Source organism: Fistularia commersonii, chromosome 1 (assembly GCF_037954325.1).
Source record: "Fistularia commersonii isolate RoL2024-O1a breed Wild chromosome 1, RoL_Fcom_v1.0, whole genome shotgun sequence".
Lineage (NCBI taxonomy): Eukaryota > Metazoa > Chordata > Actinopteri > Syngnathiformes > Fistulariidae > Fistularia > Fistularia commersonii.
In genome coordinates, this window is record NC_141284.1 from 12449745 (window position 1) to 12500757 (window position 51013).

The 51013-nt window shown below is 42.2% G+C and overlaps 4 protein-coding genes across 8 annotated transcripts in view; 3 read left to right on the forward strand and 1 right to left on the reverse strand.

The window, feature by feature from the left end:
* Window positions 1-4252: 4252 nt before the first annotated feature.
* ccdc28b (coiled-coil domain containing 28B) lies at window positions 4253-11398 on the forward strand. Of its 2 annotated transcripts, none has more exons than XM_086148242.1 (6): window positions 4253-4534; window positions 5432-5714; window positions 5952-6121; window positions 7017-7171; window positions 8092-8114; window positions 8540-11398. In XM_086148242.1, exons 2-6 carry the CDS (start codon window positions 5479-5481, stop codon window positions 8592-8594), a joined length of 639 nt encoding a protein of 212 aa, XP_086004368.1. In that variant the 5' UTR covers window positions 4253-4534; window positions 5432-5478; the 3' UTR covers window positions 8595-11398. The 2 variants fall into 2 exon arrangements, with proteins under 2 accessions (XP_086004368.1, XP_086004377.1); XM_086148251.1 differs by having other exon boundaries at window positions 4253-4518.
* togaram1 (TOG array regulator of axonemal microtubules 1) lies at window positions 11363-24269 on the reverse strand. 4 transcript variants are annotated; one of them, XM_086148231.1, is made up of 23 exons: window positions 23969-24269; window positions 22278-23453; window positions 20547-20607; window positions 18899-19027; window positions 18508-18771; window positions 18120-18400; window positions 17786-18015; window positions 17347-17447; window positions 16944-17111; window positions 16768-16824; window positions 16465-16523; window positions 16242-16386; window positions 15790-16026; window positions 15479-15602; window positions 15133-15238; window positions 14730-14965; window positions 14439-14597; window positions 13616-13742; window positions 13416-13531; window positions 13131-13314; window positions 12816-13035; window positions 12622-12708; window positions 11363-12521 (listed from the first exon to the last, which is right to left on the reverse strand). In XM_086148231.1, the coding sequence occupies exons 2-23, from the start codon at window positions 23307-23309 to the stop codon at window positions 12211-12213; spliced, it is 4434 nt and encodes a 1477-aa protein (XP_086004357.1). In that variant the 5' UTR covers window positions 23310-23453; window positions 23969-24269; the 3' UTR covers window positions 11363-12210. The 4 variants fall into 4 exon arrangements, with proteins under 4 accessions (XP_086004357.1, XP_086004348.1, XP_086004339.1 ...); XM_086148222.1 differs by having other exon boundaries at window positions 16465-16526; XM_086148213.1 differs by having other exon boundaries at window positions 17347-17450.
* A 1107-nt stretch (window positions 24270-25376) lies between these two features.
* On the forward strand, window positions 25377-34664 carry klhl28 (kelch like family member 28). The gene is made up of 6 exons (XM_086148264.1): window positions 25377-25493; window positions 26240-26500; window positions 26588-27225; window positions 27339-27782; window positions 29773-29981; window positions 30642-34664. The coding sequence occupies exons 2-6, from the start codon at window positions 26240-26242 to the stop codon at window positions 30803-30805; spliced, it is 1716 nt and encodes a 571-aa protein (XP_086004390.1). The 5' UTR covers window positions 25377-25493; the 3' UTR covers window positions 30806-34664.
* Window positions 34665-44246: 9582 nt separating this feature from the next.
* Window positions 44247-51013, forward strand: part of mthfd1b (methylenetetrahydrofolate dehydrogenase (NADP+ dependent) 1b) — a 14530-nt gene continuing 7763 nt past the window's right edge. Inside the window, exons 1-12 of the mRNA XM_086148438.1 lie at window positions 44247-44358; window positions 46124-46208; window positions 46468-46527; window positions 46648-46701; window positions 46887-47023; window positions 47236-47336; window positions 47450-47586; window positions 48033-48144; window positions 48232-48359; window positions 48442-48539; window positions 48725-48898; window positions 50954-51013. The exon at window positions 50954-51013 is cut by the window's right edge and continues 77 nt beyond it. Coding sequence (XP_086004564.1) covers window positions 44321-44358; window positions 46124-46208; window positions 46468-46527; window positions 46648-46701; window positions 46887-47023; window positions 47236-47336; window positions 47450-47586; window positions 48033-48144; window positions 48232-48359; window positions 48442-48539; window positions 48725-48898; window positions 50954-51013 — 1184 coding nt within the window. The 5' untranslated portion in view covers window positions 44247-44320. The remainder of the gene's footprint in view (window positions 44359-46123; window positions 46209-46467; window positions 46528-46647; window positions 46702-46886; window positions 47024-47235; window positions 47337-47449; window positions 47587-48032; window positions 48145-48231; window positions 48360-48441; window positions 48540-48724; window positions 48899-50953) is intronic.

Sequence of the window (51013 nt, forward strand, 5' to 3'; positions counted from 1 at the left end):
ACCTCCTGCCTGGAAGATCCAATTCCAGCATCTGTCTATCAATATATTCACTATCCCTCCTTTGTACATGATCAAACCATCTCAGTCTAGCTTCTCTGACCTTCTCTCCAAAACATTCAACATGCTGTTCCTCTGATAGACTCATTCCCGATCCTATCCATCCGGGTCACTCCCAAAGAAAACCTCATTCCTGATCCTTAACATCTTCATTTCTGCAACCTCTAGCTCTGCCTTCTGTCTTTTCGTCATTGTAAATGTTTCTAGTCCATACAGCATCGCTGGTCTCACCACTGTCTTGTACACCTTTCCTTTCATTCTGGCCGATAGTTTTCTATCACATAGTACCCCTGGTACTTTTCTCCTCCCATTCCGACCTGCTTGAATCCGTCTCTTCACCTCTATTCCAAACTCTCTGTTGCTCTGGAATGTTGATCCCAAGCACCTGAAATCCTCCAACTTCTTGATCTAGCTAGGTAGCTAACAATTTCAGCAATTACTCTTTAACAATCACTACAATGTATTCAAAGTATATTTACAACTAGTAATTTGATAATTGATTTCTTCATGACAGATTTCCAGCTGTGTTGATATCTGATACATTTTTATATTGACAAATTTCTGAGGACTCAGCAGGAATGTCTATTTTTGTCATCAGAGGTATCATCTGTTTCTTGCATTTTTGACCTCCATGGTCATGAACTGATCTTCTTCTGGGAAAAAATACTGTATATACTGTGGCCAAATGACACTGGAGAAAGAGTGAAAAGTCCATGTTTCACCTTCAAAGATGAAAACCAAAAGTTCAGTACCTCAAAATGTTATCAAATAAATTGTGCAAACATAAAGACAAAGTGTTAATCATGAAGACACCCCCTGATGATGAATAAGACGAACGGGCATGGTTTTCCCTTGCCCGGACGCGGGTCACTGGGGCTCTTTCTGTGAGCCAGGCCCAGGGGCGGGGCTTGATGGCGAGCGCCTGGTTGCCGAGCCTGCACAAATGGGGCCAGGCCGGGCTCAGCCTGAAAGGGCAACACCTTCCCCGGTGCTCACCACCTGTAGGAGGGGCGATGGGGGTCAGGTGCGATGTAAACTGGGTGGTGGCTGGAGTGGGGGACCTTGGGGGTCTGATCAGCAGCTGCAGAAGCTGAATCTTGGCACATGGGACGTTACCTCTCTGGTGGGGAAAGAGCCTGAGCTAGTGCACAAAGGCTGAGAGCTTCAAGCTGGATATAGTCGGAGTCAGCTTGATGCACAGCTCAGATTCTGGAACCAGGCCATGAGAGGTTTTGGACTCTTTTCTACTTTGGAGTCGCCCAGTTGAGAGGTGCCAGGCAGGTGTGGGGATGTTGACTGCCCCTTGTCTCGGCGCCCGCATGTTGGGGTTCAACCCTGTGGACAAGAGGGAAGCCTCCCTCCGCCTTTGAGTTGGGGAACAGGTTCTGACTCTTATGCGTGCCTATGGACCCAACAGCAGTTCAGAATAGCCACCCCTTTTGGGGTCCCTAAAAGGGCTGCTGGAGAGCACTCATGTCGGGGACTCCCCTCGCCTTACTGGGCGACTTCAACGCTCATGTTGGCAGTGACATCTGGACCTGGAAAGCATGATTGGGAGGAACAGTCCCCCCGATCTGAATCCGAGCGGTGTTCTGTTACTGGACTTCTGTGCTCGTCATGGACTGTCCATAAAGAACACAGTGTTCAGACATAAAGGTGTGCACATATGCACTTGGCACCAGCACACCCTCAGCCACAGTTCAATGATCGACCTTGTAGTCGTATTATCAGAGTTGAGGCTGCGAGTTCCGGACACTCAAGTGAAGAGAGGGATGGAGCTGTCAACTGATCACCGTCTAATGGTGAGCTGACTCTGATGTTGGGGGAGGACCTGGGGGACTCAAATGTATGGTGAGGGTCTGCTGGGAACGTCTGGCCGAGTCCCCTGTTAGAAAGAGATTTAACTCACATTTCTGGCAGAGCTATGTTGAAGCTCTGGGGCGAGGCTGGGCACAAAAAGTCTGAGTGGGCCAAGTTCTGTGTCTCCATTGTCAAAGTGGTAGACAAAAAGAGCTTTGGTCGTTAGGTGGTGGGTGTCTTTCAAGGCGGTAACCCCCAAACCCATTGGTGGACAACAGCGGTGAGGGATGCCGTCAAGCTGAAGAAGGAGTCCTACCGAGCCTTTCTTGCCTATGGGCTTCCGGAGGCAGCCAGCATGTGCAGGCACGCCAAGTAGCATGCAGCTGTGGTGATTTCTGAGGAAAACTGGCAGAAGTTAGGTGAAGCTATGGAGAATGACTGTCAGAAGGTGCCAAGGAGAGTCACGTCCGCCATCCGGCGGCTCAGGAGGGGGAAGCTGTACGTCATGTCAACTGTGTACAATGGAGTTGGTGAGCTGCCGACCATGACCCGGGACATCGTGGATCAGTGAAAGGAATACTCCCAAGGTCTCCTTAATCCCGATGATATGCCTTCTAACGGGAAAGCAGAGTCAGAGGACTCTGGCGTTGACTGTCCTATTTCCGGGGCTTAAGTTGCAAAAGTAATCAGAAATCTCCTCCTTGGCAGGGGTGGAGGAGATCTGCCCTGGTTTCCCAAAGGCTCTGGATGTTATGGGGGAGATGGACAGGCAGACAGCATCAGCAAGTGATGCGGACTATGTCTGTCCTGATGAAAAAGGAGCTGAGCCAAAAGACGAAGCTCTCAATTTACCAGCTGATCTACATTCCTACCTTGCTGTGGGTCGTGACCGAAAAAACAGGGCCACAGATTCAAGTGACTGGAGGTTTTTTCTGTAGGGCTCTCCCTTAGAGATAGGGTGCGGAGCTTGGCTATCCGGGAGGGGCTCAGAGTAGAGTCACTGCTCCTCCACGACAACTGGTCAGGATACCCCCTGCCCGCCACCCTGATAAGGCATTCTGGGCATATCCAATTGGGAAGAGGCCCCAGAGAAGACCCAGGACACACTGGAGGGACTATGTCTCTAGGCTGGCCTGGGAATGCTTCAGAATCCCCCTGTAAGAGTTGGTCCAATTGGCCGGGGAGAGGGAGGTGTGGGCCTCTCTGCTTCAGCTGCTGCCCCTGCAACCTGATCCAAGATGAGAGGTAGACAATTGATGGATGGATGGATGCTAACATACAAATACACTGAATAACAAAAAAAAAACACAACACAATAATCCAGGGACACACTAAAAAGGTTATGGTTTAAATAAAGGGGGAAATGGAAAGGTTGTTTGAATCCAGCTAACATGCTCAAATAGTCAGAGGACAAGATAATGCATGCATTGATAATGTGTATTAAAGTATCTTGAATATAAATATGGTGGATCTCACCTTTAATTTTACCTTTTTTGCCACTAATCCAAATATAATAACAGCTACCTGATCATTCTTAATGCTCATCTTCAAGCATAAATGCAGTTTTAGGAGCTGGGGTTTGGCAAAGTAGCAATTGGAGTCAAGGACAAATTGTTCTCAGGATTATGATCTTTGAGAGATAGTGTTAAGTCTTCAGTCAATGAACTGGGGAAACCCCGGGTGTCTTTCTCAGCGCTCACAGTTAGACTGAGGATGCGCCCCCTGTTACGACAACTAACAGTGCAGGTTAGCGTCACACATCAAACACGGCACTGTACAGCTGTACAATGGAGTTCTCTAACACAGAACCACAAGAAGCTTCCAACAGTCATCATCACTCACAAAGGATTCTGTGATTCTGCCGGCCAGCCTCCCCACAACACGCTACAATATATCAAAATGTGTAAAGACAAAAAATGTTGAGGACAAAGAAGGTCTGACACTCAAAAGTTATTCAAAGTAGCTTGGAGCAGATACAGTATAATGGAAATGGACACATTATTCAAGCATACACAACCAGTGACAAAATGTAAAGTCAAATTCATTTTCATTTATAGTCACTCATCTGAGCTCTGTGTGTGTGTGTGTGTGTGTGTGTGTGTGTGTTTGTGTGGGATGCTCAGTTGCTCAGTGTGAGCCTGTGTGTGACCAAACAGACAGGAAATGCACAGATGCACCTCAATTTCGTTGTAGTCCTAATATACAATGACAAAAGAGTTTATTTTCAAATGCTATGTCTTTGTCACATGCTTCCAAGCCATTAAATATCAAATTCGGTTATTAACCTTGAATTAAGACGATACAAATAACATGGCAGAAATACCTTCCAGAGGTCAATGGCGTCATCTTGTGGTGATTCGGTGGTACCGACCGTTTCACCCGTTAAGAGGAAGGACGTTCACGCAGCGTCTGTGAGCTGCGGTGCCTGCGGGACACAAATCAGGGCGGACTGGCGACTTAAACAGGGATAAGCAGAAGCGCTTGGCGCATCGCTATCGCGTTTTCGCGGCGCCGGATCCACGATACGGCTTCACGCACAGCTTCGTCGGGGTTTATTAAACTCATTTTGCGTTTCAAGGTTAAAATCTCCGCGATGCACATCGCTCCTCTGAATCCCACGATGAGAAAGGTGGCGCTGCGTCTTGGCTGATTTGTTCTACGGTGCGTAATTGAGACGGTAAGCTTCGCCTGCTCTTCCCGGGAAGGGCTTTCAACGCTTCATTTTGGAGTTTAATTATAATTTTCTAAGTGTGATTCCACGCCGACATGGACAAGACTTCTATACGGACGATGCACGTCAATTCGCGCAGGACCCCCCCCGTGATAAACCCCCTTGGAGACCGATTTCACAGCTTAAAGTTGGCATTGTGGCCATCTTTGGAGGACCCCTATTTTGAAACCAGCTCCGTCGTTTTGTGTTCTAACAATGGCACGTATGAACGATTACAAACCCAGCGTTTCTTTATCGACCCGAAATGCAGCATCCCTGCAAACCAGCTCTCCTCGTCGGATTCCCCGAATCTGTATCGTCACGAATGAAGCGTCTGAAATCGGACGCATCCTGTCGTCGGATGTTGTTTGTTTGTGTTTTGTAATCCCCTTTCACGCTATAACGCGCGTTCTCGTGTGCCATGTGAACAGAAAAGGCCCACCTCCTTTATATTAGCTCAGATTGTTTTGATTTTTGAAAGTAATAGACGTGTCTAAACCGAGTAGTCAGATACAACATATTGTTGGTATCCAATCCACGCTAGCTCACAAGACCTATATTTTAATCTCGATTCTGAATATGCTAACTTTGTTTTGAATGCACAGAGACAGATTTTCCACATTTTTGAAGGTAATACAAATTCCCTTTTGCAGTTTGTGGTCGATTGAAAATAATCAATCCGATCCGAATGGAATCAAAATTGCTTTTTGCATAGAACTGTGCGTAACATGGTTATATGCTTTTCATTGCTTATTTGTTCTGCAGAAATGGGACTCCAAGGGACTCCTGTGCTGCTGCACAAATGTTGGTATACTTGCGACCCCTGTGCCGTTGGGTTTCAACTTCCCACCTTTGTTGTTTCAGGGCGTCCATAAGGTCCCTCCCTCCCAGAGGGAGTCGTTCAGGCCGCCATGGAAGACAAACGCAAGAAGCGGAGTCCAAAAGTGTCTCTCCCTCAGCCCCCGCCTCCACCCATCAACCCGCGTAAACTCTCCGTCCTGCCGGCCAGTAAAAGTGCCACTTTCTCCCTGGGGTTGCCGCAGCCCCCCTCCCCGAAAAATAGGGGCAAGTACAAAAGGTCCATTGGAGCACCGGGACAAGCGAAAGAGGTTTTCACAGCCGTCGTAGCTGCACCAAAGACCACCAGGTGTCTGTCAGGTTCAGATTTTCTGTTTAACAGGACAAATTCTACCACATATTTAAGTATCATTGGATTCAAAGGCACTATTCTACTCTCACACCCTCCTTGTACACATCAGATTTTTTCTGGACGTAGACGAGGGGGGTGGCGCTGCTTTACCATTTATGATACATATTTATTTATCGATGTGAAATAGAGGATTTCTCATGATTGTTTTCTTCCTCTGCTTTATTTCCCCTCAAGGCCCCACAAGGAAAAGCAGAGGGCCCCCCAGCCGGCAGGGCCCAGTAAGGTGGTCCAGTCTTCCCCCCTGCAGCACTCATTTCTCACGGACGTATCAGACGTGCGAGAGATGGAGGGGGGGCTTTTAAACCTCCTAAATGACTTCCACTCGGGCAAACTGCAAGCTTTTGGTGAGACAACCGTGATTACATTATATTACATTACAGTCATTTGGCAGACGCCTTTATCCAAAGCGACTCACAAAAAGTGCAATTCAGTCACCGAAGATCCAAAGTACCAGTAGTCGGTAGTCAGAAGTCACCACTCTACCAAATAGCCATCTCAAAACTATATAGATACATACATTCATTTCTTTGTTTTGTTATTTTTTGGGGGGGGGGCTAAGTGCGATTAGTGGGGTAGTGCTTGATGAAGAAGTACGTTTTCAGCTCACGGCGGAAGATGGGCAGCGACCCCGCTGTTCTGACCTTTTCCGGGAGTTCGTTCCACCACTGAGGAGCCAAGACCGAGAAGAGCCGAGACCGGTTAGATCTGCAGCCAGGGGCTCGGAGTGATGGGGTGAACAGTCGCCTTGAGGTGGCAGATCGGAGGGGAAGGGTAGGGACTTGTGGCTTGACCATATCCTGAAGATATGACTGGACTGTCTCATTCACTGCCCGGTAGGCGAGCACCAGGGTCTTGAACATGATGCGGGCGGCTACGGGGAGCCAGTGTAGGGACATAAAAAGGGGAGTTGTGTGGGAGAAATTGGGACGGTTGGACACCAGGCGGGCTGCCGTTTTCTGAATAAGCTCCAGAGGCCTGATGGTCACCGCTGGGGCACCGGCAAGGAGGGAGTTGCAGGAGTGCTGGGCTGGGCCGTCGGGGGAATACTCTCTTTCAAGCTAAAAATACAGGCGTTTTCCAAAGGAGCTCAGTTACACAGAGGGGATGAAAGAGCCAGATTTCTATTTTTGACTCATCTGCTTCCATGACATTCTGACTTTGCCATAATGTCCCATTAATATACAACCCAGACACCATATAGCTGGTTTTTGACACCCCCCGCACCCCTCGGTTTTGCAGGTAAGGTGTGTTCCTTCGAGCAGCTGGAGCACGTACGGGAGATGCAGGAGAAGTTGGCCCGGCTTCACTTCAGCCTCGACAGCCACGTGGAGGAGCTTTCAGAGGACCAGAGGAAGTGTGCATCCGACCACAACCTGGAGCACCTCCTCTGCAACGTAAGCACGCACTCCTGCTGGTTTACATGTTGAGAAATATAAGAAAAGACCCCTCCCCGGCTGTGTCAGCGGCAGTTATCGTTTTCTGATACTTTTCTGGTTTTCACTATTGCCTCACATGTTTTCGTTTAATTTTGACATAGTTTCTGATCATTTTTCGCACATTTTTTGCCGATTTGACTGGCTTCATTCTATCTTTCCAGGGTTTTCGATAAAACTACTCATTTCACGTCAGATTTTTCCTCTAATCTGAAAAAATATTGTGAAAATACAACGCCCGGTATAACAATACTTTTACCATAATGTCTCCCAGATACCCAAAATCAATATATACGTTAAGCCTTTGCTGGCGCCTATGGCTTTCATGGATGCTCTGAGGGGAAAGGAACACTTGCCTACATGACTGTCCTGGTTGTCACATGCCTGGACACATCTAGATTTCTGCCAAGACAAGCGTTGTGTCCATATTTTTTTTGTGTAAAAAACAACAGAGCACAGTCTGTTTAAATATTGAATCATTATCCAGGATGAACAGATAGTCCAAGAACACATGGGGGTGTCTCTTGTTAGTCCATTCCATGCCCGAGGCCGGTGTGAAACTCCATGGAAATTGCGGTGCAGTATGTGAGAGAGGCAAGAACAAGCCCTCAGTTGATTACAAATCCCGGTGCCAAGAACATATGCTTGTTCTAACTGTGCTAGATGATACTGCTGTGGAGCAGATGGACTATAAAGTGCCTCCTTTGTGTGGATAAAGATGGAAAATTGCCGTCAGTCAATGGCCGTTTAATTCAAATAGTGACTGGCCGGGCGGAATCCTATGTAATATGATCTGATTTTGCAACGCGTTATTGGCTGTCACTCTCTGTTTCTTGTCATTTCTGTTTTTTATACACCCCTTGTGTCATTTAATCCCACAGCTGGAAGAGCTCAGCACTTCGATGTATCCTTTTCAAATGTAATGATCTGATGTTTTTCTATGACAAAGGTTTTACCAAAGACTAGATGTTTGGGGTGTGTTTCAAATCAGCTGATGTTTGAGCTCTGTTTGAATGTAGTCTTACTGGATGTACTTCAGGAAAAAAAAAGGTACATGACATGACTCCAGTAGAATGTGAACTGTCAAAGGATGTCATGATGTTATGAAGGTGTAGAATTTTGGTCGGCAACTTATAAACGGGCCTTATATTAACACCACAATTTCCATGCAACCAATTACCAGCTACTTAATGTCGTGGTGGGGTTGATGTGACAAGAACAAACACACAAATCACCAATCCGGAGCAGTTTCATAACTCAAACCAAAAAAAAAAAACACCTTTCAGTTAAGAATTCACTTTTGCACATCCTTAACGTGAGCATTTTCAGACAGAAGCTCCACTTGGCTGAAAACCAGGACCTTCCCAAGACATCTGGGCCTTGACAAAAGCGAGGTGTCGAGGACGGTGACCGTGCACTCAGCCTCTCACACTCCTGCTGGTCCGGGTTGCCATGGCATCGATCCAGCTGCCTTAGTAACAGAATGGAAAGATCCACACGCGGTTGGGGGGGTTGGGGGGATTTTCCATTTTGTGAGTGAAGGTAAGGGAACACCCGGGAATGGGATGCCTAACAGCACAGCAATTCAAGGATTTCTAAGCCCTTATCATAAAGCCCTTATCGATAGCACAGAAAAGCTTTACTGAGCAGCTACGTTGCAGTAGAATACTTCATGTCAAATGTTGAAATGCGCAACTCCACTGCAGTCGCTAGCTTAGGGGTGGGCAAACGACGGCCTGCGGGCCACATCCGGCCCGTTGGTCTTTTTAATCGGGACGTCAAAGATTGGTTCAGAATTCATACTTGATGTGAATGATTGAATGATCGGATCAATGAATGTGGGAGCTCAGACAGGAGATTATTTCATTTTTGGAGCTACTTGAGAATTTTCCTGAGCTGAATGACACAGATTGGCTCTGTGATTTGGTGTGACTGGACATACTGACACACTTGAATGAGCTGATATTGAGTCTACAAGGGCAAAAAACAGTTTGTGCATGAAATGCAAGCAAACTTCCAAACCAAGATGGTTTTATTTTCAAAGCAAATGTCAAACAATGTTCAGACAAATTTCAGATGAGTCTGATATGTACGGTTAACATATGCGTTTTTGTTTTTATTTTTTATATATACCAAATCTTGTGGTGACCCGGCCCGTCTGTCAAATTTTAAAAGTCAATGTAGCCCCAGAGCCAAAAATTTTGCCCATCCCTGCACTAGTTACATCACTCTGTAACAGCAAAGTGAACCTTGTTTGTTAATGACATTCAATAAGAGGTAACAAGCCACATACATAAACAAACAACCATTCACTCACTCACGCATTCAGGGTAATTTTTCCCAATGAACTTGCTGCATGACTTTGGACTGTAGGAGGAAACCAGAGAACCGGGATACAGAAACCCACGCAGATATGGGGAGAACATGCAAACTCCGCACAGAAAGGTCCCCTTGTCGGAATCAAACCAGGGTCCTTTGTGCTGTGAGGCCGAAGCGCTAACCACTGTGCCACCCTATATTGTTTAATTTGATGTCAAATACTTTGCACACTTTTACAAACTTTCAAAAAATAAAGTTGCAAAAATTAATAATCTTTGACGACAAAACGGCGGTGGTTAACTTTTATACCTTTGCTAAGATTTTAACTGGAAAAATGGACTGTATTTGGAGGTAGTACTGTCAACAAATATGGAAAAAGTATATTCGATCAAATGTTACGTAAGTTGGTTAGTTCTGAAGTTATCCAATAGTGTAATTCAGGGTACATTACAAATCCACCTGAGGGCCGGAGATAAACATTGCCTCAAGCACAACTCAAACCATTTGAAGAGCATCCTGCTACTGAAAGGCTGTAAAATGTAGCCCACTTTAACCAAACAGTTGAATTTCAAAAGGGCAGCTACGTTAATTATTAAATGTCTTCTGGGTTGCGTTAACAAACTGTAATATTTCATTACAAGCTTGGCCATAACATGTTGTTGCAGTCATTTAAAGACACATTTGTTTAATGTTTACTGTTAATGTAACAGTGCACGTTACTGCTAATTTGCACTTGATTACTATTATTACATTGTTAATTTCATGACGCCGTGGGATTACGAGAAATGTCTTCTCGATTCGTCTGTATGTACATGCAGAGAAATTGACAAGACAGCTGACTTTGAACTTTTAAACTTCGAACTTTCAAATCCTGTCATTTGTCTTTGTAATATTTTCTACCGCTTGCCAATCCCACCTTTTCCCCAAGACATATTGATCATTCTAGATCAAGAGACTTTTTTTGTGTTACTGTGGATAATTTCTTACATTATTATGTTTTCTAAGTAAATTACCTGAAAGAAGCCTTCCAGGTATAGGGGTTCAGTCACAGTTGGCAAACAAATGGTGCAATGACATGTATATGTTAATGCATACAAAACTGGCAGACTCAGACTTAGTACTCAGTTACCGTGGCAACATTTCATACAACCTTTATCACAGAAAAGCAAGAAACAACAAATTTAATTAACACAGAGCTGCTATTACAGATTTAATAGATGGTTTATATTTTGAGGTTAAACGATTTATAGCGATAGGAGTTTGGGCTTTTATGCTGAGTTTGCTTTGGTAACTGGTAGAATGGAGTCTGAGAGATCTTTGAATTACTGCGTTACATACAAATCCATCCATTCATCTTCTGCTCTTATCCTGCACTCAGGGTCGCAGCCTGTACTGGTCACTAGTCAATCGCAGGGCCAAATATATAGACGAACAAGCATTTACTCACTCATTCATTCGGGGGGATTTTCCCAATATTTCCAATTAACCTGCATGTTTTTGGACTGTGGGAGGAAACCGGAGAACCCGCAGACAGGGGGAGAACATGCAAATTCCGCACAGAAAGGTCGCCTTGTCGGAATTGAACCAGGGTTCTTCTTGCTGTGAGGCTGAAGCGCTAATCACTGCACCGCCGTATGTACAAATACTCATTTAAATCACATTTTGTTGGTGTTGTACTTGGAATTAAAAGTTTGAATGTTTTCAGCCTCTAGTATGTCCTGTAAAATAATCCTCCTCTTGCTTGGAAGTACAAATATGTAACGGCTGTTGTTACCCTCAGAGCACTGTGCCCGAATCCCCTTGACACCGACATCAGACAGAGGCACATGCAACTTTGTTTTACAGAAATAAAACGCTTTATTTATATCACTTTTTTCGCTCTTGTTCACAAACAAGTTCAATATAATTTAGCAATGTATGACTTAAAAGGCTACTCGATAACTGGCACTACAATGAATAATCCATCTGTGCCTTTTCGCGCAAACAAAGGATTAAAAATGATTTGTTTTACTTTGTTTTTCCAACAATGGTTATCAGTACTTGTATACAGATATAGTATCTTCTGAAGCAAAAAGTCTGATCCTGTCATTACAGTTTGGTCATGCAAAAACAGTAGAAACCAGCCCATAATAAACAGGATATTTGTACAAACACAACAGATAATGCATACAATTACAGTTTAAGCTAATACTGTGCAAATACAAGTTTGTACAAAAGTATTTTGTACTATTTTCATTAATCTCAATTCACAAATATGAAAAACTACATGGAACATTTTCAAAATAGCACATCACATTTGGTGAAACCCCAAAATAAACATCTTTCTGATCCTGGTCTTCATTCTTTTTTTTTTTACACATTTCTATTTTACATTCTGCAAAAGTGTCTGATTTGTATACAGTACAAGTCTAGACTGTGGAAAAAAAAGAAAAGCAATGACAATCATATGATGGAAAACTCATTACTTCCATCATGATAATGAGCTACCTTTTCAAAGTGCAAATAAAGCAGGTTGAGTGTGTTTAAGACCTGATGTCATTTGTTACATGATGCATTTGTCTCCCTTTGTGTACCAGAGAACAAATCACTGAGATAAGAAAATGAAGTCCTGATCTTTGAAAATTTTGTCTTGATGGGCAGAAATGTTCAGGCACAATAGGAAATGACAAACATTCCTGTCTTCAAGTATGGTCAGTGTTGCATGTCAGTTCTTCTTTTCCAACATTTGTTTGGATTCTACTTTTTGGGAGAAAAAGTACCTCATTTAAACATTTTTGGACGTGGACAGGCTGAGAGGCAGCGCACTCCGTCAGGCTGGGCCCCATCTGGGCATAGAGGGCTTGGCACAGTTTGGTGGTAGCTCCTCGCACACTTCCACCACGGCCGTGGATGGTGCCACTATGTGTGGTTGTGCCCAGGAGGTGCCACAGTAAAGGCAACACTTTCTGTTCAATCATCTGGGGCTTGCGAGGGTAAAGCTCTGTCACGAGATCTAGGCATATTAAATGAGAGCAAGACGAGGTCAGAAGAGAAAAACGAATCATGTTGAAGCCAAAATTGCATCAGCGAGAATCTCTTTCTGAGTATCGCACCTGCTACTTTTTCAATAAGATCCACCTTTGCTTTGCCGCTTAGGAACTGAGCCTTTGTGCACAGAGGCTGGAGAAGGAGTATGTTATCTTTAGGGAAGTGAAAATGACAGAGAAATGAAATGTAAACAAATTTGACAGAAATATTACTTTAATCACAGTGTCAATCAAAACTTTTGGAATCTTAAAATTTGTACCAAGATTCAAGATAAGTGCGTTGATTGCTCCAACAGCAGCAGAGTAAACAGCGTTGTTCTTAGAGTTGAGGTGATTGTCAACAATCGCTGGGACAAGTATGTTGACCACTTGAGACAAGTTGTCCTTCATCAACTGGATAATTTTCTGGAGAGACTCAAGGGCATGCAGGTTGACCTTGCTATTGGATTCCTGCAGTCTAGCTTTGAAAGCATCAAACACCTGATGAATGAAACAGACTTGTGTGATGAAATTCAAACCCATTATGATAAACATAGAAAAATATATTGAAGAGATTAGGCAAACAAAACACTAACTGGGAAGATACTGTTGATGACCATGTAGGGGTTATGCTGGCAGTCAGAAACTAGCTGGTCGATTCCCTTAATCCTCTCTCTGAAGTCCTTTGAACCTAACAGATCTGAGATTTGCTTAATGTATTCAGTCTTGTCTGCGATACTCTGAGTCTGAGACCTATAGCTGTTGTGACTGTTTGAATCTCTGCAAGGAAACACACGACACAAGAAAAGACTTGTTTCTTTTTGTCCCCAAAACTCAGCAGTTCTGAAATCTTTGGCTAAGAGCTTGCCAGTCAGACGCACCTGTTGGTCTGGTTGAGGGTCTCTCTGTTGAGTGAGGATGATATGACCGTACCGCTGCCTGGGAGGGAACGCCTGCCACTCGCTGTTTGGTTATCTTGGGACATCTCAGCCAGACCCTGAAAACAAGGAATAACGGATCAGTGTGCGGTGTAATTTAAAAAAACAAGCAAACCCTGTGTTGTTGCACCGAAGTACAGTACCTTTGTCTTCAGACATAGAACAGTAGCTCTGACACTGGGCGCATCTTCAATGGAGCTACATCTTTCCAGGATTTTTTCAAAATCTGGATGGTATGACAGGGAGAGCAGCATTCGACGCCCATAGTACCTTTGTGAGAAAAAGTAAGCCAGCTGAATACCATCTATCAGCAGTGTAGGAAAAATACTGCTCAGAAAGAAAGCTGATTTCTACAGGATGTGTAAGCCACACACATCTAAACAGTAGAAATAAAGTAACATATCCTGCAAAACTCAAGTTGGAGCTGATATGAACCACCAGTAGCTTAAGGTGGAGAAAACAAAGCAAGTGCACTTTCGCTGTATGAACATTGTTAGTGCAGGAAAAAGGCAACAAATAAAACAAACCAAGAAATAAAACCACTTAAGATCTGTGATAAAAACATAGCAAACTAAGGGAAAGGGGTGGCATGGCAGAGGAGGTAGGGCAATCATCTTTGGAACCAAACATTCCTGGTTCGATTCCTGACTCCTCCTAGGTGTTTTCGAAGTGTTGTTAGCAAGACACTGCTGCCCTGGCGCTGGTTGATGGCAGCCTACTGCTCATGGCTCATCCATGATGGGTTAATTGCAGAGAACAAATTTCCCCACAAGGATTAATAAAGGATAAATTATTATTACAAAAGACCATGAAGTCTGTTAATACAAAGTGCTCTTCTGAAACACTGGTGGGATTTGAAGCTATGTTGCACCTAGAAAATGGCACACGAGGTTTGGAAGCCTGGATTAAGTAGAGAAACATGACTACAGGTCATTTGTAAAAACCTGATTTGAGAATCCTACACACCTTGTGTCCTGTGATGAGTCCTGTGCCAGTTTGGTGACTGCAGACAAAATTCGGTCCGTAAGATCTTTACTTCCAGAAAGCAGACGAGCAGCGCCCACTTTCTCCACCAAAGTTACCAGGTGCTGGGCTGTGCACTTCCTTACCACTGCATTGAGGTGGCTAACAGAGAGGATCCAAACAAATTCAGCATTAAAAGATTCCATTGGCTCAAGAGATGGTACACAGCATTAACAAATGATTGTACAAGCTGCTGCCCTTTAAAGTGTTTGCATGTGCTCAGTTCATACTGACCTGAGTCCCCCTGAGAGAAGAGCGTTAATGCTACGAGGGCGAGAGCAGTGCTGAACCATGCAATCTAATGCTGCATCAACATCCTGCCTGATGAAAGCGTTACTCTCCCCTGCCTTCTGCAACAAGGCTTTGACTGTCCCCTCCAGCTCCTGGTCCATTCCCTTCTGCAGGGACTTGTACAAATCGCCTAGTGTGCACACTGCAACCCTGGACACACCTGACCGCAGGTTCTTTACCTGAGTAACAAGGACATTAATTATGCAACTGTCTAGTGTCATATAACACAACATTCAGTTAAGGCCAGTAGAATCTGGCAAATAAAACTGATCTGCAGTAATCCCTATCAATATGTGCACCAGAAGAAATGCTGTTCGAGTTCAGTAAAACATGTCACCAGCATTACCTCTTGAATGAGAGCGAGGCACACATCATGAAGCCTGCTTTGGAGCGTGTCTGGGTGGAACTGGGCTAAAGAACGAAGGATTGTCAGACCTTCAATCTTCCTCTCCCTAAAAGCCCAGAGATATGACTTCAACCAATTGCACATACTGTTAAAAATTATCTTGACGAGCACCATCTGTCTTTATTTTTACATTTATGTAAATGAAGTTTGAGTTTGAATTATAATGGATATTTTTTCATGCTAACGTAAAGTTATGAACACGGGTAATGCCTTCGTACTTCAATTATCGGTATGATTGGTAAGCAATTATTCTATGAAGTACTGAAGCAGTTGCATTATGTCTCACCAGTCATCAGAGCTAAGCAGGCTGAAACTCTGTACCAGAGCCAGATCAGGCTTGGAAAATGGGCACATCTCAGGGGGATGCGAGGAAGATTTCTTGTGGCCCGTTGCATTGAATGATAGCTCATCTATAAAACCCATGAGACATGGCACAACACATACATTCAGTCTAACTGTCAACAGTTATCAATGGAAACGAGGATTACTCCAAGGTTGCCAAAACAAATCATTATTATCCAATTGTCAAATGCGGAGATACACGTCTAACAAACTTAGATTGATTAACAATCTTCCTAATATGCACAGAACACTGACCTGAGCTATGAGACACCATGGGTCGGGTTCTGTTGAGGGAAGACGCCCTTTTAAAGCGGGATAGGTTTTTGGGATTGGGAGGAACAGTGGGGGGGCTTGGTTGGAGTGGTGGTGTGAAACACTTGATGGGACTATGGGGTCCTGGTGGACTAACTGGAACAGTGGGGCTGATGCGTGATTCATCGTAGGCATGATCTCCTTTTGTAGAAATGATTGTGCTGCCATTTAGATGTAGATCTAAAATAGTAATAAGAAATATTAAAACATGCTTGAAAAAAAAAAACTGCTAAAAGGTGTAATTTTTATTGAGCACATTAACTACAAAACTTATAATTATGTGATACATTTTGCTTTAATTTAAAAGTTAATAACATAAGTTAACAGCCTTGGAAACTGCTTAAAAGACCATATTTGGAAGAAAACGACTTATGGATTTGTAAGACTTCTCTTGCCTTTTAAGTTGAGTATTCTATTATCTTCTGTGGGGGAGTTTGACAGCATCTTTTTGACACGATGGCGGATGTTATCCCCTTGACCAAACTGCCCCTCCGACTGATGAAGATGCTGCAGCTTGTTATCCCAGCTAAACTTTTTATTCTGCACAAAGCGGGCACAGTGAGATACTCTGGGTCATTCACTCCTATTTAGGGTGGACAAAGCGTGACTGATCCTTACCTCATCTGGATGAGGGCTGTCATTACCATCCCTGGGACTGCCAGACAGGCCATAAATACCTGCTGAGGAATCAATGGGGTATTTGGTCAATGAATCAAAGAATGCTCAAGAAACAAGGCCAAACCTAAAAGGGTAGAGGACACTGCTGAGAAAACGCTACGTTTGCAGACCACTTAAATGTTAAGACCAGTGAGTTTGGCACAGTTTTCAACTTCTGTATTAATTAATAATGACCAAAGCACAACACCTCATCTGAATAAGAGCAAAAATGTTGTTTGAATAATGACTTGTGGCCACACTGACCTCTTCCAATGACTCCTTCCAGCATGTCTGTGGCAGGTGAGTTTCTGCTCTGACATCCTGAAAAAAACATGTTTGAACTAAGTTTAAGCTTCAGTGTCTTCATTATTAATGTAAGAACAAGTATCAAGCTCCACTAACATGCAACTCTATTTTGTTGCGTATCCCTGCTTGCTGACCTTTAGCAGGCTTCAGAGCTCTGAATGGTTCAGTTAATGGTGGTTTGACCAGTGGAGGAGTGGTTCCTTTAGTCTCTTCCTCAGTTTTGATGATTGTTCCATTGGAATAGGTGACTTTCATCCCAACCACACCAACCTCTGCTGACAAGTCACCCCACTGAGCCAATCCTGAATTAAACAAAAATGTGAAGCAGATACAAAAAAAATTATAAAAACCTGTAAAACACACACACATACACACAAAAAAACAAAATCAAGGTTAAACTTGTAAAATGTGTGAGATTTTATAGCTCTCGTGGTGATTGCAATCACATTGCACTCAGATTTCTTCTCAAAAGATAACATATTACTTCTCCAGCCTCTGTGCACAAAGGCTCAGTTTCTAAGCAGCATTTTTTTTTACCTGGAAGGTTACTAAAATCCATGGACATGGAAGGCCTCAGGTTTTCAGAAGGTACTCTTGCAATGCCAGGTTTCAATATTGAGGAGGCAGAGTTCCTGGGACTGCTGACAGTAATGACATTATTATTTTACATATTTCGAATGCACTGGGCTCTGTTTGATACCGTCAACAAAAGGGGAATACCGTTCATCATTATCTACTGGTCACCAGTATTGTACTTCTAATGACTGGAATTTTTGGTTAGTAACTGAAAACAAACTTTTCTCTTTATCAGAAATAAGACATATCAAACAGTATTTCATTATTACACAACATCGCAATTCTAATCTGAGTCTCAAATATGTAATTATATCATCTAGTGTAGATGCAAAGCTTCAAACTTATCCACAAAAAATAGAACTTGGAATTTCTCTGTGGTACTGGACATTGAAAGGGTTACCTAGTTTTAATGCCATTGATGGTGCTGTTAGCAATGGAGCTCAAACTGGAGAGACGGCTGTCACTGGCTGAACTTGTAAGCATGGGAGAACTGTGTAAAGGTGAATCCAGACCTAGGTCCAACTTCACAGTTGAGTCAAGGCTGTCTGCATCTGGGTCTGAACTGCTGAAGCTTGCTTTAGCCTTCTTCTTTGCAGCACTGTAGCGCAATGAGCGCAGTGAGTTCAACATCTGTAAAAGTGACCCAGAATGGCCATTATGAAAAGGAAAGGAACATTTATGATGACCCTAGAGTACTTTGGCCACGTAAATTATGACTTTATTACTTTATTTACCTCCTGCACTTCCAGATGATCTTCCTCTTGAAGATCGTGCACTGTCGTGACACAAATAGGCTGCACCTGGAGATCTCGTCCTATGTGCTGATTCTGAGGGCTGCTAGAAACTTTGGAACCGGACGAAGTGTGTGATGGCAACTGCTCTGCTGGAGGAATGACAGGTGAGCTAGAGAGGGCTGTCCGTGTGCTGCCCAGAGCTCTGCGGAATGATGAAGTCGAAGAGGAGCTCTTTAGGGAGGCACAAAAAGGCCTGGGAGAGCATCTGCTGGAAACGTTCCCTGAAGTGGGTAATGGCAGTAAAAAAGTGGTGATAGAAAAAACAAAATTATAAGAATGATTTTTGGAATCAGCTGAGAAAACATCACACGATGCCATTAAACTTCACCTTTTGCTGCATCTGAGCTCCCCTTCCAGGGACTTGTGTCTCGGTGGTGAGGGCTGTTTTCTCGCTTGTTGGGCCAGGTGTTGGACAAAGAGAGGGAGGAGTCTGTGCAACAGTGGGATTGTGTTGAAGTGAACATACCACCTTGGACTGTTGCAAGAGGATAAGAGGGGAGCAGGAATGGACCAGGTGTGTTGTGATTGGAGGGTAGGGAAAATGTGCGCTCAACACTTGGGTTCTTAGAAGCCACTGGTCCTTTGGATATCACTGTAAGACAACATTTTTGCAAATATAGGGGAAAATAAGACAGAGGATGACAAAATGCTACATTACTTTCTGACTTCTTAAAACAGTCTATATTTGTTTTACATCCATGTAAAAAAAACTTCCTTACGACTTTCAGAATCACTGAAAATGGTTGTTTTGAAGATATCGGGTTCTAAGTTGAGGCTCCCACTTCTTCTGAGCCGGACAGGGGATACCCTTCTTCTGGAAGACCGGGGTTTCCTTGGGTCTGCAGGACCTAAGTAGGCAAATTAAACTAATTCTTCAACAAGGTTGTACAAACATATGGAAGTGGGTCCACTCAATCAACCAATCAACAGAAAAAAAGAAAATTGTGAACAGGCAAGAAAAATGATCAGTTCCTTTATTATTCGTTGATTTTAATTACACAAGAACACAGTTTTTGAAATAAACTGTTTTGTAGATGTATTTAGATTATTTATTTAGGTTTATCTGGTAATTCGACAGGAAAATATTGTTTAATAGTTGCAACATTCTACGGCTAGTGATCATTTCAAGAACTCAGGGGTGGCAACATATAAGCTGTAGCTAAAGATTATGCAAGTTTCAAATACAGTCTTGTATTTACTGTATTGATAATAAGCAGAGGCCACATGGACATTCACTGCACCACAATGTTAGAAACCTTAATATTTAAAGACGGCACAGTAAGAATGTCATTGTACAGGGAAACACATTTCTAGACTGTACACATGACAATAAACACTTTGAATCTTGAATCTTGAACAGACACAGGACACTTTTCTTATTTGTCACAAAATTGGGTAAGAAAAATATATACGCTAATCACACCAGTCTTCGTCTACACTTGTAATCTTCAACAACACATTGTTTGAATAACATAACATAAATCAGTGGTAGAGGGTCAACGCCCTTCGCATGGGATTAAATTCAAACAAACATGAGAAAAAAAAGACAGGATACACATTTGACATACAATATAATAATTTCTCAACACATACCGGTAATTGTCAGGTGTGTGTAGGTGTGATTGTGTGCCACGTTGGCGCTTATGATATGATGCCTTGCAAGTGTTTGCAATGTATGGCAGTGACTGATGCCAGTCAGAGAAACAGGTTGGCACAAATAAAGTTTTTACTTGATCTGCTGATGAATGCTGCTAAGGAATGAGAAACCTTTCAACTTCCTCCGCTGGGTATTCCAAACCCATATCACCAATTAAGCCTTGTGAAGGAAAACCTACATTAAGTCATTTGTGGAATATTTTTTGTCCAGTATGTATGTACACTAATCATTAGGTTGACCTAATAAATACCACTAATAAATAAACGTAGGGGAAACTTGGAATATCAGGAATCATCATGTGAAAGATTTTATTTTGTTTGATTACTAAAGGGTGTGACGAAAAAAACAACGGAGAATTAATCTTGTTGGATTAGCTACTTTAAGCAGATTTGAGAACAAAAGAAAATCATAATTTTTTTATGATTAACACAAACAGGGAAGTTGCAGGATAAAACAAACACAGGTGAGCAGAATAGTCTTAGTTCACCTGTTACACCTTGTGACAGGAATGCCCTTCATCTTTGAAGTTTCAATTGTATTCATCTTGCAGCTTTTTGGTGACATTTGACATTGTAACTTCTTAATATACTAATCCAATCCAAAGCTAACTTAAATACAGTTGAAGCTGACAGCGACAATCAGTTAATCTATGTGTTGCTTGATACTTTGGCGTAATTCAAACTTTGAGGGTAATAAGGTTAGGCACTTACTAAAACTGGGTATGTAGGTCTCTGGACTGAGCTTCCTGGACAGCGGATCTTCATTGGCCATCTACAGACGGACAAAATGTTACATTAAACTCCATTCACAAAATACGTCAGGTGAGAAAGATACTAGCCTTAGTGGAAAAACTCTCGCTCGTGAAGAATAATAAAGATAACATTATTTTGCATTACATCTACAGTCTGTGAGAAAATATATGACTACTATCAACACAGTGTCCACAGTTTGATAAAACTCACTGGACTGAGTGAAATGTGATTGCAATCACTAGAGCTAAACATCACACAGATTTTACAAGTATAACCTTGAGATAATGTCAATTATGTTTGTTTTGTACCCTCAACACCCATAAGTGGGCTGAGTGGAAATTATGTTGCTGGGAAACTGAAAATTCTGTAAACAGAGAGTTTTTGAAAAGGTTGCCTCTAAGCTGGGTAATACTTCTCAGGAACATAAATGTGGTTATGTAATACCTACAGATATGATTTTATAGTTTTTAATAGCCTGACTTTGTTTCTCTCAGATGTTAGCTTTAACAGCAGTTCCAAAATTTTGTAGCTTTTTTAATTAATTTCTTCTCTTTACATGTGTGTGTATAATGTATTGGAAGCCACATATTCAGTGATAAAACCTATTACTGTTTCCTAGCCAAAACATAATGCAAAAGGCAGGAAACAAACCCTGCATTTTATTGTGCGTTTCTGGGTATTGTATTAGGATTATGTGATCTAAATTAAACATAAAACAAGTTAATTGCGAGCTGAAAATTACATTCTCTAAGAGTAGGACATTCAAAAAAATCTTACAATTCTTCCGTCACTCTATATCAATGTATTCTTTATTAATCCTTGTGAGGAAATTTGTTCACTGCAATTAACCCATCACAGATGAACCATGAGCAGTAGGCTGCTGCCGACAAGTACCAGGGGAGCAGTTAGGGGTTCAGCGTCTTGCTCAACAACACTTCGACGAGGCAGGGAATCAAACCAGGAATGTTTGGTTTCAAAGACGATTGCTCTACCTCCTGCGCCAAGCCGCCCCCACTCGAGCCAGATTGCACTGTGCAGTGTGCCTAAATTTGAGTTGTAACTCTTCTGAAAAACATGCTCTGAAGGGTAACCTCTGGGATGTTTTCCCATCTAGATAATCATCTTTAGTATAACTCTGCTTATTCAACATATGCTTTTTGGTTTGTTTTTTGAGGGGGTTGTCAAATTTAGAACATGATACATTTTAAAGGCCTGAATTCATTTGAGCCATGAAAGTAAATAGAATATCTTTGATGCATAGCTTCATAACTTTACTAAATGCAACCACTTATATCATGTTCTGTGCAGCACTTCCTGAGCAATTAGAATCAAATCAACATAACTGCACTGCCGGTAACATGCGTGGCAATTCAGCAGTAAAAAACACTTCAAACACGTAGAACATAAGTGACTGATTGACCAAAACTGCTTCAGATTTTTAGATTATATTTGGTTGTCCTTTTAAACAATGAACATAGAGAGGAGCACTGTTGAGTCCTTTAATTTATTGGCGTATTAGGGAATCAAGAGAATACCAGAATATATTTGTGAGCTGTGTATCTGATTTTGGCCAAAAAATATGAAACCAGGGAAAACATGTGAATCTGGAAATGTTCCCTGACAGCATAATTCGCATGAGACTGAGTGAAAGTGTGAAAACAGCAAGCTGATAATGATGATGGACCCCACCTGCTCATAGTACTTTCCATTGGGGGTTCTGCATTGTCGGTCATAGTCAATAGATGAGAATGCTGCCATCTCCCAGGGTAGTTTGTTCTTCCCTTTACCAGCGCTGACAATCCTCCGTTGAAAAGGAAGCTCATCAGTGAGGGAACCCAAGCTTCCAAAGCCATACAGCCGTTCACAGTCTGGTTCTGTTCTGTAACTCCTGGCGCTGCTAATTCGTCCTCCATTCATCACCCAGTCCAGATCACTTCCAGAAACACACTGCGAGGAGCATTGCTGTCCTAGTTTGGGTGCTACCAGGCCATACTCTACAATCCCCTCTGGAGAGAGTTTGGGGAGAATGCGCCTTGCTCGTCTCGCCTGTACCGCAGCCATAAGACCCTCTGTATCGTCATTGAGTTCCACCATATCTATAGCTTTCATCAGGTACTGTTTTTTCCCAGTGTCAAGGCAATAGTCAAAAACCGCAAACAGCTCAAGAGCAGCGTGCCGGACCTTCCTTTTGCTGTCTGCCAAATATGGTGCAACCTCAAAACATAGCTTAGGGATGTTGAAATCTGTTCGGGGATGAGTGAGCATAGCTGCAATCATAATGTTGAGAATATCTTCGCGGACCCTTGAATTCTTGTGTTTCAAGTTACCAGTGACAAGATCTAATACTTGTTGGGGGGCTACAGTTTTCATCATCCGTTGAAACACACTCATGTATTCATTTCTGGTGATGGTATGAGTGTCACCAAGGGCCTTGAGAGCCACCAAAATTAACTGTTTGACATATTTTTCAACATTGGTACCTAACTTCTGAATAAGTAAATTTAAAACTTGTAACGCGCCATACAAGACTTTAAAATTACTGTCATCCAGAAGCTGGGGGAGAAAGTTGATGAACTCTTCAATACTGTCAGACGTGACTGTTTTCATGTCCACTTCAGAGATGATATGTTTGAGTTCTTCCACCCCATTGGTGCGATTGCGGTAATTGTTGTGGTCCAGAAGCTGCTGGTGTAACTCCTGGGAGATTAATCCAAGCATCATTATTGACGGCCCAATGAATGTGGTCAATTAGGAGAATTCAACAAGACGAACAAGATCCTGCGAGGACAATGACTTTCCTCTTCTTCCCCATTTTCTCTCATCTTGAGTGGCTGGTTATTCGGATCCACTCTCAGGTTGGTTCGACTGTGGATGCCGAGAAAATATGTAAATTAAACGATGGACGTAGGACTGGGTGTTCATGATTGCAATGCATTAAGTTGAACAGCCAAACACCGAACACAACAGCCCCGATAACAGACATGCTAGGGAACTGCATTCCGCAGCGCTTGAATATTTTAACACGGTGATCAAAACGAGCTGAGTTATGTGCATTTAAACCACTTGTGGCTGTCAGTCAGTCAAGCTTGTCTCGGTTAACATCTAATACTACGATCCAGATGCATGGGACACGGTTTCCCTGATACATGGACGCGTCTTAATATTAAAAAAACATCATAAATGTGGAGTTACAAGGCAGAAAGCAACGGCCGCAAGCCAACTATGGAAAAACTTTAAGATTACCGGTAACCTATCACATCACTACCTTAGCTTGCGTTCGCGATGCCTGCGTAGCTAAAAGGATGCTAAGCTAGCTGGCTACTCGCGTTAAGTGATGGCTGACTGGCGAGCAAAGTTAGAAAAACAGCAAGAAAACAGACCTCGCATTCCCCCAAAGATCCTCCAATTAGACGCTTGAAGCAAACGCTGCTCTTCCAAGTTATCATTTTTTTCTTTTCTCATTTAGCACCGAGGAGAAGCCTAGCCTCTAAACACCGACATCTCTCCCGGTTGTTTAAATTGGTGACTGAAGTGTTAAATGTTTAGAAGCTACAGATGTATTCTCATGGAGAAGCCCCCCCACCCCAACACACACGCACACGCGCATACACACTCTTAGAAGGCATACGGGCACAAGCTTACACACACAAAGAAAGCAAGATGGCGAATACGTGTCGCAAACTCAACGCTTCCATGGTGACGCGGGTGGCAGGATCCTCCGGCCGGTATTAATATCCCGGAACCGCACTGTGTTTCTAAACCTTAATTATACAAGTGTAAAATTCTCATAACAAAACTGCGTGTGACACTGACGTGCGATTTGACACCTTTACGTAACACTTATCACATTTTAAGAGATGGGTCAATATGAACATAATTTTTACAATATCGAATATCTGGAAGACAACCCAACGTTAAGAGAAGACAAGTGCATGGAAACAAGGAGCCTCTCCTACAACTGTTTTTTTTAAGCAGGACACAACTTGTGTTCAGATATTCAACTTGCACAATCAAGTGTCAGATAGTCGTTTTTTGGTGTAAAAACACTTTCAGGTTGTCATCTGATATAATACAGTCATCACATGCGAAGGAAAACTTTTCCGTATTGCGATATCAAATCAAAAAATGTAAAGAGCAGTATACCATAATTGCGATCTGTGGGTTTCAGAGCAATGAGATGCAACGTGAAGCATTTGGCCATCGATGCTTGTCTTTGGGAATTCAATTCAACAAAATAAAACATGTATACAACTTTCAAAAATCCATTATACCCCAGAAGCGATTGCTTTCAAATGCTATAATTTGTTCAATGATAAACGATGTATTTGCCAGGTACGTTTCTTTTCATTGTTATAAATTGTCACAGGCCCATACTATGATTACACGTCATTTTAACTGGCTCCAAAACGAGGTCCCATTAAGAACAAAGTGGAGTGAAACCCTACAGTGTTCAGTGTACAATCCAACACAGAAAGTAGTCTCTTCAACAGCAAAGAAACATGTTTTTGTTAAAGCAGTACTCGTGTAGAGTACATGGATCTTTTTACCATTCTTGTGCGTGATTTTTGTTTATGTTTTCTAGGCAGAAAGTCAGGCAGTATTGTTAATATTTCGCTGACAAGTAATTGGTAAAGCCTGCTATATTTAGCATTTTTACTGTCATTTCGCTATCATTTCGCTATGAATACGATTTGTTCGTTAACATTATTTTATTTTGAAAGCAGCGGAAGTGGTGGCAATGTTCACATAGTTCGTCATTAGCTGTACCCCTCTCTAGCTTTGTGGCTAGGTTGGCAGTAGGTTGTTTTCCAGACAGCGGCTCGGGGTTACTGCTCGTCACCGCTGAACTCCGTCACTGCGAAATCGGCCAACGAAGCGATACACTAGACGGACTCTCAGTCACAGGTTGGAAATCCTTATCTTATCATTTCAAAATACTATCCAAAAAGTAGCAGAAATGTCACGTTTTGTATCTGCCAGCCATGTTACTGTACATCAATCAATGATGCAGCTAGCCACGGTAACCGTGTTTATTTTTAGCAGCGCTGACTGCATTGCACTTCTACAGAAATAGACACGGTGTTTTCACGGAAAAAAAGCGTGTTGGCCATACTGTGGTGTCGTGCATTTCACAGTATTTGTATGTAGCTAATGCATATACGTGCATCTATTCTATTCAGTTGTTAGGGTTTGCACTTGCAAGCTAGCTTTGTAGCAATTAGTTGATGTACAGCTAAAAGAGGTAGCTAGCTGTCACCAACACCTCTGTCATGTAAAATTGAGGCAGACATATCTGAGGATCGAGCTTTATAACCCGAAGGCAGGGTAACGATAGTTTCAAAACGTGCTGCTCTAGCTAACTCTGCAAAAACATCGAAAATGATCGATGTCAATAATTCCCGTATTGATTTGATGTGTGAAATGAGACCACCACTTAAAGAATGCTGTCTATTGATAAAATGTTCAGAGGCCTTTTGTATGTTCTATTGACTTACGCTTGCACTCTCAGAGTAAATGTGACAGGTCGTTTTACTTCCTTGTTATAAGTTGTTTTTTGTCATGGCTGTCGGTCGCGTCACCGAGAATGCCATTGATGCTTCCACTTTTGTAAAGTGTCAGGATGGCAAGGATTTGTGCATTTCTGTTCTCAGATGGACCAGCAGGATCAGTCCTATATGTTTGCCAGTCTCACACGGCCACACTCTGAGCAGCTGCTGCAAGGCCTACAGCTCTTGCGGCAGGATCATGAACTATGTGACATTGTCCTTTGTGTGGGTGATGCAAAGATCCATGCCCACAAAGTAGTGCTGGCCAGCATCAGTCCCTACTTCAAGGCCATGTTTACAGGTAACCTATCAGAGAAGGAGACCTCTGAGGTTGAATTTCAGTGTATTGATGAGGCAGCGTTACAGGTAATATAACAACCCTGGACACATCACATCTAGAAACTACTCATGGTATTTGATTGTTCCTAATACCTTTTGAACTTTCTCTTCCAGGCCATTGTTGAGTATGCGTACACTGGCACAGTGTTTATCTCCCAGGAGACCGTGGAGTCCCTTTTACCAGCTGCCAACTTACTTCAGGTCAAACTGGTACTGAAGGAGTGCTGCTCTTTCTTGGAGACTCAACTGGATGCTGGGAACTGCATCGGCATCTCTCGCTTTGCAGAGACATATGGCTGTCACGATTTGTGCCTGGCTGCCACAAAGTTTATCTGTGAGAATTTTGAGGAAGTTTGTCGGACAGAGGAATTTTTTGAACTAACAAGGGCAGAGTTGGACGAAATAGTGTCCAATGATTGCCTTAAGGTTGTAACAGAGGAGACTGTATTTTATGCCCTCGAGTCATGGATTAAATATGATGTAACTGAACGTCAGCAACACTTAGCTCAGCTCCTGCACTGTGTGCGCCTTCCACTTCTCAGTGTAAAATTTCTCACTCGCCTTTATGAAGCCAACCACCTTATACGAGATGACCACGCGTGCAAGCACCTGCTCAATGAGGCCCTCAAATATCATTTCATGCCTGAGCACCGGCTCTCCTATCAGACCGTGTTGTCTGCACGACCCAGGTGTGCCCCAAAGGTGCTTCTTGCAGTAGGAGGCAAGGCTGGACTGTTTGCCACTTTAGAAAGGTAGGAAGTTTTTTTAAACACCTTTTGTAAATCAGTTTCCTTTCCTTCAAATTGTCCATATTCAATTAAATAACTTACTTAATTGGTATATCCCCTTTTTTTTTCCCTCCTAGCATGGAAATGTATTTCCCTCAGACGGACTCATGGATAGGATTGGCTCCTCTCAGTGTGCCCAGATATGAGTTTGGTGTAGCAGTCCTTGACCACAAGGTGTATGTGGTTGGAGGCATTGCCACTCACATGAGGCAGGGTATAAGCTATAGGAGGCACGAGAGCACCGTGGAGAGTTGGGACCCAGAGAGCAACACTTGGTCTTCAGTGGAACGCATGGCAGAGTGCCGAAGCACACTTGGTGTGGTAGTCCTGGCTGGAGAGTTATATGCCCTAGGTGGCTATGATGGCCAGTATTACCTTCAGTCAGTGGAGAAATATGTCTCAAAGTTGAAAGAGTGGCAACCGGTGGCTCCGATGACCAAGTCCCGAAGCTGCTTTGCCACAGCAGTGCTGGATGGCATGGTGTATGCTATTGGAGGCTACGGACCAGCCCATATGAACAGGTATGAAACTGCAAATCATACATCCTCTTTAAATGTGAGCAGATATCTTTAAAATAAGTAGAGTAGAAATACCAATTACATACATTTTTATTATTGCAACATTGGCTTATCCTTTGTATATATCTCTTCCACTCTCACGTATTGCACAAATAAATGCACTCACTTTAACAGTATTGCAATGAAGATACATGTAGGTCTGGAGTTTTTTGCTGTAAAAGTGTACTTGATGATTAAACTCTGTACATCATATATGGAAAAACCAATCTGTGTCCCCATTGCAATATTTCTCTTGGTGTTAGATATGTATCCATTTTTTTTTCTCCCCACTTCTTTTGGATATAATCAGTAGTTCTATCTGGCTGTTTTCAGCATTTTTTATTTATTTATCTTTTATCTAAGCTTTCAATCTTTTTTGTTCAACAGTGAAGCTTGTTCATGCCATGTCTCATTATTCTAGCCAATGTCATTCAAATAGAAAATAACCAAAATATAAAAAAAGACATTCTGTGGAGACAACCAGCTGGACACTGAATGGGTATGAGCATATACCATAATTCAGTAAAGTCTCAGACTGATCATACAAACACCCCATACACCCTCCTTGCTATGTGGCAGTCAGCCAATGGCACATCAGCTTCAAATATAGTCCGCCCTCCCTCGATGGTGGAAAAACTTGTTAAATGAATAAGTAATAACCAGGAGATGTAGTAAAGGAGGCAACACTGAACTATCATGGCAAATTTGTTACAATACAGTTGTTCCTGGCTTCTTTTCCAGCATTGCATCCCAGTGCTCTGACTCTAACCATTCTGGCTGTTTGGTTGGGCTTATTTACCCTTATTTATTTATGTATGACAAGTTTGTCAGCTTCACTCCTGTCTCCTCTGTAGTTGCTTGCTTTGTTTTGTATGTTAAACCACTAAACTCTGCCTGCCACTGGAAACAGTTTCACTAAATGTTGTGTAAAATAGAGACTGGCAATAACAAGGCATATGTAGCACCTGTCGTTTATTTTCTAATTGATGATATCTAACATCAGATTGTTACACACTGCCACCCTGTTTTTTTTAAATAGTCCGAGTGAACGGCCTCTAGCCAATTATCCTTCTTAGTCTGGCTTTTATTCCTTGAATTCTGCTGGTAAGTTGATAGAACTGGCAATCGAGTGAAGGATGTGAAGAGTTACTGAGAGAATGGTCAGGGGCCTGTTAATGAGTGAAAACCTATCAGAAGTTTCACTCCGAGTGTGGCTGTGTACTCCTGGTAAGACATCTGTTATTGCCACAGATCTCCAGAGAGCAGTGTCTCTGTTGCTTGTTTCCTTGACTCCTGAAACCCTTCAGGAGAATGTGTTTGGACAGAGAATCTCTGGGGATTTTTTTTTCCTTTCTTCAGTCCCCAGTGACTAATGTGACTAGTGTAAAACAAACCCTTTTATCCATGCTCCTTTGCTTGTTTCGCTATTTGTCACTTTTTGCATCTCAATCTAAAATGCCTATTTTGACACTATGCACCCCCCCCCCCCCCCCCCCCCAAACTTTAAAAGTATGGCTTTAAAAGTATTTTTCAGATTTTCAATTCTGGTTGGAGAGCTGACCACTTGCTTTTGAAAGTGGTCAGTTCAAATAACAATTTGAAGTATTGCCATGAAATGTTTGTCTCATTTGAGAATTTGGAAATGTTTTAGTACGTCTTGGATTTTTCTCTTTCTTTTCAATTAATGTACAGCATAAAGTTTGGTTTATTTTTTTGGTTCCGAGCTTTCTGGTCTCCATAGGTATTAGATTAAACACATTTGTTGACCTCTGAAGCCCTCATCAAGAACTAGTATTTTTCCTTTGGTCGGTGACCCATCATCTGCTGCTTATTAGCAAATGTTAGCTTGGCAAATGAAGAGGGAAAATTTACAGGAATGACTTAGATGATTCCTTAAAAAGTGGCATTTTCACTAAATGATGAAACTAACAGGGCTATTATCTGCACTGCACAGCGTGGAGCGATATGACCCCAGCAAAGATGCCTGGGAAATGGTAGCACCCATGGCTGACAAGAGGATTAACTTTGGAGTAGGTGTCATGCTTGGCTTCATATTCGTGGTGGGTGGACACAATGGAGTTTCTCACTTGTCAAGCATAGAGCGCTACGATCCACATCAGAACCAGTGGACAGCCTGCAGACCCATGAATGATCCTCGCACTGGTAAGTTTCTATTTCATTTTGAAGCTGCTGTATTATTTTTAATTAAAATAGGTTCTGAAAAAATGTCTTGATACCTGCAGTTTTATTAAAAAAAGTGGAGCAAATAGTTCCGTCTTTAGCTAAATATAGGATGTGATGTTTTTATCTTAATTCAAATAATTTGGTTTAGAGAATCAATGAAAAGGCAGTGAAGGCACTGATGCTATGTTGCTTTCAAACAAAAATATCTTCCAACTATTAATCTCCCCACAGGACTAGATTTGGTCACCTTTTCTGGCTGACCTTATGTTCCTTAAGTCAAATTGTACCTTTTAACATCAATTGAATAATATTTGAAAATGCATTGTTTGTGTGAATTTATTTATTCTTTATTTTTTGCTAAGTATTCACCTTCCTGACATCTGGTTGCTTTATGGCATGATTGTGGTTCCATATAATACAACAGTATTCAATATAGTCTCTACCCTTTCAAGCAGTAAAATTTTGCTCAGATCAGCCGACCAGTATTTATCAATATTGACATATTTCATTTCTCAACACTGGAATGTTACTGGCCTCAAGATCCACGGAATTGGTTAGGCCTCAATGACTAGAATAGTTATTCTACAAACTTCTCAAGCTTGTGACTGATCACATGACTCTGATGTAACTGTCTTGCAGGTGTGGGTTCTGCAATTGTTGACAATTATCTCTACGTGGTGGGGGGTCACTCCGGTTCATCCTACCTGAACACTGTCCAGCGCTATGATCCCATCTCAGACAGCTGGTTGGACTCAAGCGGCATGATGTACTGCCGCTGTAACTTTGGGCTGACGTCCCTTTGACCCATGTTCCAGCCAGCTAGGACACAATAAGAGAAATTAGACACAAAGATGTTTGTTTTTTGTTGTCTCCTTCTCCTCCTTGCCCACATTCATTCTCCAGGTGCAAATGAGGCACGAACACAAGAAGCCTCCGGCGTGAATGGATGTGCTGGGCTAGCTGGCTGGCAGTGGGCGGGAAATGAGGAAAAGCTGCATATTTATTTGTGCAGAGAGAAGGGAAAATAATTGGATGGCTGTTGCCTCGGCCAGAAGGACCACGTCGCGGACTCTGAGCCATTTCCAAGAATATTGCGGGACAAATTCCATCATGTTAGCAGAGTGTGTTTTTCCTTCATTAAGATGTTTTTTTTCTAATTGATTTTTTTTTTTTTTTAAATTATTATTTATTGTTTTTCTCTTTAGTTTTCCTTTCCTGCAGCAGCCAGAACCACATGTTCAGTTTTGTAGGACATGGCAGTTTGTTCATCATCTGAATCTATGGTTGTTGACAATGTGGTGTTTTTGTCCATGTGTTTGCTCCAGGGGTACATGCATGTCGAATAGGATTGTTTCGTGATTTGTGAAACTGAGGGGTAATTCAGAAAGCAGGTCTAGAGACAACTCTCGAGTTTGTTAACTCTGAGATAAAGAGGACTACAGTTTCATTTCCATAAATAGACAACTTGAATTTCAGTTGAAGTAAAAGAGAATTTTGTGTACCTAACCGGCTTGCTAGCAGGTTTTCCTTAACAAAGCCTGCTCACCGAGTCAGAGGTTTTTGTGTGTGTGTGTGTGTGTGTGTGTGTGTGTGTGTGTGTGTGTGTGTGTGTGTGTGTGTGTGTGTGTGTGTGTGTGTGTGTGTGTGTGTGTGTGTGTGTGTGTGTGTGTGTGTGTGTGTGTGTGTGTGTGTGTGTGTGTGTGTGTGTGTGTGTGTGTGTGTGTGTGTGTGTGTGTGTGTGTTTTTTGTTTTTGTTTTTTGTTTTTTTTTAAACTATTCTTGATTGTATTTATCCTAATTTGTTATTCAAGGACTATCAAAATTTCATCAGCTTGGAGTAATAATTTATTCCAAATAAAATATCAAATTCTTGCTGGGACTATTATCCAGCTATCCAGAATGTTACCACCATTTTTAGGTGTAATTTATTGATATTTCAATTTGAAATCAAACAAACAACAATCTTCTGAGAATTTATAGACGATAATTTTTAGAGGCTAACATTGGAGTTTAAAATATTAAAAATAGATGGGGGAAAAACACAGCTTTCTTGAAATTGAAAAATTAGTAAGTACCCACCATGATTTCTGCCAGGTGATGCCCCTCTCCTCCCACCTCATGCTCAGCGACATAGGAGTTCTGCATCAAAACCAGTACTTCACAAAAAAAGTTGGAATCTTTATAGTTCCTCAAAAAGGGCTGCTTTTCCTTTCTTTTAAATGGTCTAAATGAAGTATATAAATATTAATATAGCCTCTAGTGCATTGCCTGTAAATGTTTAACTCCACTGGGTCGTGTGGGTGTGCACGTGCATGTGTGTTTGAATGTGTGTGTATGTGTGTCTGCTATATTTTCCCTTAAAACAACAGAACATATTAAAGCTTAAGTTACATCTTTCCAAGGGCAAGTTGTGCTCCTGCTGCTCATTACAATTTTTATTTTATTTATAGATTGAGGCAAACGTGCCTCTTTTTGCACCCTTTGGTCTGTACACACTACCAACTTGTGCTATATTTAGCATTTCAGATCAAACGGTTTGTCTATGTTGCATCCCATAATTGGGTCAGCCTCTGTTAAGAATATGTAGCTTTATTAAGCCATTTGATCCCTTTGCATTAATGTCAGTTAAATCAATATAACCCCCTGACATGCAATAATAATTTCTGAAAGGCAATTTTTTTTACCCCTTTTCAAAAATGCTAAATACTATGTTAAATCTGCTTTGATTTTAGAGCCTGTTCTTAATAGATAGCAAGAGCACCAGCTTCCCTGACACACTGACCCTGGTGCAGGATACAAGCATGCTGTTTTCATTGTGTATTTGCCTGTTCACCCCTGCCTGTGTTTAGGTCACAACAAAACCCTTAATCTACATGCAAGCAAGAAGTTAACCACAATAAGTGCCAAAACATAATCCTCTGCTTTTACCCCACCTTACCCCAGTGATAGAAGACATGCCCCTTGTGTGCCACATTGTTTAACCTCTCGCTCTTACTAGCGTCACACAAACATCTGTCCATGCTGTCATTTGGAGATGGATGTCAAAAGCACCAAGGGTTGCACTAGCCGTCTCAGGCCATGTTTGCATTTGTCACAGGTCCTGTGTTCCAGGAGCAGAGCCAGAGCTGCTGACTCTGGAGGGCTTCCTTGGCTTTGTCAGGGCATCTGGGCTGAGATATGGGGCACTGAAAGAGGGAAAGTTTAGGTGCGCATGAACATTATTAACATCTCAGTATAGAAGTGAGTTGTGCACTGATGTTTGCACATAAATGGTAATTTAAACCAAGCTCTCTGCACTTACCGAAACATTTGATACTCATCCTAAGTTGTACATATGTTTTAATTTTAGCTTATAGCATTTAGATGATGCAATAAGACCCATGTTCCCTCCGTAGATTGTTTTGTGTTTGTGTATTTAAAAAGCCAAGGCATCTCATATTGCTGTAACAGAGCCTTAGACGTCTCTTGTTAAATTCACATTTTATGCAGTTAATGTGGTCGTCTAATAGAGCATTGCATTTGTTTCCTTTTTTGCTCACATGTTGGTTTGTTTTCACAAAGCAAATGTTTTATTCAGGTATATTCAGCTAACTTGTTCACAATTTATCAAAAGATTTGGAGTGCACATCCTGACATAATTCTATAGTTTAGCCAAATTAAAGTCTTGTCAAAAACATACCAGACCAGATAGGACGCTTTCTTCCACGTATGCGCATGTACTATAAGGTTGATGTGCTTATGAAATGAAAACTAATCTTCATTTCTACTCTCCTGAAACACTATTACAAACAACGTGTATACCAGATTTGCCTTGCAAATTGGTTAGGGTGTCACCAGCGAGAAAGATTGTTTGGTTTGTTCATAAGCATATGTTGTACTTTACTTTTGGTCTCCTGTCAACTTTGAATGAGTAACATGTTAAAGATAGGAACAAATGTTTGCATTTATGTAACATTATTTTCAAAGATGTGAATTATTATTATTTTGTTTTTTATTTATAACTTCATTCCATGATCTATAAACTGGTCTTTTTCTGTGTACTAACTGTTCTGTTTTACGTCTATTGTGAAAGATTCTGTTGGTCTGTTTTTTTTTTTTTTTTACAGTACAAATCACGCTGGCGTAATTATGTGCTGTTGCCATGTTATATCCAGCTTCAGTGTCATAATTCCTGAGGTGTACACTAACTGTTACTTACTTTAATTCTGGAGAGAGGCTGATGTAAATCTGCAAACGTGAATCTGCAAAAAGAGGAGAGATGAGTTTGTATGCATTTTTCTTAAGGCCTAATCAATGTAATTGTCTCCACTCTCACCAAAGTGCTTGTTCAATGAAATCCAACGGTTGACTAACACCTGGTCTGGATAGGACTTCCACTAATGGTTGTGTGTGTGTGAAAGAAACTCCTTTCTAAGTGATGTCAATGTTAGCCAAAATTACCGCTCTGCTTCTTTTACGTTCCCCCAGTGTGTGTCTAGAGTAAGGTGATGATCTTGAATTATATATCCTGTGGTTTAATACTGGAAGCCAGGATAACTGTAGGTGTGGAAACCATAGCCTTTCACATTTCTTCATGTTTAGACTGACATTTTACATACTTTTTAGTCAGTTTGTGTGGTGCAGTTGTACCCAGTTGAAAATAAATGCCTGCCTTTAAAGGTACTGTCTGCTTATTAACTCATTGGGTGAGATACACCCTGTTGCCAGTCGATCACAGGGCCACAAATTGAGACAAATGACATTCACTTTCTCATTCACACGCCTGGGCAATTTAACCTCCTCCATGTTTGTGGACTGTGGGAGCAAATCAGAGAACCCATGCAGACAACTCCCCCTGTAGGAAACCAGGGTCCTCATGTTGTGAGGCGGAACCACTAACCGCTGTGCCACTGTGGCCACCTTCAATCATGAAACCGCTTTTCCCACCAAAGAATTCCACAGAGGAAAAAAATAGTTAATTAAAAAATGTACACATTTTGAAATTTAGCGACACATGACTGAAATTCTGTCAAAATAATTGCATTACACTCACTAGGACATTTCACCCAAATTGTAAATAATCACTTACCCAGCAATAATGAAATGATCTAAAATGTATAGAAAAAAAAATTGCATTCATTAAAATCATACAAATGATGAGTTTTTCAATCACGAGCTTGAGTTTGAATAATGAGTTTGTTTGGAGATATGGTATTGAATATTGTTTTGAGACACATCATTTATGTCATTTGTCTGAAATGTGACCCAATACCTGACTGATGTCGTTACATACAGAGAAAGAGTTTGTGAATATAAAATGATGAGTGTGCTTGCTATATTTGCCATTGCTGTTCCCCACAACCTTTCATGTAACACAGCTCTGTGATGAGTGCAGAAACAATCGGAAATGCCATGGTGACACAAAGGCAGATCAAACCAGCAACGCTTATGGTGTGCACTACTTGCTTGTTTTGTCATTGATGCATATTAGGCCAGAACTATTGTAGTCTATTATAGTCTTGGATTCCAAGCACACCCCAAAATCTGTGATTTTCACTTTGTCTGAGTTTTAGCAAGCTTCTCATAGGAATGGACTGTGTGTGTGTGTTATATTCAGCACCATAAAACGCTAACAAGAGGAAATGACATGATACATCAAAACAGGAAGGGAGAAATCATGGCAAATTCACAACAAAACTAGAGGAAAGGATGCAAGAATACTTTCATTCTTGCGAGTTTACTTGTCGGCGGCACAAATGTATACCAAAGAGGACAGCAGCAGGAGGTCTGGTGGCTTGTGTAAGAGGATCAGATTGTAGCTCCTCAGGCCATCATAGTGCATCCAGTAGCCATCGATTTGGAATGCTGCAGAGAAGTGATGCTCCTCCTTGAAAAAGAGAGTAGCACCTTCAAGCAGGTACCTGTGAAAAATGGATGCCACTTTCTTGGTACTGTCCACGATACTCCAAAGCAGAAACTGATTGCTGGTGGGAGAGACGCGTCTTTCCTGGTTTGGTACAAAGGTGGCAGGTGATACAATAAAATCATATATCGTTAAAGCCAGACATAAGCTGGGAGGAAGGGTGGTGAGCTTCGGCATAGCCACTAAGTAAAGCATTGCTTCACAAATAGTGACCCCGGGGAACATGCTTACTTTTGCTGCACTAGAATAAAGTGTAATTCCATATCCATAGGTGACTGTGGACTCTCATTGCGCAGAGTATTAGCTCTATGATGTAGGTTTTTTTGCACAGACCATGCGCACACACAGCACAGAGCAGGAGATATGAAGTGCGGTGAACAAACTCTCAAGGGACACCATGGAAAACTATTTAACAGGGATGATAAGAAAGGCGGTGACAGACGGCGATAATGAGACAAACCAAAGTCACCTGAAAGCTAAGACGAGGAAAGACCAGTGTGTTTGTTGTGAGCTGAGAGTTGCATAATCATTCTTCAAAGCCCGCTTCAAAAAGCTGTGTACTGGAAATGTGCTAATTGTAGCCATTAATCCTGACTTCCTCATTTGATGCAAAATAAATACATTAATCAGCACAAATTGTTTTTTTTTTGTAGGTTAAAAATGTTTTATATATTATGGTCCTTAGTTAATGTTGCTGATTAATTTAATTTTATTATTTATTGATTTTATTTAATTTTATTTTTCAGTATCAAAAGTTTCAGTCAGTAAAATAATGTTTAGAGTTAAATAAGGATTTAATTTATTCAAATTTTGGCCAAATTGATTTAAATTTTAATTTTTTTTCTGTTTCACACTTAAAGAGCAATGTTCATAAAGTTAATCTTTGTTGCAAGTTGTTCTATATTTCTTCCTTTTTTATTTCCTTTAATGTTAATAAGGATAAAATGTTATGCAAAGGTGTACATATAACTATATAATAAACAAATTATACTATTCATAGTTGCAGCAAAGTTTGGGGGTGTGCAAAATGTTTTCTTCTTCCTGGGGGAGGGGGTAATAGAAAATAATTGAGAAGCAATGAAGGGACCAGGATTGCAACTGTAAAAAATAAAAGGTCTAGTTTCATTTTTATCTTGCTGATGATGAATTTTGTCATTATTGTATGACTGATCTCTTTCAGTACTTAACAATGTAGTATATGATTTCATACAACATGAAATGATACAGTCGTGTATCCATATGATACATCCAGACAGGTTTCATTGTCTGGCCCTAGTTTTAACATTTCCTTATTTTTAAAGAATTTAGCTTTATCTTCTTTGACTTCATTGGACTGTATTCAAACTCGGCAGAATATACCAAGCATGTAGAGGTATTAAGTCCCCTTTAGGCAAGGATTTAGAGAAAACTATCAAGAATTTACTTCAATATTAGTAATACACAGTATTAGAAATGGTTTCTGTGGAAACAACCAGAAAATGATCAGTAAGGAAAATGTTTGTAAAATTTCAAATTATGTAATTCAAAATTTACCTAAAATTTCAGAATGTTATGTCTTAAATCTTATTGATATTTAAATTCTATTATTTAAAAAGGATTCTCAGAGCAACCTCCAGCTGCAACTTAACCATCAAACTGCAGACAAATGTACATGTTGAGAATCTGAGTTGTGATTTCCATGGCTAAGCAGATATTTTGATTCACATGTGTATCAAAAAATATCTGCAAATTGTAAGATTCCATCGATCCATCCATCTATTTTCCCCCACTTATCCAGAGTTGTTCAGCAGCCAGAGCAGTGAGGCCTAGACCTCCCTCACTCCCACCACATGGTCCAGCTCCTCTGGGGGGTGCCCAAGGCGTTCCCACGCCAGCATGGCGGCATAGTCTCTCCAGTGTGTCCTGGGTCTTCCACGTGGTCTCCTCCCAGATGGACATGCCCAGAATACCTCTTCCAGGAGTCGTCCAGGAGGCATCCGAACCAGATACCTGAGCCACCTCATCTGACTCTTCTCTATGCGGAGGAGTAGTGGCTCTACTCCGAGCTCCTCCCGGATGAACGAACTTCTCACCCCATCTCTAAGGGAGTCTGGCCACCCTGCGGAGGAAACTCATTTCGGCCGCTTGTATCTGCGATCTCGTTCTTTCGGTCACTACCCACAGCTCACGACCATAGGTGAGGGTTGGAACATAGAAAAAAAACAGTAAATTGAGAACTTCCAGATCCAGTTCCGTTCCAGTGAGAGCTGGAGATCATGGCCTGATGAAGCCAACAGAACCACATCATCTGCAAAAAGCAGAGACTCGATCCTGCAACCACCAAACCACCCTGCGCAGAGAAATTTTGTCCATAAAAGTTATGAAAAGAATCTGTGACAAAGGGCGGAGTCCAACTCTCACCGGAAACATGTCCGCCTTACAACCGGCAATGCGGACTAAGCTCCGACAACGCTCATACAGGGACCGAACAGCCCGTATGGTGGGGTTTGGTACCCCATACTCCCAGAGCAACGCCAACAGGATTTCCCATAGGACATGGTTGAATGTCTTCTCCATGGTTGAATGTCCTCTCCAGGTCACAAAACACATGTAGACTGGCTGGGCAAACTCCCATGCCCCCTCAGGAACCCTGCCGAGGGTATAGAGCTGGTCCACTGTTTCACGGCCTGGATGAAAACCACACTGCTCCTCCTGGATCTGAGGTTCAACAACCTGGCGGACCCTCTTCTCTAGTATTGCTGAATAGACCTTGCCAGGGAGGCTAAGGACTGTGATCCCCCAATAGTTGGAGCACACCCTCCGATCCCCCTTTTTAAAAAGGGGGATCACTACCCCGGTCTGCCAGTCCAGTGGCACTGTCCCCGACATCCACGCAATGTGGCAGAGGCAATGTGTCAGCTAGGACACCATCCAGAGCCCTGAGGAGCCCAGGGCGGACCTCATCCAGCCCCAGGGCCTCACTAATGAAGAGCTTGGTGACTGCTTCAGCAACTTCTGCCCTGGAAATAGGTGTGTCTGCTCCAGAGTCCTCTCGAAGGTGTTTCAATGGGCTTGAGGAGAACAAAGCACTGCATTCCCCTCCTAAGCCGCTGGATGGTGGACCAGAATCTCCTCGACACCCACTGAAAGTCATTTCCCATGGTCACCCAAAACTCCTAACACAAGTTATTGCCTCAGCAACTACCGAGGCCGCATGTTGTTTGGCCTGCTGGCACCTGCCAGCTGCCTCTGGAGCCCCACAGGCCAGAAAGGCCCGATAGGACTCCTCATTCAGTTTGATGTTATCCTTCACCGCTGGAGTCCACCAGCTGGTTTGAGGGTTGCTGCCCTGACAGGCACCATACGCCTTACAGCCGTAGCTCTAATCTGCCACCTCGACAATGGGAGCAGAGAATATGGCCCATCCTGACTCAATGTCCAATCGCCTCCCTTGGGATGTGGTTGTAGTTCTATGGGAGGTGAGAGTTGAAACTACTTCTGATAGGGGACTCAGCTAGGCATTCTCAGCAGACCCTCACTTTACGTTTGGGTCTGTCAGGTCTGACCAGCATCCTCCCCTACCATCGGAGCTAGCTCACCACCAGGTGGTGATCAGTTGACTGCTCCGCCCCTCTCTTCCCCCGTGTGTCCAGGACATGTGGCAGCAAGTCCGATGATACAACCACAAGGCTTACCCCTCCCACCTTACCCCTCCACCAGGGTAAGGTGGGAGCTTATTGAGGGGTGTAAGATTCCAAGACAGTATATTATGAACTCTATTTATAATGCTATCGCAGTGTATTAAAAGACAACAACTGGCACCACAAACTCAGTAATATTTAAATTATTCTCTTTTATTATTTTTTCCTATTCAATTAATGGGACATTAAACTGAGCTGAGGATTGATTTTTTGAGAGTGTAGAGCACTCTGTGATTGTGCCTTGAGGCTTCATCACACCACAAAAGGCAACATGGCGTGGGCACTTCATACCTGTACTGGCAGAGAGCTAGATGGTAAGGGACATAGGAGAGCTCCTCAGACTTCCACTGCTGCATGTTGAGAATGACAAGGGTGGCGCAGAAAACCGCCTGAGAAAACTTCCTCAGACCATTGCACTCGTTTGAGAAAACAGTTTGACATTAAAGCACGAGTGACACTTAACCGACTTACCCGAGATATTATGACAAATAGATCTTGCAGACACCAACTGGCCACACATCATTCACTGAGGTTGGCCAGGTTTAAACATACTTAACTCTACAAAGAGGAGTGAGGATTGAGGATTGGGATCGAAATCTAAATGTGGAAGTTGGCTGGTCAAGAGGTAAAGGTGAAACCATCTTTAAGGCAAAGTTGTTAAACAGCTGATCAGAAGTGTACAATTTCTTCCTAAAGGCACCAACTCAGACGCTGCCAAAGCGTCGGACTCATTCTTATGCTCATAACTGAACAGATCAATCTCCAGTGCAGTGCTGTGGATTTCTGAACAATACTGCCTTCTTGACATCCTGTTCCAGATCCACAGGATCTTCACTGACATGTACTCACAGGAGTCCATCAGATGGTTTAACATGCACAAAAGCCAGAATAATTAGAAAATAAGCAAAAAGCTAACATATTGCCTTTCTGGGGGAATACTGTTATCGGCGTCTGAGATGTGTGTCTACACATCTTTGGTTTTGGTCAAAACATGGACTCGACTCTCCATTGCTCTCTGCGTTTATTCATTTCTGTAAGCGAAAGTCACTCACCCCATTGGGTGGCAACTCTTGAATTTTCTACCTTTTTCTGAAAACTATCAGAGAAGACAACCCTATTACGAGCCTCCGGAGTGCATCAGTTGGGGCTCACGCCCAGGACGTTCACTCACATGGGCCATTTGAGCCAATCTCTGTCCAACAGACTGTCCCAGTGCTTGTAGTTACTGCCAGCGGTCTCAAAGTGTAAACCGTCACCTGAGGCCCTGTCCCTTTCCCCTACTCTCGCTTTTTTTCTGTTAAACTTTATTGACAACGTTAAAACATACAGCAAATATGAAACTACGAAAACACATATGATCCAGGAGAAGCAATGCGGTTTTTCATCCTGGCTGTGGAACAGCAGACCAGCTCTAGGCATGTCGAGGCACCCTCGACATGGGAGTTTGCCTAACCAGGGGAACCGGTTTGTTGACCTCAAGATTGGGTCTCTGCTTTTTGCGAATGATGTGGTTCATCAGACCATGATGTCCAGCACTCGCTGGAGCAGATCGCAGCCAAAGGTGAAACTGTCGGGATGAAGATCACCACCTCCACATTGGAGACCGTGGTTCACAGCTGGAAATGGGTGGAGTTCCCACTCTGGTTCGTGGGGGAGGTCCTGCTCCAAGTGGAGAAGTTCAGGTATCTCATGGTCATGTTTATGAGTGACAGGGGGATGGAACAGGAGATCGATAGGCGCATTGGTGCAGCGTCTGTCGTGATGCGGCCTCTGCACCAGTCTGTCCTGGTAAAGAAGCTGAGCCAAAAGGCAAAGCTCTTCGTTTACCAGTTGACCTACATTCTTACCCTTACTTATGGTCACGAGCTATGGGTTGTGACCGAAAGAACAAGGCCAAGCAACTTAGCTTTCCCCGCAGGGATAGGATGAGCAGCTCTACCATCCGGGAGGGGCTCGGAGTAGAGTCACTGCTCCTCCATGTTGAGAGGAGCCAAATGAGATGGCTCAGGCATCTGGTTAGGATACCTCCTAGACTCCGCCCTGGTGAGGTGTTTCGGGTTTGTCCAACTGGGAGGAGGGCCCCGGGGAAGACCCAGGACATGCTGGAGGGACTATGTCTTTAGGCTGGCCTGGAACTACCTCGGGATACCCCAAGAAGAGCTGGACCAAGTGGCCAGGGGAGAGGAATGTCTAGTCCTCTTTGCTTCTGCTGCTGCCCCCGCGACCCAATCCTGGATAAGCGGTGGACAATGGAATTGATGGATGGACTAATTCATTCATTTTCTATACTCAGGATCAGGGGATAGCTTAAAATAATAACAATAAAGAAATGGCTAATTTACTCTACCTCAAGCATGTTGAGGTTCACTTTGGGAGTGACGAGGATGGATAGGGTCCGGAATGAGTCCTTCAGAGGGACAGCATATGTAAAATACTTTGGAGAAAACGTCAGAGAGGCCAAACTGAGATGGTCTGGAAATGTATAGAGGGGCGACAGCAAATATTGGTAGGAGGATGCTGAGGTTGGAACTACCAGGCAGGAGGCTGGGAGGAAAACCAAGGAGGAGACTTATGGATGGAGTGAAAGTGGAAATGAAGTTAATTGGTGTGATAGAGATGGAGATGGAGGCATATGTTTCACAGTGGCAGTGGAGGAGCAGCTGAAGGGGGGGGGGGGGGGGAATGTCTAGAAACTTCAAAACAGCAAATGATTGTTATCGCATAAAAACTCAAATATGGAAAAAGAATTGAAAGTAGCAATTACCACAAACCTTCATCCTAGTATTCCCATTTCATTCAATGCACACCTACTTCAGTATGTTGGCCTTCATTTACACAGTAATAACAGGAGGAGTCCATAGTGGTTGGTACTGAGGGCATTGGGGGAAGTTTAAGGAATCTGATGAGGGAACTGTGGTACTATCTGTTTGCAGTGTAACAGTCTGTAATGACTGCTCCCAACAAAAAGAAATTTAAATTTAAATATCATGTTGAACCAATGTTTGTATTTCAGTTTTTACCCAAGAGAGGTTTGAAACTGAGGGCAAGAGCATTATTCTAGTCCATCGTGAACATGCCTATTTAATCTATCTGCAAAACCCCACATGCTCCATCTAAATGTTACTGGTGCAAACAATGTGCTGGTCCTTGTCTTTTAAACTTCCTTTGCACTGTGTGTACAGACTTTCTTGTTTTTGGTAATGTGTATCACTTGCCCAGTTACTAAAGGGCAAAGTTGCACACTGCTGAGCTTAATAGACTTTGGTAATTATTTACTGCTACTATGACACTGAAAGATGACTGAATAGTGCTACAGTGCAGATAAATCTTAGCAAAAATCCCAAATGGGGCATATCTTATCTTACAGGTGTCCATCTGTCTTGTAGAGCACAAAACTTGCAACAAAACAGCTTTCATGATTAAGCCTCCACCCCAGTGGTTGAATTTGCTTTTCAATGTTTCTAATGACATCTCTTACAGTCATTAGAGGGAAAAGCATCATTTGGACACTTTAAGTATATGAATGATGGGGAATTCACACCTCAGAAAATTTTGTTTGTGATGTAATACGTCTGGTTTTAATTCAGTGGTGAAATTATCAATCGTACAAACAGCTGGTTGGCATTTCTCCTTTTTAGTCTTCTTGTACTTGGCGTGATACAATCTCTATCATTCAGCTTTGAATCAAGGGGTTTCTCCCCTGTAAAAACAAGAAATTAAGCGATTTGAGAATGGAATTTAAGAGCGCTGTAATGAAGTGATAATGAAGTCGTGTAATCATAGTCTGGTGGTAGGCAAATATGATACATTTTGGAACATGTGTAAAATATCCTGACTTAAAAACAAATTGTAGGCACCCTGCAGTACTGTTAGAGGAAGTTCTGAGTTGTATTGATATTTTTTGTGTGGAGAGGGAGTGAGGGGGTGGAGTGGAACAGGGGAATGCAGAGACAAAAGATAAGTGAAGTCAATGTTGTTTAATTGTGCTCATAAAGATAAGGTTTGTCCACCGCCAAATCATCATTGTCGAGCACCTCCATGCAGACGTTACAATATAAATTAACTACCAATGTCTCTTCTGTTACCAATGCCTATTCATACTGTGAGCCATTCACTGTGGACAGCAAAGTACGAATCCATTGTGCAGGGAAACACGTTTTCTTACCATACATATGGAAATCAACACTTGGAATTATTGAATTATTTGGTTTTTGGCAAAAGCGGACCACACATCGGCCATCCGACAGGTGGCAGTATGGCCTATTTCAAGCGAAGAGATGGAAGTCCAACGACGTCTCAAAGCATGTGGGTAGCGGGCTTCCATACTGACAGCGGCTCTGTTGAGTTGGGCGGGGACTATTTCCCTGTGACGGGATCCTATTGGACAGGCGTAAAACATAGGCGTCCTATGAGTGAACCGCATCCACGAGGGGAGTCGTGCCTTTTTAGCTCGTTTGCAAAAGTGAGCACAGGATTGGTTGCCTGAACTGTCAGTTTCTCTGTAGCCCCGCCCTCTACGTCTTTGGAGGTTAGAGTTGACGTAGAATGGTATTACTAAAACTTTTACAGCAGTATTCTTGCGTTGGAGCTTCATCTGTGAATGGCGACTGCGCCACTCACGTTCCCCAACGATTCGCAGAAAACTTATTAGAAAGTGGCCAACGCGGGTTCTCCCTTGACAGGCGGTGACTCTACTGCAAAGACGAGCTTCAGAGCAAGACCCGCCAGGCCTTAAAATGCCAGCTCAAATTATAAGTGGGAAGGAGGTTTCGATGTAAGTGACTTTTTCTGACTTTATTTCGAATATTCACATACATGCAGCTATCCACATTCAGCTACCTTCAACAGCTTTGCACAGCATGTGTTTGTTGTCCGGCTAACTCGGTTGCTAAGTTAACTAGCCAAATGAATGAGAGAAATCCTGTATTTAATAATTTCTAGAAATTATTGTCCACATTAAATTAGCTGACATTCACCTATATTAATAGAAAATGAGCCAGCAGTTTGAACTTTTTAGAATGGGTTCGATATGGGTTCACAACGTGTTGGCCACGTGAATGAAGGGTACAATGTGTTTTTGTTGTTAAAACTGAATTAGCTCCTTGTCACCAAATATGTCACCATATTTGTGAGATATAGCGGGTACGACCCCATAATCAGCTGCATTATGTAAAAGGTTGTGATGGTGTGACACGATCTTTGCCCAGCAGCTAACGGCAATCGATCACAACTATGTGTTCGACAAGCATCACAAGAGAGGCTCAGATATTCGCAACCACTATTTGAGTTCAACCTGCAAACGGGTTCTGTAGTCCTCATGGTTTCACTCAAGTAGTTTGAGCCTGCGGAGATGTAAACTTAGTTCTCACTAACATAGTACTGGTGATTAAACTGCATGTGCCTGTCACAAGACAAGGCAGCCTGCAACCTGTTAACTTTCCTCGCTCCCCTGATTAAATAATTTCATCAAAAACAAAGAGGCGATAGAAAACTAAACGTTTTCACCTCAGACGTATAAAGACGTCAGGTGTCTTTTCAAATGGAGACTTAACATTCATTTTCACTAAATGAATACAACAGCTGGCAGAGAGTTCATTTTAGGACAAGGGACCTTTATGGATTTGGGAAGAGCAATTTTCTCCTGGCAGTTTTTCATAAATGGATTCTTCTGGACATTTTAAGCTGGCAGAATGTTACAATTTTATTAATATTAATTCATTCATTCATTATCTATACTGCCTATCCTGCACTTAATGAAAATATGTTGTTTGTGTGTAGGCTATGACTGGTTGGGTTGCAGAATAATGTGTCAAATTGTGTGTCTAAAAGTAATTTCTAAATGGAAAAAAAACACCAAAGGATGCTGCATAAACCATTATTTGGATCATATCCAATCTGGCCCCACATAATAGACCAAAACGGTCATTTTGTCCATATCCAGTAGCGTTTAGCCTATGAGATTTTGCTGAAAGCCGTGCAACTTAATTTGTGTCATGCACATATAATTAGCAGTGGTAAATTGATACGTAAGGATTTTATCATTGACTCTTGCAAGCCCGCACTCTCTGTTAACCAGTCTTAAGTAAGATGTTTTAAAAAAGTCAATCCCTTATCTTCAAAGCTTTGTGAGCAACTTGTCTTTCTGTCTTTATTTAGTAGATGAGATGAACAAAGAATATCAGGTGTGGGAATATAATACAAACATAAAACTGGTTCTCTGTTTATTGGCAAAGTTGTGAAATTATAACTTCAGATTATAAAGAGTCAAAGTCCAGTTAACTTGTTGCCACATCACTTTTCTGTGACAGACTCAACTAACTTTGTGTCAGTTGTAGTTTATCTTTTTCATCCAAATCAATTTGGCAAACTGTCCAGTTGATAAAAATTCATATAAACGTTTCCTGGAGTCACTTGTGGTTTGGCTTTTCATTAGATGCTAGAATTGGCTGGTACTGGGAAAATTATTAAAACACAAAAATCATCATTTATGAAAAGTTGGACAAATGGTATATTTGTATATTTATTTTATGTTTCCTTAGGCAGGTGAGGGACCGTTTGAAGAATGAGGTGGAACAGATGAGGCTTCAGGACTCCAACTTTGTACCTGGTCTGGTTGTAATACAGGTAAGTGCAAAACCTATAGCAACTAACATTTGGGGTAAGAGATAATTTTCTGATGATTTAATGTCTACTTTTGACCTTATGCCCTTATATGACATCTTAAATGGCACCATCATTGTCAGTAGGAAAGAATATGGATCATCTGTGTGTCCTTAATCTATGGTTTACTTGTATTATTTCCTTTTCCCAATTGATGCACATCTGTATGACAGCTGGTTCTAACCCTAATGCAGAGAGGCAAACTCACATTTTGTTTCTGCAGGTTGGAGACCGTGAAGATTCAAATCTGTACATCAACATGAAACTGAAGGCAGCAGAAGAGGTAAACACAGAACTTTTATAATCTTAAAGTTTTGTACATTTTAAGTTTTCTTAGCTGTGGCTATAAGCAGCATTGAAGCACTTTCAATGTCAGGCCTAATCTTTCCATTGTCCTACACAGATTGGAATAAATGCAACACACATGAGACTTCCCAACACTGCAACTGAGGATGAGGTGAAGACAGAGTCCTTCTTTTGAAGCATCCCTGAATATAGCTGACAGCTCATTTTATAATCAGTCTTTAAAAAAAACAATTAGACACAGGAAACATTTATGTTTAGTCTTCCACAAAATCCAGGATAATTTTTTTTCCACGTACCACATGCTGTGTGCCTAACGATGAAGATTTTGGTCTCTAGATTCTTCACAGTATCACAGAGGTGAATGAAAACTCCGCTGTACATGGCCTCATTGTCCAGCTGCCCTTGGATTCCATCCATGAGATTGACACAGAGAAGGTCACCAACGCTGTAGCTCCAGAGAAGGATGTAGATGGGTGGGTACAGGTGTTTGTGGAGGCTTGTGATGCAGGTAGCTGCGCTAACTTTGTGGAACGGAGTCTGTATGCCTCACTTGTGTAAATCATCACTGACTCAACCTTTCATTTTTTAGTTTTATATGGTAATCTTCCCTTTGATAATCAAATGTGACTTCTACTTTTTTTCTCATAATTTGTGCAATCTTATGTGTGATGTGTCCCATTTTCAGACTTACAAGCACAAACGCTGGGAAGCTATCTCGTGGTGACTTGGGCGATTGCTTCATCCCCTGCACCCCAAACGGCTGCATGGAACTGATCGCACAAACTGGTAAACCAAATACTTAAGTCTATTGAATGTGGTTGTGATTTAAAAATGCCCAGGCTGTATCAGAGAAATCAATGGTATCATCAACAACCATACGGTCACCCGCCTTTCTGCAGGTGTGTCTGTGGCAGGGAAGAATGCAGTGGTGATCGGTCGCAGCAAGATTGTTGGTGCACCAATGCATGACCTGCTGCTGTGGAACCATGCAACTGTCACCACCTGTCACTCCAAAACCACTGATCTGGCAGGAGAGGTACTGCACCCATGTTAAAACCACTGACTCACAAATCTACATTGTGTGTCCTGAAACGAACGGCTATGTGTCCCTTGCTTTTAAAAAACGCATAATGGTAGAATAAATGAAGTTGGTACAATGAAATTATGAATTTTGTGTTTGTAATTCATTAGTGTGTTTCCAAAGTTCTAAGTTAACTGAATAAAAGAAATGTATTTAAAATTGTATCCCTTTTTTATTTAACCGGGATTGGTTTTGTTGCGAATTAAGACAGAAACTTTTATTGAAGAAATCCCAATTCAGTGACAGTTTAATAAATTGATTGGTCAGCATCACCTATCAAAGGAGCTCATTTTAAAAGTAAATTGAGTTGACTTAAAGTTAGAAGCAGGTGCTGCCACCTACTGGTCTGAAGTGGCGCATGCTGTTGAGACGTCTACAAGGATATCTCGTTTCCTTTTCAGGTCAGCAAAGCAGACATTCTGGTTGTCGGAATCGGGAAACCAGAGATGGTGAAAGGAGAGTGGATCAAGGAGGGTGCGGTGGTCATCGACTGTGGAATCAATCATGTGCCAGGTTCGCTTTGTTGTGCTTTTGAGTCTCGTGTAATATTTTGTGTTTCATGCACTGTTTTAACCACAGAGCTCTTCGTCTGTTGTTCAGATGAGACAAAGCTCAGTGGGAAGCGGGTGGTTGGTGATGTTCACTACGACTCAGCCAAGGCACAGGCTGGTTTCATCACGCCAGTGCCAGGCGGTGTGGGACCCATGACTGTTGCCATGCTGATGAAGGTACATCAAAACTTAATGTCACGCTCATGCTGCATTCCAGCTATCATTGGTAAACTGAAATACTGTTTTTAATTGTGTGTAGAACACGGTTTTGAGTGCTAAGCGTTTCCAGGAGAGCCATCAACCAGGGAAGTGGAATATTTCTTACACGAAACTTAACTTCCAGACGCCTGTGCCAAGGTCTGTCTTGATTCTTTTGCTGCCTAACCCCTACCCCTCATATATATATGTATAGTCAATATACTTTTGTAACCTCTTTTTGTCACATATTATAAGCCTCTTCATATCAAGAACAACAAATGAGATGTTGTTGAATATGATCTTTGTCTCCCTGTCTGTGTATGTTGTCATTCTGTCTCCAACAGTGACATTGTTATCTCCCGCTCCTGTGTCCCCAAACCTATTGACCGTCTAGCCAGGGAGATAGGCCTGCTCTCAGATGAGGTGGAGCTCTATGGAAAAACTAAAGCCAAGATCCAGCTGAGTGTCATCAAGCGCCTGCAGGCCGAAACGGATGGCAAATATGTGGTGGTTACTGGGTAAGTTGCCTCTGTGATTATTTTCTCCACCCTGGCGCATCTTTTGTTTGATATTTATACGTAGGTAATAGCATTTTGTCCCGAGAGCCAGGGCAAATAATCAGTTATAAAATAAAAAGATGCCATCATCATAAGAACAAATATCCTCTAGAGAGCAGACATTGATTATATGATCCCCAAGCAGTTAAAAATTAATTTGACTTGAATCCCCAAAAGCTGTATATTCAAGTGAAAGTTGGTGGAAGCTAAGCCGATGACCTTTTGTCTTTATTTTACTGAAGGAACATCTCACTGAAATATTTTACTTTACAGCTATCATGAATGCCAGCAGGTGCAGCAATGCTTCATTGTGTTTTTTAAACTCTCACTTTAATACATTTTCTTAATCTACCTTCCTCTCCACCTTTAAGCATTTTCACAAATAAGCAACTTTCAAAACATCAACTACTTTTGTCTGCTCCTCAACTAAATAATTTGATGTATTTTTTTTCGATAATTCCTCAGGTCTTTTTTTTTTTTTTTTTACTTTTTTTTTAATATTCTTTGATGTTCACAATTTGATGCTGCTGCCCCATTTGCTGCCCTATTATCCTTCGGGGACAAATAGTTCTTTCTGATTCTGATTAATGTCTATATTGATCTTTATTCTGACTTAGGGGGATGTGCAGAATTGTGGCAACTATAGAGGGGTAGAGTTGATGGGCCATACAATGAAGTTATGGGAAAGAGTAGTGTAACTAGACTGAGAGCAGCAGTCAGCATTTGTGAACATTGGGATGGATTCATGCCTAAAAAGAATACTACAGATGCAGTATTTGCTTTGATAATGCTGATAGAGAAGTACAGAGAAGGCCAGAGGGAGCTGTATTGTGTTTTTGTAGACCTAGAAAAGCATATGACAGGGTGCCAAGAGAGGAGCTCTGGTATTGTATGAAGAAATCTGGAGTGGCAGAGAAGTATGGTAGACTGGTGCAGGACATGTATGCTAGCTGTGAGACAGTGGTGCGGTGTGCTGTATGGTTAACTGAGAAGTTCAAGATGAAGGTGGGACTCCATCAGGGATCAGCTCTGAGCCTCTTCTTGTTTGCAGTGGTGATGGACAGGCTGACAGATGAGGTTAGACAGGAATCTCCATGGACCATGATGTTGGCAGATGACATTGTGATCTGTAGTGAGACCAGAGAACGGGTTGAGGATAATCTAGAGAGGTGGGGGTATGTGCTGGAAAGGAGAGGAATAAAAGCAAGACAGAAAGCCAGAGTATATGTGTAGGAATGAGAGGAACTCAGGTGAAAGAGTGAGGGTACAGGGAGTTGAAATCAAGAAGTTGGTGGATTTCAGGTACTTGGGGTCAATAGTCCAGAGCAATGGAGAGTGTTGAAAAGAGGTGAAGAGATAGGTTCAAGCAGGTTGGAATGGGTGGAGGAAAGTGTCAGGGGTACTATGCGTTAGAAGACTATCAGCCAGAAAGAAAGGAAAGGTGTACAAGACAGCGGTGAGACTAGCGATGATGTATGGCCTAGAAACAGTTACAATGACGAAAAGACAGGAGACAGAGCAAGGGGTTGCAGAGATGAAGATGCTAAGATTCTCTTTGGGAGTGATCGGGATGATAGGGTCAGGAATGAGTCTATCAGAGGAGCAGCGCATGTCAGATGTTTTGGAGAGAAGGTCAGAGAAGCCAGACTGAGATGGTTCGGTCATGCACAGAGGAGGAATTGTGAATGACTAGGTAGATGAAAGCTGGAGTTGGAGCTTCCAGGGCAGGAGGTCTAGAGGAAGACCAAAGAGAAGGTTTATGGATGTAGTGAGAGAGGATATGAAAGTAGTTGGTGTGAAGGAGGAGGATACAGAGAATAGGGTTAGATGGAGAAAGTTGATTCGCTGTGACGACCCCTGAAGGGAAAAGCCGAAAGGTGAAGAAGAATCTGACTTCTGAATTGCAAAAGAACATCCCTCTGTGCCTCTAATCACACTGGTTTGCTGTGTACTTTAAGGTTATTTCAGTCCTCGTTGGCAAATATATGCTGTACTGACACTAATACATGTATGTAGAATTACACCGACTCCTCTTGGAGAGGGAAAAAGCACCACCACCATTGGCCTGGTCCAGGC

What these genes read in the sequence shown, in the direction of transcription:
- ccdc28b (XM_086148242.1), top strand. Translation starts at nt 5,479, where the DNA reads ATGGAAGACAAACGCAAGAAGCGGAGTCCAAAAGTGTCTCTCCCTCAG. An exon ending in GCTGCACCAAAGACCACCAG is followed by an intron (nt 5,715 to 5,951) that starts GTGTCTGTCAGG and finishes TTTCCCCTCAAG; the next exon opens with GCCCCACAAGGAAAAGCAGA. An exon ending in TGGAGCACCTCCTCTGCAAC is followed by an intron (nt 7,172 to 8,091) that starts GTAAGCACGCAC and finishes TTAATCCCACAG; the next exon opens with CTGGAAGAGCTCAGCACTTC.
- togaram1 (XM_086148203.1), bottom strand. Translation starts at nt 23,309, where the DNA reads ATGATGCTTGGATTAATCTCCCAGGAGTTACACCAGCAGCTTCTGGAC. An exon ending in GACTCATCACAGGACACAAG is followed by an intron (nt 13,743 to 14,438) that starts GTGTGTAGGATT and finishes TTTCTCACAAAG; the next exon opens with GTACTATGGGCGTCGAATGC. An exon ending in ACCCTCAACCAGACCAACAG is followed by an intron (nt 13,315 to 13,415) that starts GTGCGTCTGACT and finishes GTTTCCTTGCAG; the next exon opens with AGATTCAAACAGTCACAACA.
- klhl28 (XM_086148264.1), top strand. Translation starts at nt 26,240, where the DNA reads ATGGACCAGCAGGATCAGTCCTATATGTTTGCCAGTCTCACACGGCCA. An exon ending in TTGATGAGGCAGCGTTACAG is followed by an intron (nt 26,501 to 26,587) that starts GTAATATAACAA and finishes TTTCTCTTCCAG; the next exon opens with GCCATTGTTGAGTATGCGTA. An exon ending in CATGAATGATCCTCGCACTG is followed by an intron (nt 29,982 to 30,641) that starts GTAAGTTTCTAT and finishes ACTGTCTTGCAG; the next exon opens with GTGTGGGTTCTGCAATTGTT.